Source organism: Miniopterus schreibersii, assembly GCF_964146895.1.
Source record: "Miniopterus schreibersii genome assembly, chromosome: 15".
NCBI lineage: Eukaryota > Metazoa > Chordata > Mammalia > Chiroptera > Miniopteridae > Miniopterus > Miniopterus schreibersii.
This window is the reverse complement of record NC_138115.1, coordinates 19,850,428-19,922,516: the sequence shown is the minus strand read 5'-3', so window position 1 is coordinate 19,922,516 and position 72,089 is coordinate 19,850,428.

Sequence of the window (72,089 nt, the reverse complement as noted above, 5' to 3'; positions counted from 1 at the left end):
TTCCCCTTCAATTTCTACCTGGAAATCTCAGCAGAAAGTCCCACCACATTCAAGCTCAGTATGCTCCAAACAGAGCCAGCCTTTTCTATCTTCACTAATGATACCATGTCTTGTCACTCACTCAAACTGCTTTCCCCCCACTCTCAGGGCCAGAACAGCATTATTCCCGCCTCTCCTCCCTCATGATGCTTCTCAATTTTTTTTTTTTACTTTTATTGTCAGATCTACATACTCTTCCCTCTGTGTGCTTTGACTCATCTCTCTGTACTCTAATATATTTTTTACTCCTGTTCATGTTCCTCCTAGAACCCAGCCATTGAGATTTCTAAAACATAACACTTTTCTGATACAATATCTTTGATGGTTCTTTCTACTCTCCAGATAACTTCTAGTTGCTAGTGTAGTATCTAAGGACTCAATCATGTAGTTCTAGCCTCATCTCCACTCTCATGGGCTTCAACCAACTCCTCTGCTCTTTCTTTCCCACCTTAGTCATGGCTTATATTGTTTTTCTTCCAGAGGATGACAGTGTTACTCAAGTCTCTTTGTGAAGACATTCTAGCTACTTCTTTAGTACCAGCAGTCTCTGCAGTAGGAATCAATCTTTTCTCCCTATAAACTCTAACTCAGGTGTGGGAAGTAGATTTCATCTCATGAACAAAATCTGGTGGATTAATCCTTGCTGCCTAAAAAGTTGAGTTGGGAAGGATTCTGAGGCTCTATCTAGGCTCAACGGGAAAGATCGTCATGATTGTTAGCAGTGTCTGTCTAGAGCAAGAGAAAGGAATTGAGACATCAGTCTTTCTTAGATGCATTCTCTGATCTATTGTGCTCCTCTTGCGTATGCAACATCACTTATGGTAACTGATGAGTTGTTTAAGAGCATCCATTGTGTCTTGTTGAACTATACATCCAACAACAAGAGTCTACATTCACAGTGTTCTATGATCATTAGACACTCCAAAATGTTTGACAAATAAATCCCCTGATGCTGTGATATGCTGTTTAGTTACACAAGACTGAAGAGCTGTGGGCAGGGCTATTACTGCATTGATCGGGCAGCTGTGTTATGTTAGAGTGTATCTTCCTTTGAGTTTCAGTTTGCTAAGGAATCTCACTATGCTGACATGAGAACTGCTTCTGCATAATTACCTTTGGTGATAAATAAGACCAGGCAATGCTGGATGAATGAACAACATCCAATACTCCAGTATTGCCTATAGCAGAATTAACTTTCAAGTAACATTGACTCACTCTGCTTTTAGGCTCATGTTCACAGACTAGCAAAGCATGTTGTCAGATGTTCAGTACTTCAGCTTAAGTCAGAAGCCAAAGGCTGGCTTGAAATACATTCAGAAGGAGAGCATTATTGATTTGATGATCCTTAACATGCCCCAAACACTCAGACAATTAAGTAATTGTAAGCTTAATGATAAAATTATTACTTCTCCTATTTTTTCTTCTCCTAGATAAACATTGCAAGTACTTCAGTCATTCTTATAACATGGTTTTCAGAAACTACCTCATCTCCTATGAATATTTTTCATTTGTCTGGTGATGTACCTCAAATTTGTGATTATCCTAGATAGTGTTCGACCAGCCAAGATCAAGTTCAGGAACCACATCTCTATGGTTCTATAATCTTTATTTCTGTCATTATTTCCTAAGGACACATTCAATCCCTCAGTGGCCACATTCCATTGTTGTCTCATGGAATCAATGGACGCCTGAAAATACCCTCTTACCTCACCTGGAGTTGGTTAAGCCTCTGTCTTTATCAGAAAATCTGTTGTGAACTGGCCTTGCCATAAACGGGACATTATGGGCTCCCATCGCCAAAATGTCCAGAGAGAGTTGAAAGTCTGGTTCAGGGTGCTACCCATGTCATCAAGATTCCATTTCCATATCTCCATTCTTGAGCTCCACTTTCTGTTTTAGCTGAATTCCCAGACAGCCCTCCTCTCGTGGGAGCAAATGGCTGCAGGAGCTCCAGCCTGGATCATTTTTGTTCACATTCAACAGAAAAAAGAGGAAGCGCCTTTTCCTTGGAAGGCCCACACAAGTCCTGGAGTTCACGTTTATAGGACAGACTTGACCATGTCGTCACCTCTGAAGAATCACCGTGTCTTAGAGTGTTCCGTGAGCTGATCTACTGACCTGGGTCCTATGACCTGGCACTGGAATGGGAGTGGGGATTCTATGTACTGAGATCAGGGTGCCATCCCCAAAAGGGAGGGAAAGGTGCTGGGTAGACCAACAATAACAAATGCTCTCTGCAGCACAATTATACTTTAAACTCTCTAAAGGCAGAGATTATGGCTTGTTAATGTTTTAACATTCTTTGCCCACCTTTAACAAATGACACAATAAATATAAAAAAACAACAACAACTAGTTTTGATTGATTGCCTGAACAAATGGCTGTAAAATGAGTGAATTTGAAATGGCTGCTTAATGTTAAAAACACCTTTGTCTCTCACTTACTGCATTGCATACTATAGTCCGAGCTAACTTTAAAGTGTCAATTGTGTTTACGTGAAGGGAAGTAAAAGTGTAAAACACTCAATATGTCATTTACAAGGATAGGGTTTTTTTTTTTTTTCTGTAGTGCTAGTGAGGAGAAATAATACATTTTAAGTGCAGAGAGAAGGGGACATTTTCTTCTAGGACAAATGACATAAAAACAGAGCTTGACTGACAGCCTAGTAACATTAATAATACCTTGCAGGTGGAGATCTGCTCTTATTTCAAACATCCCAGAGCAAGACTATCAGAAGAATAAATACTCTTTGTTCCAAATTCAAACACTTTCAGTTGCATCTGGTTAAGGCGACTCTTTTCTAACAGCCACATGGCAGCTTTATTTAACAAGCATATTTCAGCCTTTACAAAAAGTCTCAGCCTCACCTAACCCCATGCCCTCCTTTCACTGGCAGTAATTTATCTGTCACACATTGTCTCTGATGTTGCAGATGACCATATCCTGTCCCTTTACCATTTTGGTGCACTCCTTTCTGACTCCCAGTTGCCACCTAGGGACTGCTTTTTGGAGAACCCAAACTCTGACAATAGGTTTCAAAGAAGACAAGCTATTTTCAGTCCTCAGAGTGGGGTAACCAAAGATCCTCATGTCATTAAGGCAGATGACAGGGTGAAGACTGGGGTCCTGCATGACCATGCTGTGTGGGTAGAATGTGCAGGGCGAGAGCATGCGGTCTCACGCGGGTTTTCTGGTAGGCTGAGGGTGGGAAAAGAACTGATTTTCTCTGAAACGTGAGAACCTATAGCCACTGTCTTGGTCCATCCAAGCCTTTGGGCGGATATCCCTCGGGAGGTGGTCCATTCCCAAGACGGTGTGGTCCACAGCATCCCAAGCCCCTGAGACGTGGAATGGAGTGAAGGTTTCAGAAGTGGAAGCGTTTGGTTACATGGAGGAGTTTGGTGATGCAGACCTGAGGGGGCCCATTGGAGTGGCGAAGATGCGGGACAAGGCAGTGGACTGAGAAGACACAGAAGGTTAGGAAGGGAAGACGGGGCGGTAGGCTCTTTCCCGTCCGTTGAGGAGTGAAGGCAGGGGAAGGCTAGCGAGCAGCGGACAAGGGTTGACACAGTAACAACGCGCAACACTTGAGTTCCTCCCCCGGGTGGAGCCAGCACTGGTCTGGTTGCTGTGCATTTTCATGACATCCCTGTGGTGCAAGTTCTTTTTCTTATCTCCATTTTACTCGTAGGGAAATTGAAGCACAAACAGGGTAGCTAGCTCAGCCAATAGCCAGAGCTGAAAAGCACAGTGCTGAGGTGTCAGCCCAGGCCTTCTAGCTCTGAAGACCCAGCTCTGACCTAGGGCTTGGCAGCTTTTTCCTATAAAGGGCCAGATAGTAAATGTCTTAGGCTTTGTGGGCTCTATAATCTCTGTTTCAATGACTTGACTCCACCTTGGCAGCATGAAAGCAGCTATAGATAGTATCTAAACAAACAAGTAAGGATGTGTCCCAATAAAACTTTATTTGTAGAAACAGAGGAGGGCCAGATTTGGCCCATAGGCTGTAGTTTACTGAGTGCCAATCTAACTTCACTGTTAAACATTTTAACAACAACAACAAAAGTTTTTGGCTCATGTTAGCCGGGTCATGCTGTTATGATATGATTTTCTGATGAGCCATGCGTAGAATGAATGTTTTGGGGCTGAGACATGGGGGAGAGGCTGGGAGGAAGGGGAAGGTAAGGTTCAGCGTGAGAGCCAGGCTGGAAGGAGCGGGAATGGGCCCGAAGATTCAAGCTCCACGCATTTCGTGGGAGACGGCGGTGGGAGAGAGAAGCGCTAAATTCTGACCAATATTGTAGGGTGGCTGTAAGTGGGAGGAACAGGTTTAAGAAGTGCCATAAAATTCAACTTTATAGGATTCGGGCTTTATAGCATGTGTTGCAGCAGCCACACTGAATAAATGTATGTTTTTCATTATAGTTTTATTACACATTTAAAGCCCATTAAGGCACAAACAGCTATCAAAAAAGAAAAAAGGGGGGAACTTTGGCTTCACAAGTAATCACATCAGTTTCCAGGAAGGCAGTATTTTATAAGTCAGAGAAAGATGCACGGCGGCTGTCCTGCCCAGTTCTGTACTAACTCACTCTTTGGGGAACAATATTAATAGATGTTTTGCTACATTTGTCTCCTGCTGAGGGAGAATCGCCCCCACCTCTCTTTTTAAAATAATATCATATCGTGGAGGTTTATTCATTTGCCTTTGAATTGCAGGTAATTGGCTGGCAGTCTCAGTCTGTAAAACAACCTGCTTTGTTGGGGTTTAAAAAAAAGTTGAAAACCGTTTCAAGAAATTGTGACTTGAAATTATTTCTGGCTTGAGAAGCCATGTGCTAGGCAGTGGTCTCTGATGATATTTTCATTTTGAGCCTGTGGGGTTGGGCCGAGTTGCTCAGTGAATCATGAGGGGCAGCAGGCTCACCATGCGTTGTTGTGAGGTTGTGCCTTACACAGATGGCCCTGGGGCCGAAATGCAGCCTGTGTGCTCTGCCTGGCCCTTCTGTCCCATGTCTGCTTGGAGAAAGGGGCATTTTTTCCTGCATGCCAATGCACTGTCTACTTGGGGCCACCTCTGCTCAGAAGTGGTGACTTTTTCTAATTTGTGTTCTGAGGTGGGAGTGTGTGTGTGGCCTTTGCACATTGTGTGGCATCCCATTTAGGATGCCACTGATTGTAGGAGGCATCACTATTTAATGTACAACCTAGAAAGACAAGATGCTGCCAATCAGGTCTTGATAAGCTATTGATTATAAGACACATGCCAGCTTCAAATGTGTTAAATGTGAAAAGGATTCAATGCAGTAATTTGTCTCTTGAGCGGGTGCACCTTTTTAAAATTAGCACAAAGGTGCCAGTTGAACTAGCTGCCACCTTATAAGGATAAGGTAGTCAAGTCCCGGGAGGGAGGTTTTATTTATTTTGTGTGATAAAAAGCTTCACCAACCTCTCTGCTCTACTAGAGACGGTAAATTGGTTGAATTTCTAATAGAAGTAGAAATGTAGAATATTAGAGTGAAATTGACTTCAGAAAGCATCAGGCATTTCAACTGGGGCAACTTTGCCCCCAGGGGACATTTGTCAATATTGAGAGATATACTTGGTTGTCATTATTAGAGTGGGTAGAGGCCAGGGATGCTGCTAAACATCCTTCAGTGCACAGGATAGCCCTTCACAACAAGAAATTACCTGGCCCCAATTGTCACAGTGCCGAGGCTGAGAATCCCTGATGCAGTGGGACAATGTATATAGCAGGGGGTTAGAACCTAGGTGTTGGACAGGAAAACCTGGGTTCAAATCCAATCTTACTTAACTGACTGGTGGCCTTGGGCAAGTAAATTAGCTTTGCTAAGCCTCACTTTCCTTGCCTGTAAAATGGCGATCAGAGTCTCTTCTTCAGAGGGTTGGTGAGAGTGTTAAGTGATATAATTAAGACAAAGGTTGTAAACACAGTATAACAAAACCCAAACCCAAAGGCAGCTCTAAGTATCTTTATCTATGCTAACTAAATCCTCTGGGCAACTCTGAAGTAGGTATCCTTATATCCCCATTTTTCAGATAAAGACACTGAGAAAAGTTCAGTGACTTGTCCAAGGAAACTCATGAGCAAGTGGTGGACTCAGGATTTGAATTCAGAGTCCATATTCCCCACCAGTCTGATCCACCTAGCAGGGTGCCCAGCATTGAACAAGGACTTAGGGAAAGAAGGCAGACAATGGTATTGTTGTTAGTATTACCCACCCAGAAGGCCCCACTTACAGGTAGTGAGTGACTCAGAGCCTGGAGAGCAGCAGGACTTGGCAAGGTTCCCCATGAGAGGGCAGCTGACCTGGGCTAGTTCCTTGGTCTCCAGCTCCTCAGGGACAAGCCTCTCTCTCTGCCTCACTGACCCTGCCAAGAAGCCAGTATGGAAGCCGTTGTGGTGCAGCCCATATCCAGCTGTGGGTCTCGGTGCCACCATTACGGATTCACTCTGGGAGGTAGTCATCTCTACCTCACAGGGCTGTTGGGAAGATGAAGTGCGACAATAGATATCAGATATCAGCTGACTCCAAGTATCTGAGCCCTTGGCTTGTGGGCTGAGAACAAGGGTTCTGGAGGCACCTGGAACCTCCTGCCCTGATGCACATCTGGAAGTGGAGAGGGTTGGAGAGTGGCTCCCCAGATGGCCTGCAGGGTCTCAAACAAATGCTCCTGGAAATTGTGGGGAAGGGGGGCCTTGGAATGCCTCTGCTTAGTTCTGCTTTAAATACATATTCATTTCTTTTGTGGAGGGGAATGAGGGAGGCAGGGAGGGAGGAGAGGAATTGGCAGACAGGCTTCACTCTGGAGAGTTTCTCTGAGGGGCAGCACTGGTGGGCCTGAGCACACATTTCAGAGACCCTGGAGGAAGAGGGGAGTAGTCTCAATAGACCTATGGTGCAGAAGCTCTGGGCAAATGGGCCTTCCTCCTGGCCCAGGGCCCAGGAGTACAGAGCATGAGGCCGCGTGAAGGCTGAGCGAATGAGAAAGGTTAAGGGAGGCGGGTAGGAAAGTCCTTTACACCTCACAGTTGTAGGGGTCTTGGAGCAGGCACCCCAGGAACTCAAGCCTCAGGAGCACCTCTATGTGATCTGGGTACCTCACTTTGCAATTCCCAAAATGTTGTCATAAAGGAGACAATACTGTATAGCAATTAACAGGTTACAGGCTCTGTTGTTACACTGCCCAGGTTCAAATCCCACCTTGGCCACTTGCCAACTCTGTGACCTTAAGCAAGTCACTTATACTTTTTAGGGACTCTGTTTCCACATCTGCAAATCAAGATTTATCTCGATAAGGATGTTAAGTGGAATAAATGAGATACTGTTTTATGGTCCTTAGCAAAGAGTGACTACTCAGTAATGTTTACTACTCCTCCCATTATTTAATATCATTATTATTCTTGAATTTATTCCCAGCAAAAGCAGTGAAACAAAATGTTCTCTGGACTCATTCAATCCAGGACTGAGATCCTGCCTGTCTTCCTGTTCACTGGCTGTGTGATTGTAGGCCAATGACTTCATCCTCTGAGCCCATTTTCTTACCTGCGTAACAAGGACAAATGAGAGCTGCCCTATAGAGCCATTGGGGATTAAACCAGTTAACATTCATAAAGTGCCCGGCATGTTTGACAGTAAATTCTCCTTATCTGTTCATTACCTTCCCTTTCTATCTCCCACCTCCACTGCCTCATTGTCCCTACAGGAGTGTCCCCAACTCACTTGCTCAAGATCAAGCAGTTGGAAAGGAGTGGAGCCAGCCTCAAACCCAGGTTTGGTTGTGCCCATCTCTCCTGCTCTTCCCATTCAATTACACCATCTATTGTAGGTAGGCAGAGAAGGATGGGCTCCACCTGGAAGATTCGTAACTCATGGGAGTCTCCAGGGAGGGACACCTGGATTCTGAGACACCTGGACACAACCCATGGCTTCTCTCTAAGGAAGTGGTAGATGCAATAACAAGGCTATTCTATGATAATTAGGGTCCCTTGCTCATTGCTATTTAATTTTCTTTTTCCAATCACCCTGGGATAGTAATCCTGGTAGATGCTATTGTGCCCATTTTATAGAGAAGAAAATGGAGTCCTCAGGAAGGGAAGAGGCTTGCCCAAGGTAGAGTAGAGTTAGGACCAAAACCCGGACCTGGTCTGGGTGCTCCTGGTCCAGTGCTCATTCCACAATATCCAAGTGCCTCTACTTACTTTCTTGCACTTGCCTTCTTTAACTCTCATCCCTTGTCCCTACTGCCTCCCCTCCTGTGCTCCCCACATCCTGGCCCCTCCTATAAACGCATCACCTGGAAGATGATTGAATCTGACTAAGCTCTGGCATCACAGCAAATCGGATCAATTTATTACACTTACTCATTTCAAATTCTACATCGGCACAGTTGTAAATTGAACAGTGCCAAATTCCAAATAACCTGAGAGTCAAGGCAATTTAAGTTCTCGAAGTCAGACATGCAGGAAACAGACAATCTAGGAGAAAGAAATATGAAGCCTGATCTTTAGAAAGTGCATTTGCTGTCTACTCTGGGTGATCATGTGATCTAAGCCAGGAATCAGGGGACTTTCTCTGAATCAACTGAACAACAGGCTTTATCTTCCCATTGGGCTTAAGAAAGTGGATTTGCTGTCTACTATGATCCAACACCCACCTTGTCAGGGTCCTGGAATGAATTGGCTGTGTAGGAGCTGAGAAATTCTGTGACTGTGAAGACTCAGTATCTATTGACCAACTAAACCTGACTTAAGCAAAGCAGGAATTTATTGGGTTATTGTAACTAGAAGGTCTAGGGGAACCACTGCATTCAAGTATGGCTAGATCCAGGGACTCAAATATGGTCATCAAGAAATTGTTTTCTCTGTTTGAGCTTTGCTTTTCTGTGCATAGTCTTCTTCTTAGTCAAGAATTCTGTAATGGGGCGCCCAACTTACCAGTATAGTAACCCCATCAGGAAGACCACTCCATTTCCAGTAAATCCAGTAAACGTTTTTGGTTTTCTCTATTAGCCTAAGTTGGGTCATGAACTCCCCTGAACCAATCAGTGTAAACTGGGGGATGTATACTCATTGGCCAGATCTGAATTATATGGCCATGCCTGGAGATGAAGAGATGTGTCCTATGACCAGAAAAATAGATTATAGACCTTCGTTAAAATAGCAGATGGCCGCTGGACTATCCCCCAGTCTTGGTTTTCTTGTATATGACCTTTAGAGATTATAGCCTGGTGTTTCCTGTTTGAAAGTGCTTCTTGTCTGGCCTGACCTAATTTCCTGAGGAAAAAGTTGAGAAAACTTTGGATAAAACTCTTTCTGCTTTATTGACTTCATGTCCACAATTATCTAATGTTATTAGTGTTTTTCTGATCTAGAATTAAAGTTGAAGATACTGTTTCCTGAACATTTATCATGTGCTGAAAACTGGGTTCAGTGCTCAGTGGGGTTTGCTGTCTGCCTCCCCAGAAGCCAAACTCTTTTCTTCTAGAAACTGCCCCAGGGTTCGATTGGATATCAACTCCTCCCACACTCTGGATGAAATTCCACTGAATTCCACATGAATGGAGTACAGGATGCAGATTTTAAACTAATCAGAGTATCACTTTCCCTTATCCACAGAGACTGGTTCAGGAGTGACCATGTGATCTAAGCTAGGAATCAGGGGACTTTTTTTGAATCAGCTGAACACAGGCTTTATCTTCCCATTGGGCTTAGGGAAGGGAGGCTGAGATGGTGGCGGCTGTCTAGGCATTGCCAAGGAAAACGTGAAGGTTGTGTATAAAGCCAGAACAGCAGAGGCAAAAAGCCAAGATGGAGAGAAACTGAGGCCTGCCCTTAATGACTGCGATCTGAGTCTAGCTGTATCTGAAGCCAGAGCTATCTGACTTCTCAGTCGTTTGAGCCAGGACATTTCATTTCTTGAGATGGGTTTTCTGTCATTTGTAGTACAATGAAACTTTGATATGCCTAAAGTCCAATAGCTGTTCAGTCTCTAAATTTGAGCCCAAATTTGTTTGATGCTATTTTGACACATCTAAAGTTGTTTTAAAATCATGTTCAAAACTTTCAACTCATTTCAAGTTAGTAAACTTAGAAAATAGACAACTCTATATTCTCTCTTAAATACCTGTTTAACCTGGCTTTTCTTGTTCATACCCCCTACACTGTAGCTTGGTTTCATTTCACATTTCCGAGACCATTTTTTTCCTGAGATCTTTTTGTTTTTGTTATTGTTTTTTACAACTATTTTGTTTTTGAGGTATAATTGACAAATAGTAATAAGTACAATGTAAAGAATACAATTTTATGAATCTGTGGAATTATCACCACAATCAACATAATAACTATATGCAGCACCCTCAAAAGTTTCTTAATGCCAATATTTTAAGTTTTACCTATTATACTAGGTCTGTAGTAGTATCTCATTATGATTTAAATTTTCATTTCCCTAATGACTAATAATGTTGAACATCATTTTGTGTTATTATTTACCATCTGTGTATTTTCTTTGGTGGAGTGTTTGTTAAAGTTTTTGCTTATTTTTAAGTATGCTTTTAATTTTCTTGTTATTGAGTTCTGAGATTTCTCAGTCTCTTGGATCATAGGTTGATGCTCAACCACTGAGCCATGCCAGAGCCTGTGTCTTTATATTTCAAGTGTGTTTTTTGTGGGTAGCAAATGGTTGTGTGTTGCATTTTTTGTCCATTCTGACAATCTCCGCCTTTTAATTGGGATATTTAGACCATTTATACTTAATGTGATTATTGATATGGTTAGGCTTAAATAATCTTGCTGTTTGTTTTCTATTTTCCCCTTCTTGTCTTTGTTTTACTTTTACTTTTTTTCTGTCTTCTTGTGGGTCAATTGAAAATTTTTTATGACTCCATTTTATCTCGTTTGTTGACTTCTTATCTGTAACTCTTTGTTATATTGTTTTATTATGTGTTTTAGAGTTTATAGCATACATCTTTACTTGTCATAGTCTACCTTGAAGTGATATTATTCCACTTCAAGTGTAGTGGAACCTTGTAGTAATATACATCTATTTCTCCCCTCTTGACCTTTGTGCTGTTGTTTTAATATACTTTATTTTTATATGTTATAAAACTATCACACACTATTGTTATTTAGAATTATCACTTTCTAAAGATATTTTAGAATTAAGAGAAAATATTATACAGTTACTCAGGTATATATTATTTCTGGTGCTCTTCATTCTTTGGGTGAATTTATATTTCCACTTGATATTATTTTACTTTTACCTAAAGGACTTTCTTTAAAATTTTTTATAGTGCCAGTCTGCTGGTGATGAATACTTTCTGCTTCTGTATATCTGAACACATGTTTATTTCACTTTCTTTCTTAAATGTATTTCACTTGGTATACAATTCTATGTTTCCAGTTTTTTTCTTTCTGGGATTTCAAGATGTTCTGCTGTCTTCTTGCTTGCATTGCTCCCAGCAAGAAAGCTGCTAGCATCCTTTCCTTATCTTTGTTCTGCTGTATCTAACAAGCCTTTTTCTTTGACTGATTTTAAGATTCTCTCCTTTTCAATCATTTTGAGAAATTTTATTTGACAGCCTTGAATTTATTTTTATTTACTTGTTATTGTGCTGTGCTTTATTGAATTTCTTGGAACTGTAGGTTTATAGTTTTAATTAAACTTGGAAAAATTTCAGCACTATTTTTCAAATATCTTATTACTATATTTTCAAGCTTACTAATATTTTATTTTGCAAAGTCTAGTCTTCTGTTAATCCTAATCAGTATATTTTACACCTAAAATGTTTTAGTTTTTATCTCCAGAAATTCTATTTTGGTGTTTTAAAATATATCTTTCTATTTATATTTTTGAGCATATAGAACAGAGTTATAATAACTTTTTTAATGCCTTTATCTGTTAATTCTGACATGAGTCACTTCTAGGTTGGTTTTGAATGATTGCTTTTTTTCTCATTATAGGTTTTATTTTAATGCTCTTTGCATATCTGGTAATTTTTCACTGGATGCCAGACATGAATTTTACCTTGTTTGCTGTTAGATATTTTTGTATTCTTTGTTCTGGTATGTAATTACATTTTCTTAGAAAGAATTGATCCTTTTGTGTCTTGCTTTTAAGATTTTTTTAGTCAGGAAACTTTTTCAAGACAGTAATGTGGAACAATCTTGGGTTTGCCTTGTTTTGTTTTTGATCCCTCAGGTATCAATATCCTTCATTGCCAGTTGTTTAGTGTTTTGAAAAGCCATTGTTTTATATTTTCTGTCCAGTTTTTTATTGTTTCAAGTGGGAGGGAAATCTGATTCCTGTTCCTCCAGCTTGGCTGGAAACAGAATTGCGGTCCAGCCTTCCAGATAATTTTTATTATTATTAATCAATATTATGATTGTTATCCCCATTTACAGATGAGAAAATAGAAGTTCAGAGACATTAAGTCATATCAAGGAAAAAAGTGGTTTTAGACAGTGTTGTTTGTTCGTTTGTTTGTTCCTCAGAGTGAATGCAAGTGATCAGGAAAGTGAATTTACAAAGGAAAAACAGGCCAGTTCTGGTGGCCTGTCACTTCTTTCCTCTTGATCAAACAAGGTGACCTTTACCTTGGTGCTCTTCCTTACCTTTCCAGAGCACTAGCTTCTCTCCTTTATTATTTTTTGAACCATTGATTTCTACCTAAAATAGGTTTCTACATATTTCAACTTCTTTGGGGATGAGCCAGCAATGAATTGTTATCTAATTTAACAATGAGAAATAAAAAAGGAAAATTTCATGGAGAAATGAACATTTGTTTTAGTACTTTCTCTGAGGTGCTGCTGACAGCCAGTGCTGAGAGAAGAGAGTGGAGAATGGAGACATGTGCCCTCAGATTCTCACCTTAAAGGCCCATTATTATTTTATAATGTGGTTCAATCTGGGAGGTGCTCTGGACTGGAGGTTCCAGGCATGAGAACCTGAGTTCTAGCCAAGTTGCCAATTTGCAGAATGGTATGTTGCTTGTCATTCCCTTGCTATAAAATGGAGTCAAAGATACCCCAACTTATCTATTCTTGTGGGCCACTGAGAAGGTCAAACATAATCAAGAATGTTGCTTTAGCAGGAAAAGTTTAAAAGCAGAATCTAAGAAGGACTTAACGAGTCTCTTCCTTTGATAAGCTAGGTATGAGTGCCCTTTCACTTGTAGAAAAAAGCTTTTTGTGGGGATGCCAGACTCAGGGGCATTTTATCAGAGGAAAGACCTGAAGTTCAGGAGAAGACCCACAGGCTTGGGAATTGGACCAAAATAGGTTCTGTGGCCTGATGTATTTACTTATTTAAATCTCATTTTATTCCACTGCTCATCCCAGTTTGGACCCAGTTTTCCCAGCAATGACCTTGAAGGAGTCTTGAGCCTATCCCCTAGTCAAACTAAACTGTCACTTGTGTTCCCCAGTATGCCCTGACATGCTAATCTGCCTGAAATATTTTGACCCAGCTCTGTGTGCCCCTCAAGAACTGGCCGAGGTATCTTCTGGGGAGGCTTCCTAACAGATTGAGATGATCCTTTATCTGTACATCTCCTGAATTTTGTCACAGAGCTTATCATATTATAGAACAATTATTCCTCAACGTTTATGACTATTTTACTGTGTTTTAAATCCTTCAAAAGCTGGGAACAGATTTAATTCATCCCACTATCTCGTATCCTCTGATGAGTAAAACATTTGAAGACGTTTTTATATTTTATAAAGAAAAAACCCCTGATAGATAACTCATCACATTTCAAAGAAACTTAAAACAGTGCAAAGGGGGGTAAATGAAAGTTCCCATGTTCCTCTAACCCTCTTAGTCGCTTCTTCTAGGGGCAAACCCTGCTCATATCCCTCCAGACATGCATATGCATGAGCATGTCTTATAGACACAGTCAACTTCCTAGAAAAAATCTAAATGGGATTATGATTTACAGATAATTCTACAATTTACTTTCTTCACTGAATATGTTTGATATTATTTGGTAACATTCCATTTTTAAATGCCTTATTTATTTACTAGTTTTTCTGTTGACAGATGGATTTTCAGATCCTTACCATTAAGTACAAGGTTATAAAAAGTGTACTTGAAAATTTTCAATCTACTTTCCCCCAAATTTGGAAACGTTGCTTTTTAAGTGGCTTTGAAATGTTTGACTAGTTGTCTCCCCTTCTTCACCAAGATAACAAAAACTTTAAATTTCAAACATGATCAGTTTGAGTACAGTTGGCTTTCACAACTGTTTCCAAACTATTTTTTCCCTGTTTTAAATCCAAACATCTTAAGGCACAATTTCAGAACGTTTTAGATATTAAACTAGTTTATTTTCTAAGCTTGCTGACTAGTTGAAATTTTTTGGAAATGATTTTAAAACAACTTGAATGTTCCCAAATAACTTCCTAATATTTTGAAGCATTTGAAAACTCATTAAGCTTTAAAAATATTTATAAAACACTTTAATAAAAGTCATTAGAAATTGCAGAAAAAGCAAAGCATGTTCATCATATGGCTTCATTGTTGCAAATCATTTTTTCTTCTAGGTTTTGCCTTAGAAGGTTAGAAGATATATTTAACACATGTTAGCTATTTTCATTAAAGGAATATGAACTGCTTATTATCATATGCCATTTTCTCTGCTTTGTTCCTTTCATTCATTCATTTACCAAATATTTATTGAGTGCCTACTATGTGTTAACCAGTGTCTCAGGTGTTGGGAACACAGCAGTAAGTAAAAGACAAAAATGCCCAGACTCATGGAGCTTACATTCTAGTGGGGGAGATGAAAATACACAGATTGGTTAAGTAAAACATACAAGAGAGTAGTAAATTCTAAGGGAAAAAAGGCAAAGAAAAACATAGGAAGTGCTGAGGGGAGGGCTTACAATTTTAGATAGGGTAGCCAGGAAATGGCTTGCAGAATATAACTTTTGACAAGTCCTGGAGGAATGAGGGTGTGAGCCATGGAGATATTTGGGGAAAGAGCATCTGAGTTGGAGGAGTATCAAGTGCAAAGGTCCTGAGGCAGGAATGTGCCCAGAGTGCCTGAGGCACAGCAAGGAGACAATGTGGTTTGAAGTAGAGTGAACAGGGGGAAAGGAATGGGAGACAGGTCAGGGAGATAATGTGGTGGAACAAATCATGTGCGGCATTATCAGTCACTGTAAGGACTTGGGCTGTTATTCAAGTGAAATAGGCTATTGGAGGCTTTGGACTTAGTTGGAATTATCACTCTGGCCACTGTATTGAGAGGGGCAGGTGGCTGAGGTAGAATCCTGGTGAGTTAGGAGGTAGCGCAGTAATTCAGGTGAGGAATGATGGTGCTGGAATGAAGGTAGTGAGAAGGGGTTAAATTCTGGGTAAAATGAAGGAACCGTGGAGAGGATTCATTGGTGACTTGGTTAGGAGTTTTGAGCAAGCGTGTTGACTAACGAGTCAAGGCTTTTAGCCTAAATTGCTGAATGAGAAGACTGGAGGAGCAGGGGTTTGGAGCTGGTATCAGAAATTAGTTGGGACATAGTATGTTTGAGATACCTTCTGATATCCAAGTGGAGATGTCAGGTAGGCAGTTGGATTCACGATCCTGGAGGACAGGGTAAGACCAGGGCTGGAGATGTAAATTTGGGAGCCATCAGCATGTAGATGGGATTCGAAGCCATGAGGCTGGATGAGGTCACCAGGCATGCATGTTAATACGATGGAAAAAGAAGTCCAAGGACTGGATCTGGGTCACTCCAACATTTTGAACTTAGGGAGATGAGGGAAAATCAGAAAAGGGGACTGAGAAGGCCCAGCCAAAGAAGGGGGAGGGAAACCAGGTGAGGATGTTGTGTCCTGTTAACCAAGGTGGGAAATATTTCAAGGAGCAGAGAAGAGAGGATGGGCACAAATACTCAGGCAACATCTCACCTAGGTGCAAATTAGGTTATTTGAGGCTTAAAAAAGGCTTCTAGAAAGCCTTTTCTGGTTCTACCTCTGCTTCATTCCCTCCCCTACCCTCACTGCTCCAACTGCATACCCTGCTCTGGGTTCGCAGCCTCTTCAGGGGAGAGCTCTAATTTTGCACACGCCATATGTGATACAAGGGTCAGTCCACATGTTTGCCTCCCTGGTTAGACTGGGGCCTTCAGAGGGCAGGGCCAGTGTCTTATTCAACTCTACAGCCTGCTACAAAGCCTGTACTCGACATAATTTTAATATGAGTATATTATTTACTTTCATCAGATTTTGCTTTGCATTATTTGAAAATGACTTTTAAACTGGGTATGTAACATCTGAGTTAGAGATTTAGCTATTTTGGAGGATTGGAAACAAAGAATCGCAGTAGCCTCTTCAGGTGACTTTGCCCTCATATACCTAAGGTTTTGTCATCACTTTGATAAATCACAGTGCCTTTGTGTAGCACATTTTGTAACTCCCTACCCGTGCCCTTGCTAAAGCCTGTCCACCCACCTGGAATGGCCTTACCTCCCCCAATGGTAGGACCGTTGGAATCTACCTAGCCCAAAGGAACCTTCTCTGAAAGCCTTCCCACTCACCACTTTCGACCAGGCACTCATTCTATTGCCACTTTGGTTGCTCTTATGTTAGTATCGGTCTGCATACTTACATTCATTAAGATTAATTGGCATTTATATCTTGGCTGGAAGCAAAAAAATTCTGACTTCCATGTTGACAAAACCCCTCTGGCCACTGTGTGCATTTTCTTGTGCCTGACAGCCAGCAGCTCAGCATCTGGGAAAAGTAGAAATTCAATGAATGTTTACAGTGTCAACACTTTTGAAAATAAGTGATTCCAGTTTCAGAGGCAATACATATTGAAGTCAGCCATTGTGTAAGAGTCCTGGATTGATTTAAGGGTTTTCACAGATGAACATCTTTCTAGTAAAAATCAGTGCAATGTTCCTCCCCATTGTTCAGCCAATGGACCTTCTAAAACCAGTTGGGCATTGTTATATATTGGGAGGATCTTAAGAAACTAAATAATTGAATGCTCATAATTTTCAGTTTCAAGTAATACAGCCTACCTTATGTTCTGTAAAAGGTCAATAGAATCAATCACAGTTGTTTTTTACGCCCATTAAATATTTCATACAAACAATCAGTTACTCAGTAGACATTTAGAAATGCCTACTATAGGTCCAAAATAGGGAAATGTGTTGTGGAGAGTCCAGAGTGCTTACACACGGCTTCCATCCTCATATTACCATGTAGCGTGGTGCCTGCTAAGTGTAGTGCATCTAGAAAGATCTCCCTTGTCTTCCTGTGGTGGACATTACTAATTGATTGTCAGGCTCTATGTTGCTAATCCTAAATGTGACCTGAAATTCTTCTCTAGGAAGCTACTAGCAATTGGAGTTCACACCTGAGATGAGTGATATCTGCTCTTCCATGTACTGGATTTCAGGAAACGGGTACCACGGGGCAATGAGAATGAAATGGAGCACAGCCCTGAGAAGTGGAAACCAGTCTCTTTGTTGCACAGATGGGCACCTGGAGAGGAAGTCAGGAGTGAGGAGGGGCTCCAGGGCCTGCTCTGCTACAGGAAATGTCATTTGGAGCAAGTCACTTAAACTTCTGGCTACTTCTCTTTTGGATAACCCTTGTGTAGACAGGGTATTTTCACTGCAGTCATTTTTTCATATGTAAGAGGTTGGGCTAGATTCAGGGGTTGATATTTTCTCCTACCCAAAATTCTCTACCAAACCATTACTCAGCACTTATTCTGTTCCTGGCATTCAGCTAAAGGACTTATGGGTTCTGGACCCAATTTCAACCTGTGGTGGGGGAGCAGGGTTCCCCACACGACCAAGCAATTCTCTGATATCAGCTGAGTATCCTACAATTCAATCCAATTCTGACACTACCCACTGGGAGGTAGCATCAGATCCCACAGCTTCAGTGCTCAGTCCTACAGGACTGCCCCCTCCCCACTTCAGATGCCAATCATAAGTCCAGGCAGTTACCTGTATTTCTGCTAAAATCAGAAATTCCCATGACTCCATCCTTGGGTGTGATGAATTTGCTGCAGTGGCTCACAGAACTCAGGAAACCTGTTTACACACTAGATTACCAATTTATCACCAAAGATGTTAAAGGATGTGAATCAACAGCAAGGTGAAAAGTGCACAGGGTGAGATCCCCAACACAGGAGCTTCTGTCCTCATGGAGCTTGGGACCTGATATGGTGGCATGTGGAAGCATTCTGGTTCTCCAACCTGGGAGCTCTCCAAACCCCTCATTTTATAAAACAGAGCTTTTATTACATAGATGGGATTGATTAAATCATTGAACATTGGTGATCGACTCAACCTTCAGCCTCTCTCCCCTCTCTGGAAATCAGGAGGCGCCACTGAAAAGTCCACCCCTCTATTCATGTTTTTTTTCCCCCCCATGGCAACCAGTCCCCATCCTTAGGTGCATTCCAAAAGTCACCTCATTAACATAAACCCAGTTGTGTTGGAAAGGGGCTTGTTATGATCCATATGACACCTATTTTTCTTTATGGCTTTGAAGCCATTTTAGGAACTGAGGACAAAGACCAAATATAACAAAAGATATTCCCATTGTTCCTATTGTTCAGGAAATTCCAAGGATTTGAGGAGCTTTGAGCCAAGAACCATGAGTAGAGACCAAACTTAGATATAATATATTTATTATAAATCACAGTATCTCCAGACTTTTTCTTCATAAGCAGTTTCCTCTTCCCACTGACCCTAGATAGTAGGTTCTATTAATCTCCCCATTGCACAGATGAAGAAACTGAAGCACAGAGAGCTGAAGTAATTTGCCCAAAGTCACACAGCTAGTGAGTAGTCTGAACCTAACCTAAGCTCTCAGACCTCCAAATAATCTCAAAGTCTGCACACTGAATTTCTTCACTGTACTGAGGATGTTGTGGTTTTCAGACTTTGTTCTGGTTGATGCTAGGAGCATGAAGTGCAAGACCCTGCTCTCTCAGGTGCTCCCAACCCTCCACTCCCTCCAAGACATCTCTGTGGAACCTGCGGATTCCAATGAATTGCCTCGGAACCTCTGGGCTGGAGAACATTTCTGATTTTTCAGCTCTCACATTCTCCTTGCATGTGACTAGTCCAGCAGCATGAATATCAGCATCAATTCCTCAGCCCTCAAGGGACTTCTTAAATAATAGATGATGCTAACTTGAACCCTGGCTTTGCAGTAGATGATACTAACTTGAACCCCAGCTTTAGAAAGCATAGCCATTAGGAACTGATTCCTCAGGCCTGTTCTGGGGCTGCCAAGGATGTTGTTTGTTACGATGCTCAGTGTCTTCACTCTGGGATCCCAGGGGAGGAATCTTTCTCCGGCCTCTGTATTAAGGGCTTTCCTTGAGTGCTGGTGGGCTTTAGCCCTATGGACACCGTGAATCTCATGACCCACTCTGGCTTCCTTTACATATTGACTTCTGAAAAACTCAGAGCCAAATTAGTGGCATAGTTCTAGGAAGCTTACTGACTTTGCTCATGGCTCTAAATCAGTTTCTTTTCCTTTGTCTCATTTTTCTTCCTGTTAATTTAATTTATTTTTCTGTGGTATATACATTTATGGAAACCATATTAAATCTATTTTGGAATAAGGTAGGGTATAAATGAAGAAAACTCTTTTCTTTAAAAAAAGAATTCCCTGCTGAGGACCGTTATCAATACTGGGCTCCCTTAAATAGCTCAAAATCTTGAGTAGATGAGTTTTTCATTCTTTTTGATAGTATTTTCAAGTCCACTTAAGGTGGACCCCAATCTTACTAGAGATAAAGGAAATAGGAACATATTATAACTACTTCCAAGGTGTCATGTTGTATACTGGCCAAAGTGAGATGCAAGGAGTCATCATTTAAGATGAAGGAATAAGGTAAAGCTGGAAAAAAAGGAAAGAAATCTCAAGAAAAGAACTCCAGTTCATTGAGTCCCTATTTTGTACTAGACTTTTTTCTATCAGATAAAGTCCTTTGGTAAAATTCTTTTAAGATGGATAACTGAAACCCCTGCTTAGCTTTGCTAAGAAAAGTAAGTCCTAAAAATATTTATAAGGAATCAAGAAAAAAATAGTCTGTTATTTATAACCTTGGTTTAAAGCATTATAGAGTGGGCAAGGTGGAATCTTCTCCAACTGCCATTCATAGTCATAATTTGAGCCCATGGCCTGTACAAAATCCCAAGGGATACGCGTATTTGTGAAGGAGGGCCATGGCTCAATTTCTTTTCAAAGTTAATTTTTCAATGTTATAATGACAGAATTAAAGGCACTTTGAGTTATATTGTAGTCAAATAAATTAGCTTTAGTCTTGATGTGCGTAAATTATATCTTGGTATGTAGGAAGAGAAATGTGCCCTGTGGCCAATGATGGGCCCTCACCCCGCAGTTGATAAATCAAAGGTGCAACTGGAAGGTAAAACACTTGTTATGAAATGAAATAGAATGTCAAGCTCCTTGTTAAATTTGCTGTAGCAATTAAGTTCTCAGGTGAGAAAATGCGTCTTTTTCAATGTTTTATTAACTCTGCCATTTAGCACTCCATTTATAGGAGTAACTGTTCATCCTAAGTACACATGCGGATGACTTTTCACCTCCATTTAAGTGAAATGTTTGAAAGGAGGAATGGGTTCCTGTCCACCTGCTTGAATAGCAGCGGAGACTGGATCTTCGCCAGTGTGCAGAGAAAGGGGGGTGGGGTGGGTGGGAGAAGGGTGGTAAATGGACAGCTTGGCCCGGGTTGGCTGGTGTTGAGGTGGTGATGTCCCGGGGGGCTGCAGACTGTCCAGGGCAGCTGTCTCCCCATGCCAATGGCATTTTTTCCTAAATTATGGGAATGACCCTTATTTCCAGGCATACCTCAGATTCTAACTGATCATAACTTTGGGTAAAAATAATAATCAGTTTTGTGTTATTCACTTTGATTTTTAAAGCAGGAAGAGAGGTGTGTGAAGGGGGGGAGAAATACATGTGACTGCCTTTTGGCTTCTGTAACTATTACAAGGAAAATAGTTGCACTGAAGAGGTTATTTCCCTTTGGAATCAGTGAGCTCTATATTTTAAAAGAAATGGCCTTTGCTGATGACCAGTTGTGCACCTCAGGTAACTTTCCTTAAGCCTTGGTTGCTTCACTTATTGACTAGCAGTACTTCTATTCTCAGGGTGAATGTGAGGTTACCAGAGTGAATTTGACATAAATGAAATTGCTTCATAAGCTATAAAGCATTATAAGCTATAATGCCCTCCAATGAAAGACCATTAAGAACACACCTGCAGTTGAACAAGTTGTGTTCATTTCTCATTGTGACAAAGGAGAATGGTTCTGTGGGGAGCCATGGAATATCTCAGTTAGAGAGTGTTACAAAAGACTTAGATGAGATTTAGCCTGGGGTCTTGTGGTTTTGGGGAGGGTGTAAGAAAGCGGGGCTGTGCTGTGATTGGATGCTGTCAGGATGTAGGGGTAATTCTGTTTGGGTACCTTAATACATTATATCTAGAAGGAGGGAAGGGTAGACGGAGGCTAAAGCTGTAATTAGTAAGAAAGGAGCGGTTACTCATCTTAGGAAAGAGGGCTGTCTGGTTATTTTTGTGGTGTCTTGGACAATGTTCACATTTTGCGTGTGTTCAGACATGCTTGTGAAGTGGTTTTGTTTTTGTCTTGACCTATCATGGCCACAAAGCGGCCCTGTCTGAGTCTCATAGTTGTGAAGTTGTTTATGTTCAGCATGAGAACATCAAGGGCTAGCTGGTAGTGCCAGGCTAGCTGTTGGAAGTTAGGGGCTGCTTTCCTCTTCCTCAAGCATTATAGAAAAGTGGAATGTTTTACATTTTCAGTTGTACAGATACAGAGTTGGTGCTTCACGTGTGCATGTGCATGAGTGTGTGAGAGAGTCAACTGTGAGTGTGTGTATGTGTGTGTGTGTTCAAGCCACCATTATGTGTAGCTACCGTTCTGTGGCAAAAGCATATCTTTTAATTGAGACATTGATATGGCTTAGTAGCTATGCTAGAGACATTCTAGTGTCCTCACTGAACATTTCTCCTCCTGAGGAAACTGCTCCACCCACAAGCCTGCTGAGGAGAGAGACTGTTTTGTACTGGGTGGCTCTGATCACAGCCGAAAGCATCAGGGCTGGCCTGACAGGAAGCAGCCAGCCCATAGGCTGAACAGTCATCTATGACCATGTCGCCTGGCCTGAAATGTTTGCTTGGACCAATCAGATAGTTCTCCCAGAAACTGGCAAACCAAGAAACTTACCCAGCTAATAGTGGGGGCAAAAAGGCCATAGAATATTATGAGGAAGAAAGTGTGCAAACTACCGTTATTAGAGTCATGAAAACAACAGAGAAGCACATGAGAAGTGGAGAGCCCTGGTGGCTAGAGTAAAGAGAGCAATAGAGACAAAGCTCAAAGAAAAGCAGAGGCTCCTTTGAGCTGTCTTGGGGCCGGACCACTTTCCCGTTCTAGCCTTGACCATCCTATGATGAACTCCTGCCTCATGAGCTAGCTCAGATGGGTCCCTGTCTTTTTGCAACAGAATGAGACTGATTTTAGCAACTGCCTACAATGTTCGAAATTTAAAAAACTGTAGACAACATCTAGCCTTTGCTCCCCAGTTGAGGAAACTTAGCCTAAGAAAAACTAAAGTCACTGTTCAAGATGACAGAACTGGATGGAGGTGGGACGTGAATGGGACTGCATGTCCATCCTCAGGATGCGCACATGCGAGCACACACTGCTTCTTGTGTTAATGGTGCTGACCACATTTGGGGGATGCCTGCTTTCCAAGCAAGTCCTTCCTGTAGCTGGAGTCGACAGCTGCCTACATGGTGTTTGGGGAGCACTCGCAAGTTCTGCTACTCCCTCCCTGCTCTCCCCACCTCGCAGGATGCTGGCACCTCCCTCCTCAGACTGCTGCAGAGCTTCAATGAGGCTTTGTGTGTCCAGTCCTCATCACAGTGCTTGGTGCATTGTAAGGACTGAATGGATAGTACTTACAAAAGTGTGTGAAGCCGCTGTTCTAACTCATTCATTCCTGACTCTGGAGCTGGTGAGAGTAGAAGATGATGCTCTAAATGAGTAATGTTAGCTAGGCTTTTTAGTTTAGCCCAGGACAGCAACCAGAAGGGATGATCAATACTGCAGGGTTGATATTACCTGTGCTGGTATAAATAAACAATACCTCACACAAGTCTAGCACATGGACCCAGCTACTACATTCGCTCCTTTATCAAATACAAAAACTGTACCATTGTTATCCCCACTGTAAAGATATGGAATCTGAGGCTCAGGGCAGCTGCAGGGTGTGTAGGGGTGTCCTCCCTGCAAAGGATAGTGTGAGAGCCCAGGGCACTTGGAGGTGGGGAGGGGAGTGTGCCAAATTGGGGAACTTTACTAACTTCACCCTTTTGTCCAGGACCGGCTCCCCACACCCAGGAACTTGCAAATAAAGGGCACTGTCTCCACCTGGCTGTGAGGGTAATTCTTCTCTGTCCAGGCTTAATGTCACCAACGTGATTAGCAACTGTATCAGGGAAATCAGTCGCCTCCTTGGCGGGCATCTGCCCTTCCCATTCATCTCTGTCTCTGCAGGTGCAGCTGGAGCTCGAGAACATTCATTGCCTAATGAAAGTAGCCTGTATGGGTCCTGTAGGTCGACAGAGGTAGGAAGAGGTGGCTGTGTGACGTTCTGCTGTGTAATATATAAAGTTTCTTTGAAAGTTTTTTCTGAAAGCTTGGAAAATGTAAAGCCCCAACCCTTTCAAGAAGATTCATTGAAAAGCCACGCTTCCTAGGTACACGGGACCCTGTCGCTGCTCATGAGCCAGGCAGTGCTGGATTTGGGAGGCTGGCTGCCTGCTCAACGCTGGTCAGGAATTTATCCAGGTTCATGGCCACGCATTCCTTTGAAAGAGAATATTTTTTAAATGCAGTGGCTCTTTATGGAACCATGTGGACTGAATGTTTAAATTTCCTAAGCTTTCTGACAGTTCTAAAACTAACTCTAGGCATAGTTTTAAAGCTGTCAGGCTTAAGATATTTATTTTGATCAAGGTATTTTTATTCACATTTAAATTCACTTAGAAATCCATTAGTAGTTTTAAACTTGTACGCATTACCCCACTTAAAACCTTAAAAACTTAGTTATAAAAGAAATTTTTGGTTGCTATTTCATGTGTCAAGTTATATATACTTATTGTTTTGTAAAAAAATAAAACACAACATTGTATCTAAGATAGAATATACTGCATATTATAATTTATATTCATAATTCACATTAATTTTGGCTTTGGACTTTATACAAAGTACATCTACCCAGAATATCAATCTGGATATTATCTTCATATCTTTGGAAATGTTAAGATAGTCAAGTAAGATTAAAGCATTTTAAATAATGGCTTGCTCTTAAGAAGAAAACATTTCTGAGAATTTTTCCTAGAAAAATGTAATTCAAAAAGTTACAACTAACTTTGCCTTCTGGAGCTTCTTCTCTCATGTGGTGTTTGTTTTTAATGAAGACGTCCACAAACAAAGAAGTTCACTGCTCCCGTGTGTGTGTGTGTGTGTGTGTGTGTGTGTGTGTGTGCATGTGCGCACGTGCATTCTTCTCAAACGTATTACATTTTGGGTAACAGTAGGCAGATGCCTCCTTGAACATTTTTGGACTGACTTCGTTATGATATCAGAAGATGTCTGATATTACAGATATCCACGTACCTGAACAATGTAATGCTTCTCTCCTGGTTTATAATCATTAACCTTTACTTCATGAAATCGAGCAAGGGGATTAAATGGCACCCGTGTGATATTATTAGTATAAATTCATTTCAATTGGTGGCTTTGATCGTCTCTGCAGAGAGTCTCCTTATCTTCCAACGTGACCTTTTCGGTCCCCTGTTATTGAAAAATAGCCTTTGTTAGTCTTTGGGACTTTCCCACTCTTTGTGGCCTCTGATGCTTTTATTATGGTTCAGACTCTTAGCTTTGCTCCCATAGAAATACAGAGGTATTTTTTTTTTTTACAAGTCTCAATGTTGCCAAAATACAATAGCATTGTTAGCTAATCATTACTGTGTGTGGAGCAGACAAAAGCTCTTTAAAATGAGAGCGGGCTTCTTCTCTAGCAACAATGATTCGGAGACTCGGTTTCATCCATCATTCCCTGGCCACACCTGAGGCCAAAGCTCGACCTGAACCTCTGTGGAGAGATGAAGAAGGACGTGACTGTGAGCAAGAACCATTTGTGTGGGAAGGAGTATGATGTTTAGTAAAACTAGATGCTTTGTCATACCTGTGTCATGAGTAGTTCTGGCCCCTCTTTTTCCATTCCCACCCCCTGCTGGCAGCTGTGGGCTGGGTTGGATAGATGTGCCCATGTGCAGTGTGGACACTTGCTATGTCCTGTGGCCACACAGAATCTTCTGAAAAGTGTCTGTCTGTCTCTCTTTTGGAGAATTTCCCACAATATGCATTCTTCCTACCCAAGGTAGGAGTGGAGCACTCACTTTCTCAGACTCCTTTGCTGCTGGGTGCAGTCATGTGACTGGCTCAGCCAATAAGATGCAAACACAGACGAAATTTTGAGTGACATGGCAGGGGGAAGCAGGCTGGGCATAGGGTCCCTTTTCTGGGGAGTGTGGTGGTGGAGGCCTCTGGTTTTGGGGACAGTTGTGTGTGGGGAGTCCTAATGTTCAGGGCCTAATGCACCCAGCTGCCTTTGTCGTAGAGGCAATGGACCATCACTGGGCAGTTCTGAACTGAAGCTTTGAGCTACGCCTTGCTGTAGAGCCTCTCAGCCATCACCTGAATATGATTTCCTTAAAACTTATTTTTGTTTCAAAATTGATTTATTTTTAGGTTATAAAACATGATTTTATTTTTAAGGTGTATAGTGTGCTGTTTTAATATCCATACACATTGATATCCATCCATCCCTCTGTCAAATAACATATCCACCACCTCACACAGTTACTATTTTATTTATTTATTTTGCAGTGAGAACACCTAAAGATCTCTCTTAGCAAGTTTTGAATATACAGTACAGCATTGCTAACTATAATCAGCAATCTGCACATTTTGATCCCTGGAACTTACTGTCTTACAGCTGAAAGTTTGTACCCTTTCACCAACATCTCCCCATTTCCCCCCCTCTCAGCCCCTGGCAACCATCATTCTACACTCTGATTGTAGGAGTTTGACTTTTTTAGATTCCACATATAAGGGAGATCATAAAGCATTTGTCTGGCTATTTCACGTAGCATAATATCCTCCAGGTTCATCCATGTTGTCATAAATGGTTGGATTTTCCTTTTTTTTTTTTTTTATGGCTCTTTAATGAGAATTGGTGTAAGAAGAATCTAAACAATATTCCATAGAGTTTTACCAAACAGTGAACGTGGACATGTGCCTAATTATAGCATTTATAACACAACCATCTCACTGGAGACAGGCACAGTCTTAGCTAAGGGAGGTAGCAAGGGTCAAAGTAGCATCTCTGACTTTGGGCTCTTTGGGGTCATTCATTTCTTAGATTCTGTCCTTGATTTGCCAAGCGTTCATTTGCTGGTGGCCATCTATGCCCAGAAACAGGCTGATCACAAGAAGACAGTTGGGGGTTATGTCTTTCTGTGTTTAAGTTAATTTTCTGAAGTATGGGGCTTTATGCCCCTTAACTGGTGCCATCAATGTTGATGTTATCTTGCTGTTTTCTGGTTCTACCCTTGGGTCTTGCTCTGAATCTGTTGCTTTGAGTCTCCCCTTGGGAGGATGTCTGCTCTGTGTCGTCAGAATAACCATGCACATCACTAATCACACTTGGTACCGCACTGCTCGGTTGTGCTGGGCTCTGATGCCTTGTTGTTCTATCTGATAGGCCATGCTAACCTGAGCTGCTCTTGGACTCTCTTCCTAGGCTTCACTTTCTGTTTTTAAAGCTATCCGCCTCTCGTAGAGTGTGGGCTGTTAGAAGGTCGGAATCCTGTCTTGTCTTCTTTGTTCTTAAGCTCAAGGACAGTGCTGGACACATTCCCAGCACTTAAGGAGGAAGCATGAGAGGCCCTGGTGCCCTGAGGGACCCTGGTCTTGTCTGTGGCAACCCAGAGATATTGACCTTGCCTGACCATTTTTCTGATCTTTGTATCTTCCTTGGCTTCACTGACCAATAACCAAACCTATCCATTTGGTCTCCAGGTGAGAAGTGGCTTTATTTTCTAGTGTCATGGCTGTGGTCCCTTAGAGACCACCTCATGACCCCTTTAACTAAGGCTTTTTAGGGAGTTGAGGTAGCTCCTTTGGCCTTTTAGGGCATGTGCTTGTTTAGGCACCTGAGGTACAAGATTCCTTTCTCTATGACATTTTCCCTTTCCTTCTTTTTTTCCAAATAGGTTCCATTTCTTCCATAGCTACTGAGCAGTGGACAAAATAGTTGCTCTTAGTATAAAGCCACAGTGTACATTTCAAACTTCTGTAGTCCTAGAAAACAAAATAAATAAGCTTTGGAATTCTTTATGCTATATCTATCCACCCTTGAGTGGGTTATGTCTGCATAAATTAGAAATAATTGAGTGAAAAGTAAAATATTTGTTGTGCCATTCGATTACATAATTACAAGTATCTGAATATTCAGGAATAGATCCAAACCGTGGAATATTAAATTGTGACAGTAAGAAAGAACCTTTAAAGTTTTCTTATATCCTATATCAGACTAAGGACTTATATCCAGAATATATAAAGAACTTGTACAACTTCATATTAAGAAGCAAACTAATCCAGTAAAGATGGGCTAATATTCAAATAGACACTTCAAAAATAAGATATACCAATGGACAATCACTTATGGCCCGAGTACTTATTCACTAGAGAAATGCAAATTATAACGATAGTGAAATAGCACTACACACACATTTATGGCTAAAATGAAAGGGACAGACTGTATCAAGTGTTGACAAGGATGTGGAGGAACCAGAACCATCATACATTGCTGGAGTGAATATAAAATGATACAACGACTTTAGCCAATGTTTGACAGTGCTTTTTAAAAGAGTTAAACATACATCTACCATATGACCCACCCATGTACCCAATAAAAATATATGTCCACATAAAGACTTGTTCCCACATTTCCATGACCACTTTGTTTCTAATAGCCTGAATAGAAATGACCCAAGGATCCATTAACAGGCAATGCTTTAGTCATACAACAGACAACTACTCAGCAATAAGAAGGAATCCGTTACTGCTACAACATGGATGTATCTCAAAATCATTATGCTGAGTGAAAGAGGCCAGACCAAAAAAAAGGTACATAATGTATGATTTCATTTATATAAAACATAAAAAATGCAAGCTATTTTATAATGACAGAAAGCAGCTTAGTGGGTGCCTGGGGACAGGGGTGGAGGAAGGGAGGAATTACAAAAGGACACAGGAAGCTTTTGCAGATATTGATATAGATAGATAGATGATAGAGATGATAGATGATAGATGATAGATAGATAGATGATAGATAGATAGATAGATAGATAGATAGATAGATAGATAGATAGATGATAGATAGATGATAGATAGATAGATAGATAGATAGATAGATAGGTAGATAGATAGATAGATAGATAGATAGATAGATGATAGATGATAGAGGGTATAGATATTGATGGAGATGGAGATATAGATTTCGATATATTGCTCTTGTCCAGATTACATGTAGCACCTTTCTCCCTACATTCTTCATAGGTAGATTATATTTGAAAATTCACTTTCCTTTTCATATTTTCTATGCATATTATTCCTACATAAGAAAATTGCTTGGTTGCTTGTCTTTTCTACATGGTTCCTGAGATGTTTTTTGTCACCCACCATAAACTAGTATTTCACAATTAATGATACTCTTTTATACCTTTTCTTTTACTCAACAGACTGGATATGCCCATTTACTCTGGGCATATCTTTTTTCCCTTTCAAATGACCCAGAAATTCAATAAAAGTGATGCAGTGAAGAAAAACAGCTTTGTCCGCCCGAGAGGAGTCACCCAATAAAATTATAGCTTTAATTTTCAGCCTGACCTTTCTTGTAATTTGTTTGAAATTTCATGATTTCAAAAGAAATAGACTGTTCGTTGAAGAATGCATTGTCCACATCCCCGTGGGAGATTTTTGAAAACCAAAGCTTTGAGTCTAATAAGCTAATGGCAACAGCAGCATTGCTGTGTGCTGTCTGTTTCTATGCCTATAGAGAGTGGGAACTGGTCAGATCCAATTTCAGTCATCATCATTTCCAAAGTTATCTCCTGGTCTTTGCCTGAATTTGGAGTCAAATTGGTGTGGTTCAGTGTTTCTGAAACTTTACCATAGACACAAATCATATGTGGGGATTTTGTTAAAAGGCAGGTTTCAGTTCAGTAGGTCCTGGGCAGAACCTGAGCTTCTGCATTTCTAACAAGCCCATAAGTGATGCCCAGCCTGCTGGTCTGTGGACTGTGATGTGCATAATATGGGCAAAGATAACACCCAGATAGCACACAACCCTCCTAGTGTTTGTTTGCCTTCAAAATAAATTTCTCTGTCTAGAGATAGCAACTCACCTTAAAAAAGATTTAAAGTAGAACATTCAACCATTGGCCTTTTTTTTTTTTTTTTTTTTTTTTTAGTCTTATTATCAAGACACCATCATGAACCACGGTGTCTCATGCTCTTCCTCACAATGAGACCATCTAGGGAGGAGAGTTAGTTAAAGGGACATGGGAGTAAAGAGGTAGAGGATTCTAGAGAATCAGTCGCCAACTGGTGCTCTATTATGTAATACTAAGATTGTGTTCAAGTGGATGTCAGGTCAGTCTGGGAGAGTAGATGGCATCCTTAGCCTGTTTTTCAACCATCCCTATACCCATGCCCTTTTCCCTATAGTTTCCTAGTGTAGGGGTAACAGTCCTATTCCTTGAGTCTGGGCTTAGCCATGTGACTAGCTGTAGCCAATGGTGTCAGTAGCAGATATGACACAAAAAGAGGTTCAGTTTGGACTTGTGTATTGGGACTTTTACCTCCTGCATCTTGACCACTGACATGAGAGCAACATGGTCAGGTGGGCCCACTGGTCTCAGGAGGAGGGTGAGAGACATGTAGAACATAGCCATCTTTGGCCAACCCCAATGTAAATCAGCTCACCCTGGCCAACCTTCACACCCTTGAGATATAATATATGGTTGTTGTTTTAAGCCACTGAAGTTTGAACTGGTCTGATACATAGTAATAATTACCTGATGCACTAAAGTAGTGTGTTTGGTACAGGAAGACATAGCTCGAGGTAGATGGTACTAGGGGGAAGATTAGAAATTGGACATCTGAAAAAAGTAAAAACAGACACAGCAGAAGGTGAAAGCAGATGAAACAAAATGGAAGCCAGGCTAATTAAACTATTTTCAGTGCACACTTGCATGGGGGTGGGGTGGGGTAAGATATGTGGAAAGGATGTAATGGGCACTGCTTTGAGCCAGCTAGGACCAGACCTGCAACAATAGGATGCTATTTTTCTCGTTGAGTTCTTGACTGCTTGTATGATGGAAGGAAGATAGAGAGAAAGAGGGTTGGGGGAAAACACAACTGATTAATTAAATTTGAGCCTGAATTAATCAACATTCATCTCTCACGTTGCTTGCTTGCTTTCGACAACAAAGCAACCTTTTTTCCCCTCTATGTAAATGGTAGATAATGCATGAGGGATTTCACTAAATCACTAGGCATGCGGTATTTGAACTGTAAATCATGGGATGCCATACTCCAGATTATAGGAAGTTCTTGAAACTCTTTTTGTCATTAGTTCACTGACTCAGTCATTCTTTCAAATGTATTTAAGTTATCTTGTGCTCTCATGGAGCTGACATTCCTGCATGAGAGAAACACATCAAGCATTTGATTACAAAAGTCAAGTTAGAAATGGGGAAGTGCAGTGAGTTCTATGCTTGGAAAAAAGGGATGCTTTACAGGCTGGGGATCAGGGAAAGTTTTTCTGAGAAATGACATTTAAGCTGAAATTTCAAAGAAGCAAGAAGAGCAATCTAGGCACTAAAACCAGGATATGCAAAGGACCTGAGGTAGGATAATGTATGGGTTATTTGAGGAAATGAAAGGTTAGTTTGATTGAGCAGCAAAGGACAATTGGCAGGTGCCTGATCAGGCATGAGTAGGTTAAGGGTTTTGGATTTTATTCTAAGAGCAGTTGAGAGTAACTGAAGAATTTGAAGCAGGGGAACAACATAGTCAGATTTGTGTTTGAAGAGATCACTCTGGCTGCAATATGGAGAATGAGCTAGAAAGGGGTAAACATGGGAGATAGCTCTTGCAGTGTTTGAGGAAAGAGAAAATGTTGGTTTGGACTCTAATTGTGGCAGTAGATTTGGGTAGGTCCTAGAGATATTTAGGAAGTAGAATTGATTGGGATGTGGTAGGTAAGGAGGAAGACTGCCTCTGAAGTTTCTGGTTTGTAACAACTGGTGGTGCTTTTCATGGAGACAGGGTCCTTGGGAGAAAACTGGGTGAGGGAATTGGATCAATAGTTTAGTTGTAGATATGTTGATTTTGAGGTACTGTAGTATATCCAGGGGAAATGTCAAGTAGACAGCTGAGCATATTGTACTTTAGGGGAGACGCATGAGCTGGACACATAAATTTGCAAGTCATTGGCACAGAGATAGTCATGAAAGCATGGAGAAAGGGTATGAAGCCAAGAGAAAAGGTTGTAGACATATGCTTTGGGGGGAATATCAACATTTAAAGGAGGATTAGTAGGCCAAGGGGGCATGAAAGTAAGAGGAAAACCACAGACATGCCTTGCCATGGGAGACACGGATAGGAGAGAGTGCTCAACTGTAGGGAAAGCAGCTGAGAAGATCAGTAAACAGGAATGGCTCTTGTCTGTTGGATTTAGCAACAGGGACTTCATTAATAAACTTGGCACTAGTCAACTGGCATAACAGAAGCAGAAGCCAGATTGTAGTGGGTTAATGAGGGAGTTGAAGGTAAGAACATGAAAATGTAAAAGGCCAATTACAATAAGAATATATTCCCCAAGCACACACAATTTCTGTTTTGTGGAGAAACAAGCCTGATGTATGTGGCAGTAGGAAAGGACCTACAAGAGCTGTGAAAATGTTCATGCGTAGTTTAGAAAGTAGATAGTATATTTATAATTAGAATTAAGTTATTGGTTCAGACATCAAGAATTCATGATTTGGGTAATGGCTTTGCTCAAAACTAGCTATAATTGTTATGAAAAGAAGGGTAAATAATATTTGTCCTTGTGTAAATAAGGTTAATGAGGATGTTGCCATATTCAGGAGGAAACACTTTTTGGTACATCTTTTCATAAAACTATTAATATGATGACTTGTCTTTTCCATCTGTGTTGGATACGCAGTCCCATGCAGGAAGAATCCTGACTCTTATCTTTCTGACTGTATCTTGAGCATCTGGAAGAGCATCTAGTACAAGGAAGGGGCTCAGTTACTATTTGTTGAGTGAGTGAATGCTAGTTGTTTCTTTCTTATTCTAGGAGTCACTCTAGTACTCAGAAGAAACACAGCCAAACCTTGGCAACAATACTCAAGGCTCCCGACCCTTCTGATGGTTGAGCAGCTCAGGTTTGACATTTTATGAAGAAGTCCAAGTCAGGGAGGTTACTACTGTTCTGGAAAACTCACCATTGAAATAAGCGCAGCATGACTTAGACTAGGCCAGATGGAATTCTTTCTGGAAACCTTGGGTAAACAGCAAGAGAGTGGAATACTGCAAAATGTGATTGTTTGCATTTGCTAGCAAAACTCGCTATTACCCAGCGCTGAAGGGAGTGTGCTCAGAATGTGAGTGCACAGAGCTGAATGGTACCTGAGGAGCACTGGGAGTTTGGAAACCTCTCCTGCAATTTCTCCTCAATGTCAGCAAGGATATGAGAAACATTGTGTTTGTCTTTAACAAGTGCTCTCACTTTTTACTTCATCAGAATTTGCATTGTTTTCTCATTATGGTATTAAAATGTGAATTTTGCCTCCCTGTGCTGTGGAAATAACAAAGCCCGGAACAATTGATTTTATCTGTAGCACCTTCCATCTTACAATCTCCGAGGATCTCATAAGCTGATAATGTTCTTTCCAAATGAGCTATTTTGTAATCACACTCCACATGATTGTTTAAAATGATTATTATTGTTTCACCTTAATATAAAAAGATTTATTTGCCAATAGAAAACCGAGTTTACCCTGGAATGCTTGTGATAACTGCCTCTTGGCTCATCAAGGTCCATGGAAATCTGAAGACTGTGAAATGCAGTTAATTTCTGGTTCTGTACATTTTAAGAAAATAAGGGGCTATATTTCCATATTCAATGAGGATTTTTACACCCAGCTGGCACGGCTTAGCGGTTGAGCATTGACCCATGATCCAGGAGATTGGTTCATTCCCCAGTCAGGGCACATGCCCGGGTTTCGGGTTCTAGTCCCAGTGTGGGGGGGGGGGGTGCAGGAGGCAGCTGATGAATGACTCTCTCATCATTCATGTTTCTGTCTCTCTCTCCCTCTCCCTTCCTCTCTCTGAAATCAATACAGATATATTAAATAAATATATATATTAAAAAAGAGGATTTTTACTATTCTACCTCAGTGCTCAGAATAAGGTATAACCCAGGAAAAAGGAAGGAAAAATGAGTGTAGGAGGGTGCTCATTTGGGGAAGAATTGGTCAGAATTGAAGATGTATTTCTCGCCCCTCCCTGCCCCTGGGTTTAGGATTAGGATTGGCTTTCCAAAAACTGTGAAGTTTCCTCTTATCCAATATTCCTGAATTTCTACCAAATCCTAGACACAGGCTTTTGTTTTGTTCTGATTACTTTAATCAGGTGTTGTCTTGCTAAAGAAATCATGCCACTGAGGATTTTAGTGCCTCCCTTCATTGCCTCAACCACTGCCTGGTGCTTGTTACTTTTCTATCTGAAATCATTTTTGCGTCATCACTGAGATGACTAATTCTTTAAATAAAGATTGGTGCCCGGCCAGGCGTGGCTTAGTGGTTGAGTGTTGACCTAGGATCCAGGCGATCAGGGTTCGGTTCCTGGTTAGGGCACATGCCCGGGTTGCGGGCTCAATCCCCAGTCGGGGGCGTGCAGGAGGCAGCCGGTCAATGACTTTCTCATCATTGATGTTTCTATCTCTCTCCCTCTCCTTTCCTCTCTCTGAAATCAATAAAGATATATTAAAAAAAAAAAAAAAAAAGATTGGCAAACTTTTTCTATAAAGTGCCAGAGAGTGAATATTTTAGGCCTAGGTCTCTTGCAATTACTCAGCTCTACCATTGTAGTGCAAATGCTGCCATATGCAGTAAGTAATTGGTTTATGGGCTGTGTGCCAATAAAACTTTGTTTATAAATACAGATGGTGTGCTGTATTTGTCCTGTGGGCCATAGTCTGCCAGCCTCTGTTTTAAGTCATAGTTCCCACAGTTTCTCCATTTTCATATTGTTAGGTTCCGGTACCCCTTAGAGTTGTGATGCTTCCCACCTTACTTTGTCATTCTCTCCCTTTCCACAGTCAATAGGGGATCCTGAAACTTTTTGGGGAAATAGTCTCATCTCAGTGGCCTCGTAATCTCGATTTCCCTAGATAGTTACAAAGGTCACTCCATTTTCTTTAAGTCCCTACTAAAATGTAACCTCATCAGTGAGGCCTTTTATACTAGTCAATGTCTCATTGGAAACACAGGAACAACTGTAGGTATTTCAATCAGAGAATTTAATAGAAGGGATTGGTTACAAATCGAGAGGCCTGGCATTGCAGAAAGGATAGGTGGGTTTAAACAGAACTTAGTGACAGCAGAAGGGCTGGAGGAAAAGTGGGGAAATAGTGTAACCCAGAGCCCATGCTCACTGTGCCACAGAGATGACTGCTGCCAGATCCACCACCACCACTGCCTTGCAGAAAGATCAGACTCTTCACTTCCATTGGTGTTCAGGAGCTAGAGGAAACCTCCCGATGTCACCACTGCTAGAGCCATTAATAGTTGTTATGGCTGTTGCTCTTGGTATCACTCTGGAACCGAATATCCCCCTACTCCACCTTGGTAGCTGCAGTCACTTAAAGCACCACCAAAGAGAAAAAGGCTATTGTTTTCTTCTTCCTGCCTTCCTGTTTTCCATCAGTACTTCCCATTGGCAGAGGGAACATTGGCAGAACTTAGGCAGTCCTGGCTGCAAGGGAATCTGGGAAATGTAGTTTTCAAGCTTCCAGCCCCCTTCTATAAAGAGTTGACTCTGGCCTGGCTGGTGTGGCTCAGTAGTTGAGCATTGACCTATGAACTAGGAGACCATGGTTTGATTCCTGGTCAGGCAGGGCACATAACCGGGTTGCAGGCTCAATCCCCAGTAGGGGGTGTGCAGGAGGCAGCTGATCAATGACTCACTGATATTTCCATTTCTCTCTCCCTCTCCCTTCCTCTCTCTGAAATCAATAAAAACATATTTTTTTAAAAAAAAGCCGTAGTCTGTTTGGCTCAGTGATTAGAGTGTCAGCCCACAGACTGAAGGGTCCTGGGTTTGATTCTGGCCAAGAGCACACACCTTGGTTGCAGGCTTGGCCCCAGTCTGGGCTCATGCAGGAGGCAACAAACTAATGTGTCTCTGTCACATGGGTGTTTCTTTCTCTCTCTCTCTCCCTTCCACTCTCTCTGAAAAGCAATGGAAAAAATATCCTTGGGCAAAGATTTAAAAAAAGAGAGCTAACTCTTGAAGTACTAAAATAAAGCAGAAAGACATATTGGGTCAATAAACAGCATGCCCTGTCTACTGCATCTAAAATGTCAAGTCTCAGCACTTTATTCCTTTTCCCTGATTTATTGTCTCCATAGCTTATATTGCTGCCTAACATACTATTTATGTACTTACTTGTCTATCACCTGTTGCTCCTACTAGAATGTAAGCTCAATGAGAGCAGTGATTTTATCCACAGCTGTACCCTTGGCTCTTAGAACAGTGTGTGGAACATAGGGCGCATTCCAGAAATAATTTGTAGAATGAAAAAATGAATCACTTAACAACACCCAGCACTACATCTGACAGAGGTACTGTGGTTCACAGAGCCGAGTCCAACAACTTTAAAGTACCATAAAAAATAAGGGATTTGGAGAAAGTGCCTCTTTCTCTCTCGCTCTGTCTCCTCTCTTGTTCTCTCATGTGCACATTATATGTACATTTTCCCTCTAGGAAATATCTGCTTTGAAATGCTGACCATTTTTATTGGCATCATAAGCCTTTTCAGAGAGGGGACACTACATCTGAATTTGCTTCGGTTATTTGACAAATGTTGCAGTGTCTTTAGAGAGAGTGTGGTGAGTTTGCTAGGGCTGCTGTAACAAAGTACCAGTGATTGGGTGGCTTACACAACAGAAATTAATTTTCTCACAGTTCTGGAAGCTAGATCTGAGATCAAGGTGTGGGCAGGGTTGATTCTTTCTGAGGGCCTTGAGGGAAGGATCCGTTCCACGCCCCTCTCTTTGGCTCGAAGATGGCCATCTTCTTCTGTGTCTCCATATCACCCTCCCTCTATATGTGACTATGTCCAGTTTTTTTCTTCTTATAAGATCACCAGTCACATCAATTAGAGCTCACCTTAATGACCTCATTTCAATTTAATTACCTCTTTAAACTCTAATATAGTAACATTTTGAGGTTCTGAGGGTTAGTTGTCAAAATATAAATTTAGAGGCGATATGATTCAACCCATAACAAAAGTCAAGGCAGACTCCTCTCCATGTTTCTATGTTGCAGCCAGGTTTTACCTTTACAGTTTTTGACCGTGCATACAGGGTTAACTTGAAAACCCTTTTCCACTTGTGCTCTTCCGCAGTTTATTTTTCCTAGTTCCTGCTAAATAATTGAATGAATGTGGTGACATGGTACATATTGTATTTTTCTGAACCAGGAAACTTCTCTGCATGTCTTCAGAGGTTGGAGGCTGAACAGATTCTCTCTCTACAGCACTCCATAGAGCTGATTGGGTGAGTGTAGGGACCTGTCAAGAGATAGACCTTAGCCATTGCAACAAAAATCTCAGGACTTCATTGGCAAGGACAGGGGCTCTGTGCCTGGTCCTGTACTTTAGCCCAATGATGAATGTTTCAGCAGACTCATAAAGCAGATTGCATAGCAAGGGCCACCTCGGCTCATGAGATTATATAGCACCTCCTGGCTGGTGGGACTGGTCTCGTGTTTATAAGTTGGTGTTCCATTGGGGAGGATGCTGACTTGATAGCTGATGGACAAACCAGCAAGTCAAGGTAGGGAAAGGTTTAGCATGAAAACATATCCTCTTTGACCTTGATGTAAATTGAATCTGCCATGGAACATAGAGTTGAGCTCTCATCTTGTCTGTTTGCAGTCTTGTTCTATGAACAGCCCACCAGATATCTTTCCATTCTGTCCCCGAATATTGAGTGACCTTAGAAATAGCCTAATCTGTCTTGGCAGATTGAAGACAGAGAAAACAAGCAGGAGAGACAGACCTGCTGGTTCCTGCTATTGATCAGTGGCTTGAATGAAAGCTCATTATGAGCTGGAAGGATGTGTCAGACATGGGTGTCAAGGGTGGAAAAACTCCAAACAGACCCTGGCAGCGTAGAGAAGTGATAAAAACAACAGACACACCCCCACACACCCTAGACACCTTTATGCCTTCCCGAGCTTAGTTTATTATGGGTACTTGGCCCTTTCTCCCTAATCGTGGCACTTTGGAAGCTGCACAAAGAGAGAGAGAGACCCTTCCTAGAAATCAAGCATCTAGTTAGTCCAATCCCTTCATTTTCGAGATGAGTGAACTGAGATCAAGAGGGAAGAAATGATGTCCAGGTTCCCACAGTGAGTCAGCAACATGGTTGAGATGCTCAACCCAGGCCTGACTCAATTGGAATCCAAGCTCTTTCTGCCATATCTTTCAGCTTTCTCTGCCTGAACCTGTGTCTCAGGGTCCCGGGATTAGGTTATGTAAGGTCAGGGCCCTGGCTCTAGTCTGACCAATATGGCTCCAGAAACAGCCCAGAACTGGAACACACACACATGGGTTTGAGTCTTAATGCTGCCACTCGTCAGGCACATGAGTTTGGGCATACCACTGAACCTCTGAGCTTTGCTTTCCTCACTTTGAAAAATGGACACACTAATACTTGTTTTCCTTGGTTGTTTGGGATGACGTGTGTTTAAAATCAGTCTGCGAACACACTTGTATAATGAGAGTCCTCCCAGAGGGGTGATCCTTACTCTGTTCATATCTATTAATACTGCATTCAGAGACAGTTAATCAGATTGTCCCAGCAAGTGCAGAGGGCCAGGCCCAGAGCTGTGCATTGCAATTAGAAGTAGGAATGGTGTGGTAGGGTCTACAAAGAAACACAACCAATTGGGTGTGAGTGTGTGTGTGTGTATGTGTGTGTGTGTGTGTAGATAGATGATAGGTGGATGGATAGATAGATAGATGATAGATAAATAGATGATAGATGATAGATGATAGATGATAGATAGATAGATAGATAGATAGATAGATAGATAGATAGATAGATAGATGATAGATAGATAGATTTTAAGGATTTGGCTCACATGAATTTGGGGGACGTTAAGTTCCCAATGTGCAGGCCAGGCAGGCTGGAGACCCAGGAAGAGCGGATGTTGCAGCTTGCCTCTAAAGGCAGTGTGGAATGTAAAATGCCTTCCTCCTCTGGGACTCTCAGCCATTTCTCTTCTGGCTTTCATCTGGTTGGATGAGGCCCACCCACATTATGGAGAGTAAGCTGTTTTACTTAAGAGTCTGCCAATTTCAATGTTAAGTACATCTAAAAATTCCTTCCCAACAACACCTAGGCTGGTACTGACCTAAAACTGGGTGCCATGGACCAGCCAAGTTGACACATGAAATTAACTACCACAGGTGGGATTTCCAAAGACTGGAACATTTGAGGAATGAATGTTGGGTGCCCTGAATGGGCAGGTAGGGAGAGGCCACATAGAAGTTCAGGCGCCGAGGAGCAGGGAGCTTCGGTGTGAGTGACCCTCAGCTGCAGAAGGCCAGGCCTATCCTAAAGCACCCGTTTTGTTGAGAACCCTGCAGCCCAGGGGAAGCTGGGTCTCACTTCTCCCATCTTTGATGAGGGAAAGCATAAAGGAAAGGGAGAGCGATGACACCCTTCTCACCCCATTCCTCCGCCTGCCGCCTCTGCTCTTAGTCTTTGCCCTTCACCGGCTCTGATTCCTTTTCCCACCCTCTACCCGACCAGTAGAACCTGCCGAAGGTTTGTTCCATCATCAAAGGGTCAAAGGCCTCTCTCTACAGGAGAAAGGAGGCCTGACCTCAGGTTCCCACTCGGGGAAGGTGCAGCCCCAGCCCAGGTGCAGGCAGGTATGGAGAGAGAAAATCCGGAACGTATCTCTAGATGCTGCCCCAGAAGTGCCACGTAGTCCACACGCCACCAATACATCCTGCAAAATGTCATTTCCATTAAAAGTCACCGCTCTATTGATTTGTGATGTTTTGTGTGTGTAGCAGATTCCAAACAACAATTGCTTACATGATGAGTGGATGGTTTAATATGGGAAGCAGGTCTGGTCCTTCTTGTGAAAGGGGCATTTTCTTTAAGAATGTCACAGTGTATAAGCTCTCGGTGATAATTCTGTGGATTTAGAATTGTTGACTAATCATGGCTTTGCATGCTCCTCCCTCCCCTCCTGCCTTCCCGTTTTCTACCTTCTTTCTTCCCCTTCTCCCTCCTCTCCCCTCCCTTCCTTTCCGTGAATGCTTATTAAGTGTCACCTATCCCAGGCCACCGTGCAATGCGATGGTATAGCAAGGGTGAGCAAACATTGTTTGCTGGAGTGGTGGGGGAGGTGGGGACGGGTGGAGAGGTAGGCAGGGGCTCTCCTTTCAGCTAGAGCCGTGACCTGGGGGGTTTGGGTTCTGGAAGACCACCCGACTGCCTGTGGAGAGCAGATGGTAGGGGCCGGAGGGGATAGTGCCACACTATAAGAAGGCCAGGCGAGAAACGGTGACTGACGAGGTGATTTCCACGGAGATGGAGACAAGTATTGGAAATTCAGAGAAATTTAGGAAGTAAAAGCAGAGAACTATTTAACTAGCTTTATAACCTTGGACAAAGAAGTCGATTAACAGTCTTGACCTCCGTTTCCTCCAGAGCACAGTGGTGCTACTATCACCTGCCCAGTTTCTTTGTCCCTAAAGCGTTACCTTATGTCTACCTGTTATAATTCACTCGGCCAAGCACAGGCGTAGGTGAACAACAGGTGGCCCTGCTCACAGGAGCAGCATTATCAGGTGATTGCCGTAAAGTATGACAGGTTCACAATCCAGGAGGGGAGGAGTTTTGAAGAGAGGTAGAGAAGGGAGGCCAGGGAGGACTTTCAGGAGGAAGCGATGTCTCAGCTTTCCTCCGTCCTGTGCACCTAGAAGTGAGGTTTATACTTACAGCAGTGGTTCTTACGAGGGTCAGTTTTGCTCTCCAAAATGTCTGAAGATATTAATGATGCCCACCACAGGAGTGGGCGCTACTGATATACAGTAGTCAGATTCTGTTACTTGCAACCAGCATCTTTCACCCAGGCTAAGAAGTTTGTAGTTTATTAAGTAGGACATGGAGAGTCATTATAGGATTTTCAGAATAGGGGGGTTATTATCAGGCATGCAGAAATAGCAGGGAGAGACACAGAACAGCATAAGCATGCTGTCTACTGAAATGCCTTTCAAAGATGAGGCCCAGAGCCACAGTCATCTTCCTTGTGCTGGAAACAAGGGACTGAAATGAGTGTGAAATACCCACAGAGAAACCACAGAGCCTGAAGCAAGGAGTCCCACAGAGCAGGTAAATCTCACTCAGGCAGTCAGAGAGCTTTCTTCTTTAATCTTGCTGGTTTCAGATTTGAGAACTAGAATTTCACGGGACCAGAGAGCATTCAGGTTACATGCCACATTCCATTACTTGGCCTCAGAAAATTGTTTTTTGTCTTCCCCAAGTAATCCAGGTTTGATTTCTGGTGAGGACCCTCTTCCTGGCTTGCAGACAACTCTCCTCTCACTGCATCCTTACTTGGCAGAGAGAGAGGGAGGGAGAGAGCGAGCGAGAGAGCGCTCAGGTGTTTTCTTACAACGACACTAATCCTATAGAATCAGGGCCCACCCCTATGATTTCATTTAACCTTATTTATTTCCTTAGCAGCCCCATGTCCACATGCAGGCACATGAAGGATTAAGGCTTCAACATATGAGTTTTTTGGGCGAAACAGACAGTCAGTCCATAACATAGCACAAAGCCTCATTTGTTCACAGAAGTAAATGTTCAGTGCACATTAAGTGATCGTCAGCATTGCAGGGCAGTGGATGTTCAGGTACAAGTCTTTCTGACCTGCAACAGATGGCAGGGGTGCAGGTGACTAGTCCCATCTCAGCGGAGCTTCAGGTCTCTACTGAATGTCACTTCCCTGGAAAGCCTTCCATGTGCCCCTGATTGAGATTGGCTACCTGTTACTCTCTTTCACCGGAATGATCCACCCCTTCACTGCATTGGGCTCGTTTGTAATTAATTATTGGCTGACTTCCCTCCCTGCTAGCCTCTAAGTAAGATTTCCAGGTGCAGAATATAGAATCAATCTTGTAGCGCTATGGTATCTCCATCCTGGGCATGCATTTGTGAAAGGAATGAACAAATGCTCAAAATCCACACACTAGCCCACTCCAGGGAGCTGACACAGACATTGCTGGACACCAGCAGGGGTTTTTACCCAGACCAAGCAGAAAGCTTCAATCTTAGATTATTTGATACCTGAATAGAAAAACCAAAGCCTAAGCCCAGGTGAGTACTTTAGGCCAACATGGTTAGTGTGCAAACACACGCTGGAGGTTCACGGGGGCCTAGAGAATTTTGCCCACCAGACTGACCTTAGGCTGCAGGCAGTCCACTGCCCTGGTCAGGATGGCAGCCCTGGGGCCAAATGTGGCCAGCTGGCTGAGGAAGGGCATGGGGCTTCCATTTTGGGAGACCTGACGCAAATGCTCTATATCTCTGTTGTGTTATCAAGATCCTGTGCCTTGGGTTGTATTTACTTGTGTCTCTGCTTGTCACCCTCCTAGTTCAAAGCCACCCTTTGGTTCCCCTGCGCCTAATGCTGAGCGCAGGGACTCAGTGAATGTTTGCTGAATTGCACAGAATGGCTGCATTGGCTTTGGCAGGAAAGTTGAAGCTTCCCTAGGATTCCCAATCAGCGACAAGCGAATATCTCCCTAGGGTGCCTCAAATGGACCCAGTTCCTCTACCTGCAGTCCTTCCATTTTTGGACACACCTTCCAAAGAAAGCATAGAAAGAACCTCACTAGACCTTAAATGGAAGGGATGTCACCAAGCATTGGTTTTAAGGTGTTATCGTGTCATCAGGAGAGTCCGAAGAACTGGTTAAAATGCAGATTCCTGGGTTGCAGCCCAGAGAATCTTATTTAGCAAACCTGGAGCGGAGCCCAGGTTAAGTGCCTTTCACACAAGCCCTTGGGTGATACGAGGCAAGCTGCCTGTGAATGGTGCCCAGGACAGCTAGCACGCGCTCACCTGAGGACCAGGAGAAGCGCATTCCTGTTCAGTATCTGGGGGGGAGGCTGACATCTTGCGTATCTGACAAGCCTCCGAAGGCAGATGCTGCGGGTCCGTGCACTACACTGGGGAGCACAGACATGGAAAAGTCAGTAACTTGACAGTTGAGTCAGGGCTCTGCTGTCACAGGTTTGAATCCAATTTCACTTCATTGGTGATGAACCTCTTTCAATCCCCAAATTCTTGTGTCTCAAATGGGAACTGGTGCAGAGATTAAATGTGACCATAATATAGTAAGTCCGTATTCAACATCATTGTTAAATTCTGCGACTTAAAGCGAATCGATGTATAACAAAACCAACTTTACCACAGGCTAATTGATATAAACAAGAGTTAAGTTCCTACAGAATCTCATCAACGTTACAATGAAAAGACATTGATTGAAACAATGTTTTTTGAGGACCTGCTGTATACATAAAGCATTCATTATGTCTCTTGACATGCCGTTAGTTCTCCATGAACTTCATTACGTTATTATTAGTAGTAAGTCCTGCTAACTCAATGCAAATTAGTCAGACTTTGTTTTATAATCCCTGTCATTTCCCCCCCACTCATTTCTATGAGGATTCAGACCATTTTTCCAGTTTTATTATACAACATATCTGGAAGCTAAGACAAATTAGACAGTCCCCTGCCCGATACTAGCCCATGCAGTGCTCTGAACATAACATGTTCTTAATCAGATATTGTCACATTAATGAACATCAAAACATCTGGATGAGGGGCTAATTTATCTCATCTGGCTCCAGATGTTGGTCATTATATTTACAGAGCAGGTACACCCGGAGCTGGGTTGATGCGATTCAAAACTGAGGGGCCCCCAGTGAAATATCAGCCCAGGTAGGATGTTGGGCATCTTAGGAAAGAACAGCCTATGGATTGGCTGAACTGGTTGGATTTTAGCTACTTGCTATATACATTCCAAGTGTACCTAGTGATGTAGTAGTCCATTGTTCTGTCCCAAATTTGTTCAGGATGTTTAAGATTTTTCTTGGAAAAAGCAAAGGCTGTGAGAGTAGAGTGATGTTTACTCAATGGGCAAATACTGTAGCATAATCGCCTTCAGACTCTGCCTTCACCCAGACCTGGGTTCAAATCCTGGCTCAGCAACTTTACACTGTGCTACCTGGGTTCCCTTGCCTAACCTTTCTGAGTTTCATTTTCCTTGGAGTGCCTCTCCTGGGACTTCCTTTCCCAACTCTTGGTGACCTTAGTGTCAGGGACCTAAGTAGTAGTCCCTGCAAATTAACTGTGATGGTTTGAGCCATAATTCCATGTCACTGGGACATGTTCGACTCACAGTATAAATTCTCATTTAAAGTTTAATTTTTATATAGACTGCCGGTGTTAGAGTGAAAAGAACCTTTGATGATTTTTATTTGCTTTTGAGACTGTAGCATATGTGGGCTCCCTTGGTCATGTGGTAACTCTGGGAATAAAGGGTAATGGTTTTGTGGATGACACGGTATTGCAGCTCTCCAATACAAGAAAAGAACTCTCACGTATCCTGTTACATCTAATCACTGGTCGTTATTCTGCCTCTGTTTTTCAGATGAGAAGCTGAGACGCAGAGATAGCAAATAGCTTCTCCAGGGATCGTCAGGTAGGGCACCGTGGGAATTTGAATCCATTTAACCTGATCCCAAAGAACATGCATTGAAATGGCTCTTTCCCAGGCTGCCCAATTCCTTCTCACAAGATAGTCATGTTTTGGTAATAAAAGAGATCAAGAGTCAATGACTCCAGTTAATTCCAGGAGCAGAAATTTATCTTTCTGCCTCTGGTAACTTGATGGATTAGAGGTAATGTGTGAAAAATGACATTTATGTGATAATGTCTGTACATAACATTGGCATCACAGTCAATGTCTAATGACAATTAATGTCTTTTGTCCTGATTATTTTGCAAAAGCCTTCATCTACATGAAAAAACCCTTGTGATTCTCACAGTAGGAGCCTGTTTTCCTGATTTATAATCCCCAAATGGTGTGTCTGATGAGCCAATTAAAGCACAAAACTACACAAACGTGCTTCATCTCCTTGGTCTAGGGCCAAGAGAAAAGCCAGCTGTAACCACCTCTGAATCCCACACGGAGCACACCTTGATTGATTATCGATTGGTTCACTCATTTGCATTCATTTCTCTCTCTCTTTTGACAGATCTCATTTTCGATTTCTGCACCCTCCATAAATATCTCCAGCTTGAGAGCGTAGATGATCACCTTCTTCCGGACTCAGGAAACATTTTTACAGCTCTGAGGCTGATTTTTTTTCTTTTTCCTTTCTTTTTTTTTTTTTTTTTTTTTTGCTTCTGTATGGTACAGGGCTGCTCCCACTGACTGCTCGCGAGCTGGTGGGTGCGTGCAATGCGATTCAATTTAATAAATACTAACTGAAGCTTCTATTCTGTGCTGGGGCCGTACTGGCACCAGAAATACAAGGATGAGTGAGCTGATGGTGAAAATAATGACAGCATCTGTTATGGACTAAATCGTGTCGTCCTCTCCCACCCCCAAGATCCATATGTTGAGGCCCTAAATCCCAATGTGACTGTATTTGGAGATGGGGCCTTTAAGGAGGTAATTCGGTTAAAAGAGGTCATAAGGGCAGGACCCTAATTGAATAGGACTGGTGCCTTGTAAAAAGAAGAGAGCAGAGCTGTCCCTCCATGTGTGCTCAGAAGTAAGGCTGTGCGAGGCCCCCTCTGCAGCCTGGAAGAGGGGCCTGACCAGAAGTCAACCCTGCTGGCACCCCGCTCTTGGACTTCTGGCCTCCAGAACTGTGAGAAATACCTGTCTGTTTTCGAAGCCCCCAGTCTGCAGTGCTCTGATAACGGCAGCCGGAGCGGGTCAGGACACAGCCATAGCAGCTTATTTCGAACATATGTTCTGAACGAGCCACTGGGCCGGACACTGGGGACCCTAGAGACGAGTAAGGCACGGCCTCTGCCCCTGAGGAATACGCCAAGTGTCCTAGGAGATGAGTACACTTATGGAGTCAAGTCCCAGAGTGTGGAACAGGTGCAGCCAGGTAGAGAGAAGAGCAGCATGGAATTCATGCAGGTGAATCTGGGTTGGTTTGGAGGGGAAGACGGTCAGACGGTCGAGAGCTTTCCACAGCTCATTGTTTAAGCTCCTGGGCTTGTCTGCCTGATCTTATATTTTAAACTTCCCTCCTGGTTGTGTTCTTCTAGCCGAGTCCTGCTTTAATAGAACATGGTTAAGAGTTCAGTTGTGGCAACCTAGAGCATTCTATTACATAGACATCATTTATAAAGTTTTAATTCTCCCATTAGAATTTTTATAGCCTAAGGTTCCAGGCAACTGAAATCCACCCCTTCCCTTCTTGTCTGAGCAAAGGGTGACTATTTTGTTTTGAGTTCTCAGCACGGGCCATGGGATGGAGTTATGATGGGCTAAAGACAAGGTTTCCCTGTGGAAGACTCCTGTGGGTTCCAAGCCTCCTGAGTCCTCTAGACCTGTCAGCCTGGTGCTCAGAGATGCTGGGTGGCATGTGGCCTGGAACCTGGCCTTTGAGTCAGATGGGCCGGACAAAGACTCCCACCTCCGCCACTCTACAGCTGTGTGGCTCCAGGCAGGTTATGGAATCTCTTAGAGCCCCAGTATGCCCATTAAGAAAGGATTATTGTGGTACCCAGATTATCTAAACTACTGGGCCTAAGGCTGGTGCATGATAGTGGCTCAGAATCCATTTTTGTCATTTTATAATTTGGAGGAGCCTGGCAGGAATGTAATTGCTATTATCACACAACCATTGTGACCCAGGGCCTAAAATATGTCAGTTTACCAATTGAAGTTGACTGTGTCCATTTCACACGTTTTTCATAAGGACAAAAAGCAGTGGGCAGACCTACGTCTGCATTAATGAAGATGCTCAATATATGCGTTTTCTTCCATTCCTTCTCATTAAAGGCCGATATTGTCGTACCTCAGCTGCACAGGTTAACAGTCATTGTCCTTAACTCCTCGCTCCCCAGTGGTTAGTCATGACTGTTCTGCATTATCCTCTCAGAGGGGTAAGGAGGGGTTGCATTACCAAAGCCCTTTAAAGTGTGATGCCAGTGAGCCATATTTGGAGGCTAAATTTTGAATGTCACTAACATTTCATTTACTTCCAAGTCAAAAGTGATATTACTGAAAATACAGGCAACCCAGGTTTCTGGTATAATACGCAGTTACTCAGTTCAATGTAGAGACCTGAAATCACCTGCTATCCTCCTTAAAAAATTCAGGATAAGGCCACCAGGTATACAAACCGTGGTCCCTGTCCTCAGAGCACCCACAGTCTATTCAAGAGCAGGCAGGCAAAATACACTAAATAACTGAAATGGAAATAGTGCGCTGTGTGGCTTAGTTATTTAATTTTCGTAAGTAGTGAGCACCTACTCTTTCATTCATCCTTCAGACATCAGCTTAGAAGGTGAGTTCTTCCTAGAAGCCTTCCTGGACTCCAGTCCCTGTATCACTCACACAGGGCGTAATTCCAAGTCACACCTGCTTATAGGCTCCTGCACTTCTCAGCACTGGTCTGTGTTCACTGCTCAGCATTGTATTCTCCATGCATGTAGCAGGTGTTCAGTGCAGACAGCTTAAGTGACTGGCTACACAGAACAGAATGAAGGTGGCTTTTTTGTAGACGATGGCACAGATTCCTTCTGACCAGTGGTGTTTTCACTGCTTATGACGTCACTTTCCCACAGCTGATTCTCAGACCAAGGGTGACACATGGACTCTAGTAGCTTCTTCAGGATCTACAAAAAGTTGGTAGGAGAAGGTAGGCTGCTGCCTCTTGGTTGCAAGAGCTGATGAAATGGCAAAATTCAGAAATAAAAAGGTGTATGTCCAGTAGGGGGAGCTCTGCCATTTAGAAGTCACATTGGTCCTTGTTCAGAGATCTTGTCAGGTTTTCATGAATTTCTCTTTCTTAGAATCACAGAATTTCAGAAATAGGAAAAGTCATCTAGTCCCACTGTTACTGGACAGGGGACCTGGCCCTGAGCGGGTCTGCCTAGGATTGGCTGGTAGTGTGTGGGTTCTTGACTTTTTGCAGGAAAAATTTCACAGCATGAGTCCAGGAGAATTTTAGAGAATGTTTATTAAAGCTGAGGACAGTGAAACAAGAAAGGGCCTAGGATAACAAGGAGAAGAATTGATGGGGAAATGAGTCTAGGCTGGGTTGCTTGTTCTCGCTAAGAAGTCAGAGAAAAGGGGGCCTTGGACACAGGTTCAGGGGGATTACCTGGGACGAACTGCAACTGCCCATTGCTGCCCTGGTTGCAAGCCTCATGGGGTCTTTAGGTTTTATGAGATGGATGCCTGTGTGGGAAGGAGAAGGGGAGAAGAAGGGTGAGGGCGTGCCCCCAGGAGGGGGAGCTCTCAGTGGGGCCTTCTTTTTGAGAGGTTTTAAAGGCTGAACGTTTAGGGGAGGTCTTAGGAGAGGATCTCAATAGAATATTCATCAGCTTTATGCTGATGCACCTAATTGAGATTTATTCTCTTAACTGCATCTGTCCTTGGGTGTGGTTGGCAAATGGTGCTAATTGGATTTCTGCCATGAGCCTCCCCGAGTAGGGTGATTTAAGCTATCTATCCTCTGGTTGGGGAGGAGAAGTGCGAACCATTTACTCTTAAGTGTCCTTGGTTTAGGGAAGATAGGGTTTTCTAGGTGGCTGCAAACTGCTGGTTAACTGTCTGCCTCAGTTTATCTGTTCCGCTTGTCCTGGCTTGCTGGCCTGTCTCACAACCATGCTCTCAGAGAAGGAATTCCCTCAGGAATCTGGACTGTTAACTTGCTTCTCTTGGTTCTGTCCCCTTCCTTTTTCTCTTCTAAAAGGACTTATTGAGCATCTACTATGTGCCAGGCACTGAGGTTATAGAGATGAACAAGGCAAGCACGTAGTCTTCCCTTTTTCTGCTTACAGCCTTGCTTGATTACCTCCCCAAACTGGGAAGCTCCTTACTACTTGAGGAGTCTCCTCTCAATATGGGCTATGCTGACTGTTCAAATGTTCTTTGCATTGAGTCAGACATGATTCCCTCATACATTCTACCCTTTGATCCCTGTTTGTGTACCTGGCACATAATAGGCATGGAGCCATCTGGGCCTTCTGGCTGCCGAATGCCCTTCAGATATTTGACAAAAGTGGTCAGGTCTCTTGGAGTCATTTCTTTAATTTTCATCATTATTTGGTCCTGACTTTGGATTATGAGTCCTGGGGGAGACGGGGGACCAGATAGGACACAGTGGGGTGCAGGCTCTGCAGAGGCAAGCAGAAGGTAGGTCAGTGGACATTAGATGAGATTAGCTCACAGATAAGAAGTGGAAGAGTCAGCCAGGCACAAATTTTGGGGGAATGGGGGCAGGGTCTAGGGAGACCTTGAGACTAGTGAGCAGATACTTTTTTGTACCAGAGGCCATGTCCCTGGAAGGGGCTTTGCAGACTCTACCCTAGTTTAGAAACAGCACTGGATTCTTCCCTCTCATTTTTCATTCCTTCCTCTCTCCCTCCCACCAGCCTTCACTGACTATGTACTTTGTGTAAGGACGCCGGGTTACTGGACACATTTATGCAGAATGGGTGGGGAGAGTGTGTCTCCACTGTGCTTCCGTAAGAGCACCAAGAACTTTAGGGATACCATGTTCAATTGATTTTTTTTTTCTTGGAGGGGTGTTATTTTTTATTCCCCTCCACCCCCAAAATCTTTATGAAGTTAAATGGGGGTTAGTGTTTAGGTTAAAACTAAACAGAAGCCTCCTTGGCATATATGTCCCATCACTACTTATGTGCTTCAGTTTCCTCATCTGTAAAAATGGTACCTATCTCCTAAGCTGCAGTGAAGATGAAATGAGCAGATCTACGTAAAGCACTTACACCAGTGCCTGGCACATAGAAAGTGCAACATATAGGTAGCTGTTATTGCCCCGCAAACTTGGGTTACAGTACCGAATACTGCAATTTTATTATTATTATTTTTTACTTTCTCATTTTCTATTTTTAAAAATAATCCGTACCATGGCTTTCCCCATGGATAGCAAGTGCAGCTGCAAATAGAAACATCCCATGGGAAAGAAAAAGACATCACCTCTTCCCAGTGTTGGAGATTTAAAACCCTGGGGATGAACCTTCTAAATCACAAATCAAAATATTCAATTTCTTGGTAGTGCAGCCGCAGATTAAAGTAAGTACCTTGTAGAATAGAATCAATTAAAGAACGTTGGAATTCTAAGGGTCTGAAAGCTTGGTTTGAATGACTCAGTGTGTATTTCGAAGCACCAATTGTGCTGTTACAGAATTCTCCACCCCGCACATAATGAACTGATAAGAGATCTTTCTGGCTGCCAAGCCTGGGTTATCAGATGGGACCAGAATCCAGAGGGGAGCATGGCTGTATCTGCGGCAGGCACGCCTGGGTCAATAGCTACCTATTGTTGGCAGGGTGGCACGCGGCCAGGTGGTTCTCAAGGTGCTGAGACGGCCTGGATGATGGAATATTGATCTTAGGCTTGTCAGCTTCAATGGAATTCAGGGGTGAGCTGCAATAAAACAAGCTTGTATTTAGTTTTCTAGATTGTTTCCATCCTGTTAATTTCTCTTTGCATGTAACTTTGCCTTCAGTTCTGAAAAAAACCCACATGTTGCCTTTCTTAGAAAATGGACCTTTATGGAACTATGGGAAAAAGTGTTGAGGGAAATACATTAGACCTTCAGTGTTCTACCTGGGACCACTGCTGGGAATAGAAAGAGTCCAGGGCAGCGATGACTTTTGAGCCAGGTTGTAACCAAGCCGTGCGTGTGCTAGATTGGCTCCTATCTGCAGTGCAATACTTCAAATGTAGGTAATCAACTCTGATGCAGGAAGAAGAGTTTAAACTTCCAAATCAGGCGTAATATATGCTCCCTGTGTCTGGGAGACTCCTGAGTGGGACTGGGCTGAGTGAATTAGAGGCACACTTCATTTTATCTCCCGGTGTATTATCAATTAAGCAATTTCCAGAAGCAACAGCACAGATGGCATTTTACTTAGTTTTATAGGGTAGTTTTCTAGCCTTTGGTGGAAGGGGAAACACAAGCAGTCGGCGGCAAGGCTTTCTGTATTACCCTCTGTACCTAATGAGCCTACTTGGCTTTCATTCTGTCTTCCTGGGTACACAGGGCAAAAGCACTTTCTCCTGCCAGGTTCCATCCTCAACCCTCCACATCTACTCACTTCTGATAAAAGGTTGAGCATAAAACCATATGGAGTGTTCTTTAAGAGCTAGTCCTCTAAACTAGGCCCATATTTTCAATATAAATGTGCTTGATGGGATCGAATAGCTTCTTAAGATGCATCTTAACATGTTTGTACTTGCTAAGGACTTTACTGTGCCCTCTAAAATTCATATGCTGAAGCCCTACTCTAAAATATTATGGTATTTGGAGATGGGGGGGGGGTCTTTTAAAAAAAAATTTCATTGATTTTTTAGAAAGAGAGGAAGGAGGAGGGAGAGAGGAAAACATTGATGTGAGAGCAAAACATTGATTGGCTGCCTCCTGCATGCCCGCAACCCAGGCATGTGCCCTGACTGGGAATTGAACCAGCAACCTTTCAGTGCATGGGAAAATGCTCAACCAGCTGAGCCAGACTGGCCATGGCTAGAGATGGGGTCTTTGAGAGGTAATTAGGGCAATGAGGTGGAGCCCTGACCTGATAGTATTAGTGTTCTTCGAAGAAGAGATACCAGAAAGCTTGCTCTCTGCCCATCACGTGAGGACACAGTGAGAAGGTGATTGTCTGCAAGCCAGCAAGAGAGCTCTCAACAGGAATGACCATTCTGGCTCCTTGATCTTGGATTTCCAGCCTCCAGAACTGTGAGGACATACATTTCTGTTCTTTAAGTCACCCAGTCTTGGTTATTTTATTATGGCAGCCTCAGGTGACTAAGATAGCACCTTATGTCTATAGGAACTTAAACATAGATAAAGAAAGCACCTTGCCAGCCTTGGGCCAGGCTCTTCCTAACAGACAGAAGCAATTCTTGCTTAAGGCCCCACAAGCCCTCAAATAATTTTCCCACTCTCTTGCCATAATTCTTTCAGTTCCACCTTTGTAGTTCTTTCCTTTGCGATTATAGCAACTGTCTTCTTTTTGGTTGCCTTTTAAAAAATTAAAATTGAAAAGTAATTCATGTACATGGTTAGCAAATAAGCAACAAAAACAACAATACATTACAAATGGGTAGCCATGAAAAGACAGTGCCCTCTCACTGCAGATCTAAGATCTCCGGTTTCCTCCCAGAATCATCATGGTCGTCAATGTCTTTGTGTATTTCTTCAGACATTATTGAAATATCTTATCACATTCACATGACTGAACCTTCTTTCTCTCTCATGTCTCACCTTACGTGTCACATCCTCTGAGAAGCCTTCCCTGACTGCTCTTCCTAAAATAGGTTCTCCCACTGCTCCCAGCCAGAGGATTAGCAGAGCTTTCTGTGTAGCCTCATGCATAATTTCCTTCGGTTTGAGTAACAGAAACAAGAGTGATTTTTGCATGTGACAAATATAAAAGTATTTTAAATACTAGAATATACTCTCAAACTATATCAACCTTCTTCACCAGCAGAGATTTTAGGATTTGCTAGCTTTTAAGTTCATTATGCTAGTTAGACCCTGGGATCAGTGAAGATGTTGATTAGATCTTATTTTTATACCTCCAGTGGCTAGCCAGGGTCTCAGTAAACATCTGCTGAATTAATAATAATGTCACAAAGTTTTTCCCTATGTTTTCTTCTGGTAGTTTATGGTTCCAGATCTCATGTTTAAGTCTTTAATCCATTTTGAGCTGATTTTTGTATATGGTGTGAGATAAAGGTACAATCTTATTGTTCTGCATGTGGCTGTTTAATTTTCTAACAACATTTAGCAAAGAGACAATCCTCTCTCCATTAAGTGTTCTTTACATCCTGGTTAAAGATCAGTTGACTGTAGGTGCATGGATTCTATTCTGTTCCATTGGTCTATGTCAGTTTTTAAGCTAGTCCCATACTGTTTTGACTATTGTAATATATTTTAAAATCAGCAAGTGAGATGCCATCAGTTCTGTTTTTATTGCTAAAGATTGCTTTGGCCAAATACACACACACACACACACACACACACACACACACACACACACATATTTGTTTTTCCATGTGAATTTTAGGATTGTTTTTTCTATTTTTTATAAAGAATGCCATTGGGATTTTGATAGGGATCACACTGAATCTGTGGATCACTTTGGGTGGTATGGACATTAATTAATATTAATTCTTCCAATCCATGAACACAGGATGTCTTTCAATTCATTGCGTCATCTTTAACTTCCTTTATCACTTTTTATAATTTTCAGCGTACTAGTCTTACACCTCTTTGGTTAAATGTATTTCTAAGTATTTTATCTTTGTTGTATGAGATCTTAATTTCCTTTCAGATAGAAATGCAACTGGTTTTTGTATCTCGTAACTTCACTGAATGTGTTTATTAGTTCTAACAGGCTTTTGTTGTTGTTGTTGTTGAGTCTTTAGGGTTTTCTACATATATGATCATAAAGGGAAGAATACAGGAGAGTGCAGCTTGTGACAGTTAACAAGCTGTGTGAAACCTGGTTGGAACCCAAATGTGGTCTTGACTCAGCACTTTCCAGGCCGGGTGCTGCCCCTGTGGGGCACATAAAATCTCACCTATGGAGCTTTTGAAGAGGCCGCTGTTGGTTAATTCTACGCCCCTGCTCCTCTCTGTGGCTTTATCTCGATGGCTTTCAGAATGAGGCATATTCTGACTTAGCCTTTTGAACATGGTCTTAAGGGGTGAAAACATTTGATACTAACAGTGACTGCTCTCGCCCTGGTTCACTTGGTCTCAATCCCAGCTTCATCTACCAGCTTTGAGTCAAGCCCGAGTGGACTTACCATAGTTTTTATTTTGTACCTAAAGAAAGAAGGTCTTTGGGTTTGTCCGTGGCTTTCCCTTAGGCCAGGAGTATCCTCCTGGTTGTTCTGGGGTAAGAACAGTGTCTGTGGCTTCTGTCTGCTCATCTCTGGAAAGCCTGTGGGTTCCCAGGAAAGCTTGCGTTTTACTCGTGTGAGGGAGAGAATGACTCTGAGTCTTCCTCCTGCTAAAACAGAGTGAGTCTATCGAATATAAGTCACTACTTCTATCTTTCCCTACCACAACATTTTTCTGGTCATGAGATTTACTCCCTCCTTCTAATATCTCTTTTAACTGATTTAAAATTCTTTGAAACCTAGATGCAATTAAAAAGTAACTTGGCACCACATATTTAATATTACCGATTTAATTACCTTAGAGAGCTTGAGATTCAGATTAAAAAAGGATCTGATTTTTTCCCTGTTGAAATTATTTGACTATATTTAAAGAGAAGACTTTTTCAGAGAGTTGGTTTTTTAAAGTTATTTTTACTGATCCCTACAGTGATTTTTCATACCCTTTTGAAGTTTCTTTTATTGACATTTCATGTTGTCCATGATTGAGATGACTGGGGACAACCCACCATTGAGAAAAAAACTTGTCATTGGGCTGTCTCTGAACCTGGCTGTCATCCTTGGCAAAAAGCCTCTGAGATGGAAAAAGACATGTCACTAAATATTTAGTTTATTATCTTCCTGAAAGTTCCTGTCTTTAATTTTGCAGGAATAAACAAATTGAGTGAAATGGATTTCAAAGTGCTCATACTATTATATGATCCTAAATTATTCTAACCATCACTGATGGAGAGAGATAAACTATTACTTTAATTCGTTAAGATGGCAAAAATTGTGAGTCTCAATCCTTGCAAGAAATGAAACAATTAAGACATCACAAAACCAAAGACAAATAAGACGCCTAAATTGATTAAGTAGCAGCACCACTTGTTACTAAGATACTCTGGCCACATGTTGGCCAGATGCAGAAATGTGGGACTCACTGCTGCCAAGGACCAAAAGTGTATTTGTATGTATGTATATATATACACATACACATACACATACACATACACATACACATACACATACACATATACATATACATATAAATATTTCTGTTGTTCTGTACATTTGAACCAGCAATTCTTTCAGGTTTTTGGACAAATGCAGATAATGGCTTTCTGCTCTTAGGCACACTGGCTGGCCTAAGAGCTTAGAGATTTAGTTTTTTAATCTTTTCCTTTATCACTACCTCCTGAAGACATCTGGGCCCTGAAAAATGGGTAGGGGCTCGCCAAGCAGACAGTGGGGAGAGAGGCCTGTGACAGCTCAAGTTTAGGGCAAGGTGTGCTCAGAGTTATCTGGAGGTGAAGCTGGTGAGGTGTTGACTGCCACTCAAACCCAGGCAGGGAGGGGCCGTTACGGTCTGTAAGGCGGCAAGAGATGTGGTCGGGTCCTTTGGCAGCAGAGTGGAGAAAGGACGAGCCCGTGAGAGACTGTAGGCAGGAGACTATTGCAGAAGAGAGATGGAAAGATCTCGATAAAGAGCACTCGGCACCGAGATGGAAACCACGACATGGAGTGGCAGGTGGCCTGTGGACAGTGTGTGTGTGTGAGAGAGAGAAAGGGGGAGAGACAGACAGACAGACATGAAAAAAAGGAGGAGAGTAGAGGGAGGAAAGAAGGAAAGAAGAAGAGGAGAGGAAGGACTGGGGTATTTCCGAATCCCCACCTTTGGTAAATATTTGGCGGAATTATTCCATTAACCTTGCTTTCTATCTGCACACACATTAAACACAAAACTGCTAGATGCCAGGATACTTTATTTTGCTCATTCATGTGTTTTAAAAAGTTTTAATCACACCCGAAACCTATGTGATCCTATTAACCAATGCCACCCCAATAAATTTGATTAAAAAATAGATTTAATCAGATTAACATGTACAACGACGTCTTTGCCCCCTGCCATGGCATCTGATCTGCGACCTCTCTTCCTTCCATTTACCTTTGGTTACTAACTTTCTGGTTCACTGTTTATTAAACACAGGCCTGTGGCATGCTTACTCTGCCCGGCAGTGTTCCAGAGGCTGCAGACAGGACAGTGAACAAAATAGATAAAACTTCCCGGCCATCCTCGTGGGGTGACCTCTCTTTTGCCATAGTTGGGTTTTAGATTTTTATTTTTATTTTTGCGTCAAACTCACATGTGAGCATCCCTGGCCATTGTTCCATGTTCCTTAGGAGCAATCAAGACCTCAAACCTTCTGAAGAATAAACCCATCCCTAAGCCCCTCTTGTTTTGGTTTTCTCCCAGAGAGCCCCATTCACTATTCGGGACTCAGAGGCTCCTGTGGCTGTGGCTGTTCCAGGGTCAGGAATTAGCCCCGAGGCCGAGAAGAGGAGAGTTGGTGGCTGCCTATTCCTGCAGCAGAGGTGAGCCATCAACCAGCCCATGAAGACAGGGCTCGCTCACCTCTTCTCCTACCACCCAGCAGTTCCGTTTGCATTTCAAGGGGGCTGAGGTTCCCAAAGGCTTTGAAGGAGGGGCTGACCTGGGGCTGGGAGGCCTCGGCTTTAAGGTTGGAGGATCCCTGAGGCTTGTGAGGGAAGGCAGGGAAAGGGCCGTGTGCGCACCCAGGGGCGGGAGGCCAGTCTCTTCATAAACCGCACATCCAGGCCCCGAGGCTGCTTTGTAGATAAGCGAGGGAAGAAAAGTGTGATGAACGGAGGTGCCTGCTGATGTCCCGGCGCCTGATGAATGTGGAGAACAGCCGTCTATTCCCCTTAATGTTTCTCTGCAAGTTCCATCTCATTTCTTGCTTTAATGAGGACATTCTTTAGGCCTAAACAAAACCCCTGCTGTTAGAACTCAAGCCTGTTACCTCTGCTGCTCTTCTCTGCCAGGATCCTAGTAGGAGGGAGTGAAGGAGGCCCTCTACCTGTTGTGGGCCCCAGGGACTGTGGACCACCTGCAGGGGTCCCTCTCCCCTGACGAACAGCCCCTGGTTTCCCCATGTGATGGAGAATGTCACTCCCCACTCCCTCTCCCGCATCCCCAGACCCCCAGCTTACGCCCACACGATGTGTGCACCGGCAGGGCAGCTGGGTTTATTCTGGGTCATTGTCATCCTGTGCACTGCGCGGGGCACTGTGCTGACCACTGACTTACAGATGAATAAAGTGGCATCTAATCAGTGGTGTCGATGCAAGAAATGTCCTGACCTGTAGAGAATTGTTATAAAAGTTTATTTGAGCCAAACCTGTGACATATGCAGGGGAGCAGGATCTTAAATGCTCCGGAAAAGAACAGTTTTGCAGCTTCTTTCATGCACTTGAAATTAAGGAGGGGATGTAAGGAAGATTGGACAAAGCAAGGCAGGGCTTGGATTACCAGGATAGTTAATAAGATCATATGCTCCCTGGAGGGTTGATACCCCCTTTGAGGGGTATTACTTCTGGTATTTCAAAGGTGTGTTAACCTAGATGCACAGAAACAATGGACAGGGCTTGCTTAAGGCAAAGATAAACCTTTTACTAAAGAAGTTGTATGGCTGAGGTGTCACCTGCCCAGTTAGGAATTTATGATCAGATCGCCCTGTGAGGTTCCTTTCCATAGAATCCCCCTTTTTTCATCCATAGCGGGATAGTGAAAGGCGGAAAGCTGTAAAGCCACATGGTGAATGTTACCATCAGAGGAACGTATAAGGGGCAGTGACATGATTGAAGGAAGTGCAATAATTCTATTGGGAGGTGCAGTGCAATGTCCAGCAAGGAGGTGGCATTTGAATTAGGACTTTAAGGATGTGTGGATTTGCCAGGGGTCCAAAGGAGGAGTGGTATTCCCGGTAGAGAAACATCAAATGCTCAGAGGTGCCTGCCACACCCAAGACCATGGGTTAGTTGAGCTAGTATACCATCTCCACACGGTTGGGGCTAATAAGAGAGAGCTTGGAATCCAGACTGGAGGGCCATGCTGTGCAGAAGCATTGGGTTTAATATTTCATAGGAGATCAGAGGCTTTTTAAAAAGGTGCCAAACGGAATTGATTCTGGTTTTAGAAATACCTCTCTGGTAGGAATGTGGAGGACGACTGTAGAAAATAGCAAACTGGAGGCAGGGAGTTCAGCTAGGAGATCAGTGCAATAATGCAGGTGAGCGATGATATGGACCTGCCCCGGGGACCTAGCTCCAGCCTGAACCTCTCTCCCAAATTCCAGTCTCTCTCATCCAACTGCCTACACGATGTCTCCACTCAGATGTCTCAAAAACATCTCAATTCCCCATGTCCAAGACAGAACTACTGATCTTCCCTTCTCTGAGCCTGCTCCTTTCCCAGACTTCCCTGCCTCAGTTGCAACTCTGTCCTTGCAGTTGTTCGGGAAAAAACCTCGGAGCTACCCTTGATTTTTTTTTTATACCCCCACCCCCATTTAACCAATTATAAAATCCTTTGACTCTGCCTTCCTCACCATCCCCATTGCTTCCAGGTGATTATGGGAGCTTACCAGGGAAAGCACAGTAAATGGAGGGTATGGCTGTTATGCAGAGCGCCTTTTGTTACATAGTCTTCGGTAAGTCTGTGCTTGAGTAGCCTCCAAACATCCTTGACCCCAACTTCCTGAATCCTCCCTGCAGCATCCATCCAGGCTTTGGGGTAGTTCACATATTAAGGTGGCAGACAGCAGAGCCCTACCCTAGAGCATTGAGAGCTCGGGCAATTGTTTTCCTCTCTGAGTTGTCATAAAGGCAACCTTGCCTATATCGTATGCATTTCACATCCCATGATCCGTTTGAGACAATTTGCTACAAGGCTTCGGATTCCAATTTCTCAGATCACTTAAATGATTTTTTTGTGTGTGTTTACAAGACCCAGTGATGCCTGTTTCACCAAATGACTGTTCAAGGAAATTCAAACAAAAAGCCGTTTGCTTTGCTTTGCTTTTGTTGTTTTTTTTTCATTTTAGAAACTTCTCAGGGAAAAGGCAACAAATGTCTGTACAAGGCTGTATATTAGCCTCAGAAGCCAGTGCTGATTGGAAGGAGGGGGGTCTGGGCTTGCATTTGTCACCGCTGCAGAAAGTCAAGGACCCTGAGGGATGACTGCATTTGCATCTTAATGACATCAGCAGCTATTGTGAAGCTGGTTGTGCCCACTCAGATCTGTGAGGACCTTTTGAAGTAGTTATTTAAAAAAAAAACCAAAAGGAACTGAGTTGATTTCTTTACTTCCTGTGAGGGTGCAAAGAAAGTATGGGCTGTGTTTCCCCTCTTCAGCTGAGAGAGGATTTTCTTGAAGTGATAGCTGTTACCTTCAAGGCAGGTCCTCCAGACCTTCGTGGGCTCAACAAGCAACGTCGTGCCCTTCTCCAGCATCTCCTTTAGGTATCTTCCCCTTCGGCGCTACGGCTGTTGTGATGTATCCTGTCTTCCCAGCATAAGCATAGCTTCAGCAAACGGACAATGTCATGTGCTTGGGGTCTGTCTCATGAGTAGAGCAATGACAGTGACGGGGCTGTTATTGTTGCTGGTGGTAGTGGATGTATCTGTTTTTAGTACGGCAATAATGATGCGTAGCAAATCACACTAAACTCAGAGACTTAAAATAGCCCCCATTTGTTCTTGCTTACCTGTTGATGGGTTGCCTGATGGTTGACTGTTCTGGGCTAGATTGCCTGGGTGACTGTGCTTCAAGGTCCAGCTGGGCTTGGCTCCTTACTGTAGATTGGGCTCAGGGTTGCTCTACATGTGTTCATTCCAGATCCCAGACTAGGGAGTGGAAGTTCTTCTCATCGTGATGACCGAAGTATAGGCAGGTAAGCCTCGTTGCACAATCTCTGTTGCATCAAGTCTGCTTACATCCCACTGATGAGGCAAGTTATATGGCCAAGCCCATATTCAAGGGATGGGGAAGCATAAGATGCTACCATGAAAACTAAGAAAATCATATGGCCAAGAAATAAGTACATGTCTTGGGTGAGAGGGGAGTAGGGAATGAATATTTGCTAAACAGTTTAATACTCTTCTACAGCCATCTCCATTTGAAGGGCCTGTCTAGAATCTAGCAATTCTTTGGGATGCTTAAATTTTCTAGTGTTTTACCTTTCACTGTGATTTCTTCCAGCTGCTGTATTTTCCCTCTCTGAGACCTGTCTTGCATCTTGCAACTCCTGTCTCTTTCTATGATGACTTTGCTCTGTGCTGCTCAGAATCTCGATTCTTTCATTCCCTCCAAGTTCAATTATAAAAGCTGTTGTGTGGTGCAGACTTTACTGTGGGCATGCAGTATTTGAGGGCAAAAATAACTCAGCACAGCATGGTAAACTTAAAATTTAACATCAGTCATCACTCCCAAGAAAACATATCCATTCTATACCATAGTGGCATTTTTTCTAACTGTGTTCCCCTAATGTTCCAGCTTACACTGTATTTTGGGTCAGTTCTTCCTTTAAGACTTTTCTTTTCACTACATTCCAGATTCCAGCATCCCAAAGTTTGTGATACATTTTCCTTAGAATGGTTTTATTTTCTCAAAGAAGGCTTCAGAGCAATTTATACCCCCAGACTTGTTAGGGGGCTCTGAGAAACAAAATACATCCCTGCAAGGTCATCAACCTTATAGAACAAACAAAAGTTTTGAGACTATTGGGCCATTGTCATAATGGTTGTAGTAGAAGGGAGGAAGGAAGGAAGAAGGGGTTGGGAGAGTTTTATTTGCTTTCATGTCAATATTATTCTTTACATTTGGAAATTTCAGCCTTTATAAATGGTCTTTTCTGTAATGAAAACTTTACTCCATTATCAATAAAGTGTATAAGCCTAATGTGGCCAAAATCAGGGGTCATGTGCCTTTCTTTTGCAATAAGAACATGTCTCAGGCAGTTATTGGCCCAAGAAGTTGAGAGAAATGTGGAGAAGACTTGAATTCAACCAAACCACAGCCTAGACCCAAGTCCAGGAGTCTTGGAGGAGCACATTCTATATCAGCTAAAGCTCAGATGTTCTCCACAGAGAGAAAAGTGTTTGTTGTTGTAAGCTATTAAACTTTCAGGGATGCTTGTTACACAGTATTATTGCAGTGGTATCTGATTGATACATTGAGACTGAGAGTCAAACCCAGCTTGTGTCCACAGCTCGTGCTGTTTGTCATACCACTCCCTCTTCTTACCTCTAAGACACTTATGTTTGTCTTAGCATATTGATGACCTTTCTCTCTTCCTTCTATTAGACTGTCAGTTCCCAAAAGACAGGAAATTTATCTTCCCCCTGCACTCAAATCCTTAGCATAAATCTCTTTACCTTCTTGCTATCCAATAAAGATTTTGGATAGATGGTAAATTTAAGCCTCATACTGGTGAGAGCCACAGATGGAAATTATATCCTAATTTCCTGTTGGTAAATAAATATCACTGGTCCCAGGTGGGACCAGATGAGATTTAGAAATGGATTTGTACAAACTCCTCTCCCAAATAATGATGGAGCTTGGACCTGACAACAGAAGGAGTGAGGTAAACTACAGTAATTTGCTTGTACCACTAATGGTCTCACCATTATTTCCCCTAGTGCATGCTGAAAGGTATTTTGGAGTTTATAGGAAAACATCTGTGATAAGAGTAAGTGACTCCATAAAATGGAAACAGTTTACAGATGTATTCTCTGCCTTCCCAAGAAAAGCCGTTCTATATACTTAGAAAATTGGGGCTTGTTCTTGTTTCTGATCCCTAACAACTTTCATTTCCTGGTTTTAGTCAGTAGGTTTCCTTAAAATGGCCAAAAAACATGATATATTTTTATGTAAAATGCTATTACACCTGTGCTATTTTATAACTTCTGATGGTACTAACCTGTTCCAACAAAAATGTATATCAAATTATGAAAAAAAGGAAAGAAATTACAAAAGAACACTGTTGTACCTTGCTTAAATTCTGAGTAACACATGAATAAAGCATTCAACAGATCAAGGTGAAACTATTATAGGTCAAAGATAGGTGGGGGTGGAATGGCTAAAAAAGCCAGCCCACCAAGAACATTGTGTCATGATGCTTTGTCTGATCCCAAAATAACTGGCTCTTTTTAGCCAAATGGAAGTAAAAATAGGGAAGGCTATTTCAGAAAGAAAAGCTCAAAATAGTGCTGTGATCATCTCTTGTCATGTGATACCAGGGAGAACAGCTGTAGAAGCCCCCAGCGTGTTCAAACCACCTCTGTCTTGGCAAGACCAAAGGACCTAGCAGGACCGCCGAAGAGAGAGGATGGGATAGTTTTAACATTCACTGAGATCTAATAGGAGATTAAATGTCTCAGTGACATCTAGGTGAAGACATAAGTCCCACAGTGACTTTAATTTGAAACAAAACAGAGGCAAGGTCTAAAAAACGTCTCTGTGAGCCTTTATGTGACATCAAGGCCTCTTACTTCCCTCGGAGTCTTTAAGGATAGAGTTTGGTTCAAGGTAGATGAGTTTCTGAGGCAGAGATGACAGGCATTTTAAAAAAGCCTCTTAGAGTTGTTGGAACCTCTCCGTGCAGATCGGTTGGTCTACCTCCCTGTGGTGCTATGGGATGGTTCATCTCAGTGATTCCAGTAGTCTAGCTTCTGACCTTCAGTCTTGTGGAACCAAAGCTCACTCCTATTGGGGATGTTAATCACAGCCATATTGAGCCACTCAAATTATAGTGCCAGTGTACAAATTTATATGAGGAGCTGGAGCAGTCAGGGAGACTAAATATTCATATTTTCCTAACCAGCACATCTGAAAATCTATGATCCATTGAATTCGTGCTTTCAATAAATATTCACTGGGTGCCTGCCGTGTGCCAGGCATGCAGGGGATCATGCTAGAAGCTGCAATGGTGTATAAACAAAACACACTGACCTGTGTCCCTGGGAAGCTTATGTCAAGGAGGTGGGACACATCAACAAATAAATAAGATAATTTCAGATACTGAAATTTAAGATGTAAAAGCAATTTAAAACAGGATTATGAGAGTAAATGGGAGTGGGGGATGGGGTGCTACCTGTGATCCTTGATGGTGTTTAGGTCCCTGGTTTCATCTGTCCCTGAGGATCAGCTATAACCCTAGTAGTAGTTTGATTATGAGCAGGGCCTCCAAGTCCCTTTGTTTAAGCGAATGCCAGTTGGGTTTCTGTCATTTTCAGTCACAACCCTAATGTACTTTGTGGCTAATAAAGCAAAGTTTGGACTCCTGAGACTGGCATTTGAGGCCCCTCTCAATCTAGTCCCAGTTGACACATGCAGCCCTAATTCCCACTGCGACCCAGAAGCACCTTCCATCCTGCCTGCCCCCAACCTGACACAGCTCGTCCCCTCCTGCTATGCCTCCTTATACAGGAGAACAGACCAAGTGGTTTGGAGACTTCGACGGGGACCTGTTAGTGCTGCCCATTCTCTAGCATTCCCCCTGCCCAAACTTCTTGGCCAATGTCCACCCATCAAGTACAAATCACGCCTCCAGACCTCATTCATATATTTCCTCCTCCAGGAGCTCTTCAACTAAAATTAATTTCCTCCTTGTCATTGTACATTGAGGCTCTGTCAAAGCATTTAATAAAATTTACCTTGCAATATAATTACTTACATTATGGGTCTAATTGCATCACCAGCATAAGAATCTCTGAGAGTGAAGTCTATGCTTTTTTTTCTTTGAAATTTCGTTTCGCCTTCAGTGCTTGGCAACACATTGAATTAGTCTGTTTACTGTAGAAGCATCCTAGAAGGCGTAAAGGCTGCGGAGAGTTAGGGGTGATAAAACCGGGCACAACCATGCTTTGTGAGCCTGCTCTGTGTCAGGCATGGCGCTCAGTGCTTGAGAAAGAACGTGTAATCCTTGTCTTGGCTAACACGAGACTGGCTTCTCTAACAGGCAAACCCTGAAGTTTCAGGGGCTTACGATAGTGCTTTATTTCTTGCATATTCACGAGTCCAGTATGGGAATTTGATGGACGGATCCCCTCTCAAAACTGATTAAAAGACCAGGTATCTCCCACTTTCTGATCCAGCAGCCAGTGGAGCCTAAAGCCACTTGCTGGGTCCTGTACATCAGGAGGCTGGTTGTGTGTGAGTGTGGAGTACAGCGTGGACGTTCCTGTAGCCCAGGCTTAGCGGTGGCAGATATCACTCCTGCCCAGTTTTGGGCAGCACTCCACTCCGTGATCCCATCTAGATGCAGAGAGGCCTGGGGAGCACTGTCCCTGGCTGAGCAGTGCTCCCAGCATAGCTATACACTGTGGACAGGGAGCACGGTTCTTAGTGGACAGCCAGCCACTTACGCTGTGATCATCACTGCCACCCTGTGGGACAGTTACTGTTTCCCCCTCTTAGAGATAAGGAACTCTGAGAGGTGCAGTGACTTACTCAAGGTGCTCCCTAGAAAGTGCAGAACCAGGATTTGGACCCAGGTCTCTCTGACTTTCAAAATCCACGTTGGTGTTGGCATATAGAAGTATCATTCTCTTTTGTCCCTCATCTGGCTGCGTTTCCCAGATTGCAAAGATGGCTCTCATGTCAGTCTCCCACTACTGGGCATGCTTATCAGTTCTCCTGGGGTCTCTCTCCAAGCATTCTATCCTTTCCAGGTATTCCTGTTGTTTCTCAGGTGGCCAGACCTGCACCCTTTCTCATTAACCGTTCTGGGCCTTGGTGCATCAGGCTCATAGTTTCTTGGGGTTTCTGCTTAGAGAGCCATGATGTTCAACAGCTGTGGACCTGCCTCATGGAGCAAATAGAGACATTGCCACACGGGCCTTGGATGAAAGTCAGCGTGTCTCATCTTGGGAAAGGATATGTGGGGAGGGGTGATGCAGAGGAAGAGGGGGGAAAGAGTCTGTCTTTTTTTCTCAGGATGAAATATAGCTCAACTATTATTGAAAAGTAAACATGAAGGAAAAATGGACACAGTTCAGCCCAGAGCTTGTAATTGCTGTTCCAAGAAGGAGAGCTGAGTTGAAACTAGGAATCACTGTGGACTCTTAACTTTCATATAATAGACCATCAGTGGATTTATTATTTTCACTGAGCACATCCTCTGTGTCCCCATGTTCTTTGCTGTGGAAGATTCATAGGGCTTTTATTAGTTAAGGTCTTGGCTGAGAGTCTATTTGGAGAGGTGACAACAGGTGGATTTATTTCTCCCAAAGGTACGCCAAACCGTGAGTGTTGGTGGTCAGAGAAGGGAGGGATCCGTGTGGACTGAGCAGTAGCCGTGGCTTCCTGGAAGAGGAGGAACTTGCTTTGCAGTCAGAGATGAGATGGGATTTAAATAAGTGAAGGAGAAATTGCAGGGCATTTCTGGCCACGAGAAAAGAGAATTGTTGGGGATGGATGAATAGAGGCACAGCCAGGGCCCAGGGAGAGTGGAGGTGAGACCTGCCCAGGTGCGTGGAAGGCTGTGGTTGCGGGAACAGCAGCGGGTGGGAGGGGGAGGAAGACTGAAGAGGGTAAGAGGGGTCTGAGGACAAGGCAAAGGGAGGAGTTTCAACAACTGAGCAGGGGTCCCACTTGCTCCTGTTCATCAGCAAGGCTTGTTCTTCCCTGATACATAGGAGGTGAGGACCAGGGGGCCGGTTATAAAGCTTGGCTTCTTCAGGCCTTGATGGGTCTTGAATGGCCAGTATTTAAGAAGAGTTATTCATTCTATGTCCCTGTAACCTGTGTCCTTCTCTGCCCTGAACCATCACCATCACCTCTGCAGATAACACATCCCTCCAATTTTCAGTCCTCGGAACGTTCACGCACGCGGTGGGGTGTGCCAAAGAACAGCACCCCCAGTGCTGTTGCTGACTCTGTGCAATCCTAGGGACAGCCTCTCAAAACGTGACTAAGCTTTAACATATGTTCAACCAGTTGGGTGAGTGCAGAGCTTAATTAAATTTGATTTAACAAAATGAATAAATAGGCCATGTGTTGCCTTTTAGCATCTTAGGGTAATTTCGGCTGTTCCCATCATGCACCAGGGTGGCTGATGCAGGGAATGCACCCCCTCCACCATCCTTCAGATCCCTTTGCCATTTAAAAAAAAATAGTTTGTTGATTTTGAGAGAGAGAGAGGAAGAGAGAGAAAGAAACATCAATGTGAAAGAGCAACATCCATCAGCTGCTTCCTTCACCCCCCTACTGGGAATCGAGCCCACAACCTGGCATGTGCCCTTGACCAGGAATTGAACCAGCAACCTCCTGGCACATGGGATGATTCCCAACCTACTAGGTCACACTGGCCAGGCCCTTTGCCATTTTTGACCACACTGGCTTCCCTCCTAACCAAGGTTTTCTTGGGAAACAGTCTGATACAGGAATTGCAAGCAGGATGTCCACTGGGGAGGGCTTTTGGGAGCCACACCTGTACCAGTGAGGGAGGTAGGATGGAACAGAGCAGGGACTGACCCACAGGGTAGTTGCAGGAGCTCTGGGGTAGGAATAGCCCTTCAGAGCTGAACACAGGAGGCCAGGGACCCAGGCTTTGTGCCCTCACATGAACCCTCCAGTAACTGCACCGAGGGGGCATAACCTTGGGCAAGCCTGCTCTCTTGGCCAAGGGCAATGCCTGGGTAGGAGTGCAGCTGGGGGATGAGAGCTTTGGACTTGCCAGTTGGAGAGGGGAGTCGTCTGGGAAGAATAGCACAGCACCCACTGCAGCTCTCAGCAGCCAGCACTTGAGATTTTTTGTGACCCACTCTGTCTCTAGAGTTCCCCTGTGAGAGTGACCGCATTGCCCTCCTTGGTGAACAGCGTTGCCCACGCTGTTTAGTCTCCTTACCTTCTGGGCTTCACTTCTCCACAGTTACTAATTATTTTCTGGAAATGCTTCATAATAACTCACTTCCCCCTGAGTTCTCACCTTAGTGTTGCCTACTTCCAGAGAAATCACCCAAGGAAACCAGCTTTGTGACTCTTGGGTATATTATTTAACTCCTCTACACCCCAGTTTCCTAATCTGCAAAATGAGAGTAACAGTAACAGCCAATGCATGGAATGGTTATGAAAACTATGAGAAGGTGTCTAGCACAAAGTAAGTATTGACTAAAGAAGCTACTGTTAGTGGAAGAGTAATAACATCTGGTGTTGGAGAGAACAGGATCCCCAGATAGTGGGTCATTCTGGCTGAAAAGCAAGAGCATTGTGTTTTCTAGAACTGGGTGTGAATCTCCTATGCCCGTGGTCTCCTGTCTGCATTATTCCAGCTTCAGTCACAGGCGTCGGTCACAGGTAGGCTGTCAGTGAGGGGCTTCAAGTCACTGCCTGCAGTTTTTTTGTAAGTGTGAAAACAGGAAATCCCTGAAGGAAAGGGTCTGAGTGCTCTTTTAAGTTCCTGAATATGGAGTGTCTTGATTACCCTCTCCTTATAAAGCACTTCTTGAACTAATTAAATTAGTTTGAGAAGAAACTTTGGCTCATTTGACATGCCACTCAAGTGGAAGGGCTTGATACAGTATTTAGAATGTGAATTTCACTATGTTTTAAACTATGATGTTCACTGGGGATCTTGGAGGTCAGGGGCTTCCTTTGGAACCAGTGGGGAACAGAAGAAGGGTTCTTCCTCGCCGGGGTCACCTCCATCCTCGATCCTGCTCCACTGCCCTGCTTGTTGACAGGGCCCATTGCTCTGCCACCCTGGCAAGGCGTGGTGACAAAAAAACCACGTTACATCAGAGGGTTCTGCAGGACCGACGTTGGCTGTAGTCCTCCGCCTTAGTTGCCGAGAGCAAGGCTGGCATGTAGATTTGAACTTGTTAAAGGAACTCAGCTCTGTGCACTGTGGCTGCCTGGAGAACTGTGTTAAAAAGAATTGAGTTCCTTTTTGGCCTTGGCGAAAAAGACTACAGAGATCATTGCTAGTCTCTGTTGTGGCTGTTGGTGGGAGATTATAACATGTATTGACCAGTCTGGCTTAGAGTTCCACATTTCTGCAGAGAGTTTAGGATTTCTATAGGTAAATGCTCCTTAGCACTTTGATATATTACTATATTATATATTATATATTGCATTTCATTGTATTTGGAATATGTCATATGTGTGTAAAAAATATGTGTATGTATATATGAATCTCAAAAATAGAATATGCATAATATCGTTCGTCAGTATCCCTTTTAACTTTCTTCCAAATCCCCATTTGCAAGGTGAATTCAAGTATCAGCTAAACCGATCTCTATGTGCAAACTGTATTAACTTTGACAACTTATTCTGCTTTTCTGTGACTTTGTTTCCTCATCTGTTCAGTGGAGGTGGTGAAAGGATCTGCCTCCTACAGTTGCTGTGAGAACTAAATGAATTACATATCTAAGGTACTCAGAAGAGTGCCTAGTACTTAGCTGAACTGAGATGTGTTGGCTACTATCACATTAAAATCTCGTTACCGTTTACCAAACATCCACTGTTTGCCATCAACCCATGTTCTGTAGAGGCTGCTCTTTGACCCCCAAGGCTGCCCAGTTGCTTCCTCTTCTGTCAGGAGGGAAAGAAAGGAATTTTAATTTTATTCCAGCACTGCTGACTTTCTGCGGATGTTCCCAGGGCGTGGGAACCGGGGAAAGGCTGCTGCTTCAATGATGCTCAGACCACGTGAGAGAGCATGACATGAGTCTAAGTGTTTTGGTTTGAAGACTGGAAGATAACATTGAAATACCAGTTTCTTTTCCCCTCTTTACCAGAATATTGCTGGAATTTAGCTAGTAAAAATAACTTCTTAAAAAACTTAGCTCACTTGGTTTTCCCTTGTTTAGAGACAGGGATCAGTGTCAGTGAGCCTGGCCTTTGCAAAGCAGTGTAGGGTTATGGAAAGAACCTGGGTTTTAGTGTCAGACAGTTGGGATTTGAATCTGGCCCCACAATGAGCTGTCTGTGAACTTATAAGCAAAGTTACTTGACCTCACCAAGCCTCCATGTCCTCAGCTGTAGAACAGAATACTAGCCAGCCACTGTCGTGGGGTCTCTGAGAATTGGTGCTTTGCGACCTGCTGTGGGGTGAGGCTTGTATTTCACAGTGAGAGTCCTGAAGTCCTGCAAACATCTGAAGTGCCTCCTCAATCTTTAGAGAAGACATTAATTATACCTGGCTGGTCTCAAATATAATGTTACCCAAAAACAAACTATAATATGATAAACTTGCATAAGCAGACCTGGTAAATTTGTTCCGATTATAGGTTCATTTCCAACCCGGGACAGGTCTCCATAGCTTTTGCCAGTTAGTAGCTGGATAACAGAACTCCTTTTCCCACAGAAGCTCTGCTAGGCCTGGATCAGCTGCCTGGCATTGCCCTCAAGAGCCCATTCCACATACAAGCCCCTTGGGATATAAAGTGTAAAACTGAACTGAGTTGGGCTTATATAGTTTTCAGCAATTTGAGTTTCATTCCAGCTCTGTCACTCAGTGGCTTTGGAATCTTAGTTTCTCTAAGCCGCAATTTCCTTATCTGTAAAATTGAAATGAAAATGTCTTCTTCATGGGGTTGCTGGGGGGACTGAGTGATGTCTGGTCCACAGTAACTGTTTAACCAATTGTAGTCCAGCCTACCCTCTGTTACTGCTGTCATTTGTATTTGGACCAAACATATATTAGGAAAATTTCAACTTCACATTTCAGGAACACCCTTCCCCATGCCATGTTGCTCGGTCTCTGAGGTCGGGTCCCACCTTCTGGGGGAAGTGTCCCAGGGGAGCTGTGTTTGGGAGAGTAAAAGAACAGGGTGGGGGTTTTGGCATGTAGAAGTTGAAGGTGGCCTGACCAGCTAGCAACGACCGTTGGGCTGAGTCTCAGAGCCTTCTCAGTCACCGCCTTCCTCCCCCATCAGCTCAGAAGCTGGGCGGTCTCCTCCTCACTCCTCCATTAGATTCATCTTCACTGGAGCCCCAAGAAAGGACATCTCAGGGTTTGCCATACTCTCCTGCTCCTCACACAAGCACAAGACTTATCAAGTTTTCCTTAAATGGTTTTATTTTATATTGAAATATTTAAATTTATTTTTAAATTTACATATGATAAAATCCACTCTGTTTGGTCCACAGTTTTATGAGTTTAGACAAATGCGTGGGGTCATGCAACTATCACCAAAATCAATATACAGGACATCACCTCCAAATCCCCCACACTCCCTTTTCACAATTTTATACTCTTGGTGAAAAACAAACTGTCAGGCAGAGGCAGGGGCACTAGAAATAACTCTGTTGCAGTTTGCCCCTTACTCAACCTTTTGAGAAAGACAGAGTCCCTCTATAAGAGGCTAAGGGACCACAGAGGACTCTAATGTATGAGTTTATTGCTTTCTAGGTTTTCCAAGATCTCTCCCGGGAACCGGAGCAGGGGTTGAGGCTCCAAGACAAGGAGTCCTTAGGGGCAGGGGACCCAGATAGATCAAGAAGATGGCTGGGATTAGATTCAGGGAGTCAGTAGTACCAAGGGGAAGCCCTGAGAGCTCTTCTCCTGCTCTCTCACCATGCACGAGCCTGCCACAACAATTCCTGGACTGTAATGGAATGGATTGGAAAGCAAAGGCTGGCTCAGAGCAGAGGATACAGAGTAGATGAATGAGAAGAAACAGGAGGGGAGAGATATGAGAGGACTGAGAGCAGAGAGAAGTTCCAAGGCTGTTTCCTGAAAGGGCCTCCTTCAGGATCCTGACAGCCCATTGTCATCTTGGTGTGAATGAGAACATGCCACCCTCTCCCCTCTTTGCAGCCTTGCACCCACAGCTAGATGACAGAAGTGTGGCCTGGGTCTCTGTGCTCACCCACCCCTCAGCGGGGCGTCCTTGAGCAAGGCACAACCCAAACACCCACCCCTTCAGTAAGAACACCAGGAGTACGTGTTCAATTAATCATCCCCCAATTACCCAACGTGGCAGAGATTTTGCTGTATAAAAAATCATTTGTGGAAAACACACTGGCGTCAACCATCAAACTTTTTGGCAGAAATATTAAAAATGCAGGCACAAATTTTCCATTAGGACACTGGCTGTCCATATTTCTAGATGAGATCTTATTATTGAGAATGGAGGTAAACGCTTGTACTTCAGTAGCTGGCAGCAATTCTCTGCCTTTGTGTTTCAAATTTCAGTAAAAAATCTCAAATGTCAAAATGTATGTCACTCTCTAAATAAAATTTTACACTGGAGAGTGGGAGAAATATTGCTATGAATCATTTGATGTCATGCCTGACAGGCATACTGATGACTTGAATGAACGGGCTGATGAAGACTGAAGGGGCAAGTAGGACTATTTTCTAGGCATGATATTTAAGACTTGTGTCTGGCAGTGTTGACTTTTCCTCACTTGCTTTTGTACCACCTGCAAAAACATCACACTGCAGAGTTTCTGTGGGTGAATCCTGGGTGCAAAATCCCATTGGCTGGGAATATGGACTTGTGTTTCATTACTTGGAAGCCTTGAGTTTTAAGCTTTTTAAAAATGATAATTTCCTTTTTTTGTAATACTCCAGGGCAGCTAAAATGTTGGGTGCATAATAGTTACTCAATATATATACTTATTGAGTCGATGAATTGAATATGCATGGCAGTAACATAACAAATATATATATATTTTTTTTAATTTTTTTTTTTTTTTAATATATCTTTATTGATTTCCGAGACAGGAAAGGAGAGGGAGAGAGAGAGATAGAAACATCAATGATGAGAGAGTCATTGATCGAGCCCGCAACCCGGGCATGTGCCCTGACCAGGAATCGAACCCTGATCTCCTGGATCCTAGGTCGACGCTCAGCCGCTGAGCCATGCCCGGCCGGGCTATAACAAATATTTTTACCTTTATAAGTATTTCATAGCAATGCTAATTCTTCATTGCTGTGTTGGTAGACAATGTGGGTGAGATGAAAGACGTTGGGCCTGGGTTCAAATCCATCCCTTTCTTGCTTTTTACTGCAGTCACGTGCCACTTAACAACCAGAATACGTTCTTAGAAATGCGTTGATAGGTGATTTGTCATTGTGCAAACATCATGGAATACAGTTACACAAACCTAGGTGGTATAGTCTACTATACACTTAAGCCATATGCTACACCAGCATTGTATATGCAGCTGAAATGGCATTATAAGGCATATGACTGGATTAGCATAACCTTAGGAAAAGGGAAATTTTGAGCCTATTTTCCCTTTTGTACAATAGATAAGAGTATCTACTTTGTAGGGAAGGGAATCCAAGGTAACGTATGAATATACTTAGCAAGATACCTAAAATACAGCAATTGCTTGTAAATCTAGTCTTCTTTCTTTAATTGTTTGGCACTGTATTTTCAGGGAATAAACTGTTCTAAGTTAGTAAATATTAAGGCAGATGACACTTCGCATAAGATATGATAGAACAAATACAGGAAAGGGGAAAAGCAACCGTGACAGTCATATTTGGCTGTTCATCAAATACTTTGAGGTCTTCTCTTTGTAGGCACC